Source organism: Solanum lycopersicum, chromosome 11 (assembly GCF_036512215.1).
Source record: "Solanum lycopersicum chromosome 11, SLM_r2.1".
Taxonomy (NCBI): domain Eukaryota; kingdom Viridiplantae; phylum Streptophyta; class Magnoliopsida; order Solanales; family Solanaceae; genus Solanum; species Solanum lycopersicum.
The window spans coordinates 45,959,609-46,031,697 of record NC_090810.1 but is presented as its reverse complement, the minus strand read 5'-3'; the positions used below and the strand labels follow the sequence as shown (position 1 = coordinate 46,031,697).

At 32.3% G+C, this 72,089-nt stretch overlaps 1 pseudogene; it reads left to right on the top strand.

The window, feature by feature from the left end:
* The first annotated feature begins 14,383 nt into the window (after positions 1-14,383).
* Positions 14,384-58,130, top strand: LOC109118905 (cytochrome P450 704C1-like; annotated as a pseudogene).
* Positions 58,131-72,089: the final 13,959 nt, after the last annotated feature.

Below are 72,089 nucleotides of genomic sequence, written 5' to 3'. Positions count from 1 at the left end.
ATATTGATTCTAGCGCCTTAGACCACTTGGCCATCCTTGTGTTTATTCTTCTACGCATTCACACAATAAAGAAGTTAGATACTTATATTAACACAAAGTGTTAAAGCTCTAGATAGCACGATAAATATTATAAGAAGCGAGAATTTCCTACCATCGCATAGTATCTAAGTCAAGATTGTGGCGCGATTCACACCCATAAGTTAGAAACTACGTAACGTGGTTGTGTTGAGATTTATATCCTAGGTAATTTAACCTTATGCTCTGATACAAAGTTTGTCACGACTCGGATTCTTGAATTTAAATCGCAACAGGTGTCGTTGACCTCTCAGAGGTCGCAGAAAAGCCTTATCTTGCATTCATCACATTCATATGGTTAATTTTAGCAGAAAATTAAAACTTTTAATTGTATGAATTATACAGACCTCATATAGTTATTTAATGAATTAATCATATCATATACTAAAATCAACATAAATGTAACAATCATCTATCATAAGAATCAATTCGAAACAGAATAAGAATATATCATAAATATGTTTGACAAACATGGTCTTATTACAAAAGCTTCGAAATGAAAGCACGAAAGAAACGCGAGGGGCAAAATCCACTAGCTTTGTCTAAAATTAAGGCTAGACTATAACTGAAGCATCCTTGAAATCAAGAGGACCTACCAAATGGTCTAGATAAAGGTTGATGTCCAAACCGTTACAAGAGTCGTCAATATGTCCCTTAACCTGTATCTATAAAATAGTAAATAGTAGGGGTTAGTACACCAGTTTTACTGAGTATGGGTTTATACACACATACACATAGGCTATCCATGATCAAAGAAAGCTCTTCCTAAACAACATGCTATTTCTAGAAAGCCTAGTCACTAGACTTTCCTAAATTGTTAGTTGTGAATTGTGGTATGAATATGATGTATTTTAATTCATTAAAAGCACACAACTTATTTTCTATATGATTACAAAACATTAGTATCATCAACAAAATTTTAGAACAACTCGGGCGAAGATTTGCGATTTTTTATCCTCTTAGGCCAAGAGCTCCTCTTTGTACACTTAGATTATTTTTCAGTCTTTTTATTCTTCTTGTTGTGTAGATAAATATTTCTTTTGGTCCTATGTTTTACTTACAAGTTCAATGACTCATTGTAGTCTCATACGTACAATGAATAAATGTAAGTAATTCAAGGTCTATGTAATGATTTCCCTACATTAAAGTGAGTCATTTTTTACGCTATATATTCATGACCTTTCATAAGCATTTCTCGATTGATCATGCCATTGATTTCATTACATTCATGTTTTATATATTATACATTTAATATACACGAGACTTTGGAATCGTTGAGGTAGCATTAAGACATATCAAGTGAGGGCCCAACATATGGGACCTCAAACCAAGGGCCTTCTTTAGCAAACACCGAGTCTGCTTGATTCGTTCATTCGTACTTCATATTATTTATTTCATTCATACGTAACCTGGTGTAAACACCAGCTATACCTAGGATGAATATTAAGGCTCTCATTGGGAACATGAAGTGCAATGACCAAGAATGACCTAAAGTTATTACTTGAATCTGATTTCACCTCCTTATTGTCTTGCGTAAACACCTTTGGTATCATTCATTTCTTTATCTTTCATACTTTGAGGCAGGCGTCATTCTATCTTTGGTAAATTTAACCTTAACCGATATAGATCATGTGAGCATCGTGAAATCCAGTGTCTGCCCCACAACGAAAAACTGTGGAATCATCAGCCAAATTGACAAAAACATGCTAGCGTATATAGGGAGTAGAACCCTGCCAGATCCCTATATTAGCAGTATAGGTTCAAAGACTAGGATAAACAAGGAGACATACCCGGCATGCCATACAGTCTCATATCATGAGAGTTACGTGAACCTCCCCGAAGGAAGGTGTCACCGCTCATACCTAGCCTATCGGTTATCAGTATAAAGTTTCACTACATTCAACTCATACATCATGGAAGCTGGCTTCTAGCAGGAGGGGATCATTTCTCATTAGATTATTTCTCATTTCATCATTAGTATTAAGTGTGAATTGTCCTTACACTTACATACAGAGTATGATTGAGACTTGTCTCTTGATAATCAACACTCTCTTAGGTGAGTACTTTTACTACCCTTTACTTAGGCTTGGTTTAGACTTGTATCACCACTAATTATAGACTCTACTCATGTTTTAACCATTTATATTATCATCATAGATTAACATAATTACCCACCTCATTAGTTGAATGTTCATTTCTTCTTTATCTTCTTGTGGTTACTCAAGCATTATGGAGGCTAGCTTCTAGATTGAGATTTATTTACTCTATTGATGATTGTTCATCCTTACTTTACATTGATGAAATGTGAACTTGTCTTACATATCATCCTTTGGTGTTAATGAGACTGGAACACACATTTTAACACATTCATACATGAGTATTCTTTTAACATTAGTAGCTTAGGTGAAAGTGAGACTTGTCTCAGTTCCTTTAACACCCCACTCTACTCACTTACATATTTTAGACCCCTTTAATTATGTTATAACTAAAGTTACTTACTTACTTTAGTGTTGTAGATTCATACCATCGTTTATGGACGATGAGCACATCATTCAATGAATTTCGTGAGTTCATATGTCATTCTTTTAAGGCATGTTGGTAGTTTTCCCAATGAGTGTCATGCCCTTGATGAAGGTTTCCTTGATTTAGTTTAGAAGTTCTTATATTATCATTTGATCATATAACTACAAAAGTTTGACATATGATTAGTATTGGCCTCAACCTTTCAATATTAAACTATATAACCGTTTTTGTTTGCATGTGCCAATTTTACGTATGTTCATATTGAAATTTAATATGTATGCAACATTAGCCAATATTTTTATTATTTAACATAATATTATAGTCGTTTACATGCATCACTTTTAGACATTGTATCGTTATCCATTTTATTCACATACGATTAGTATTGGCATAAAGAATTGGGCATAGATTTCATAACCATATTTGTTGGCATAAGCAAATTTTCATGTTCAACATGCTTAAGTTTTTATACATTATACATTAGCCAATCTTTTAGTTATATAACATGATATTATTGCCAAATCCCTACAACTAGTTTGACGATGTAGTGTTAGCCAATTTATTGGGATAAGATTACTATTGGCATAAGCAATTGGTTGTAGATTTCATAACTATGTTATTGGCATAAGCAATAGTTTCATTCAATCATGCTCCATTCGGGATACATTATTCATTATCCAATCTTTTAGTTATTTACAGATTACATTATAACAAATTCCCATTTAAATTTTGAACAATGTTTTTATTAGCCATTTTATTGACATAAGGCAAACATTCACTAAAATTATGATTTTACGGAGATCTCTTTAGCTAACCTTAAAGCATAACTTTAGGCAAAGAGTTGTTTTAAACATATTGTACAGCATCATATTTGCATTTGATGAATATATCATCTTTTTAACGTCATATTATCACAAGTATGCACAACAGACCGTAACATATTTATACTAACATTTTCGGACATATCTTTAAAATAGTATCATTCTTTTAATTCACATAATAACACTTAGCATCAAACGAGTCCAATTAATAGGTTCATTCAATCAATATTAAATCAAAAACAATACACATTAAAATCAGCAAGCACCACATACCAACAACATTATTTCTAACCTATTCAACATCAAAATCGTAACAAGGATACTAAGGAAAGGAGTTCGACAAGAATGACCGGAAACAACCCTAGTTTTCAAGATCATTGAATCATTTAGAAAGAAAGTCCTCTTGGACAAATAAGTCCAGGAGAGAAAATCATACCTTCTTTGTAACTTAATACAATAAGACCACCTTGAACGAAACTTTTAACCTTGAAATCACTCTAGAGGAATCGATAAATTTTCAGCCTTTTCCTTGTGTTCGTTGCTTGCTGTTTTTGCGTCGCCTTTTGTTTTAGTTTGGACATTTTTTTTAGGTTTAAGGACTGATATTGAATTATACCACTTATGTTTGATAATTTAATGTAATAAAATAATTAACCAATTACCAAAACACCCCTCCTAAGTTGACTAAAGATAGGAAAACATAACACTTAGTTAAATTTTGAAATTGGTGTGGACTATGGTTTCGGTAAGCATTTTAACTTTTTATTAATTAATTAAATACTTAATTTAATTAATTTAGGGACATAAGTTAAGTACTAATGTAAACCTAACTCATTGAAACTATAATCAACCCTTTAGGACCATCCTAAGTTAAGTACTCGGATGTTTCTTTAATTATACTAGGTTAGTGTAAGGATTTAGTTTTGATCATTTAAACCAATTCATTAAATTTATAATTTAATAAATTAGGTGACCTGAGGTAATTAATAAAGTACCCTTAAGTCTTTAGGACCATAACCAATCCTTTAAACCATCCTAGGATAGGAACTAGCCTGTCTTTTTCTTGTTTTAACCAAAATCTGGAAATTGTTTTTTGATTTCGGTTATGCCCCTTTTAATTAATTAATTAAGTTGCTAAATTAATTAATTAAGTAGCCTACAGTAATAACTAAATTACACTTAAGTCTTTAGGATCTTAACTAACTCTTTGGACTATCCTAGGTTAGGTATCATGTTTTCTATTTAACTAGTACTAGGTTAAAGTCAACCCGATTTTGATCCTATGTTGTCGGGTGCACTAATGGGTCCGATTCGGTTATTCCTGGGTTATTTAGTTGTTTAGGGCAGTAGGTTTTGTGTCTATAATTTGTAATTAGGTTAGGCCCAACATAGAGCGGTCCCTTGCGCATGTTTTCCCCCTAACTACCCAATTCGAATTCGGTTAGGGTGGTCCCCTCCTTTGGCAGCTTCTTTACATGTCTTGCACATGTGCTTTCACATGGGTTGGTTTCACTTTTCTAACTAACTATTCTATATGGTTCATTTAGAAATGTTTTCTTATTGTCTCAAGGATCCTCACTATGTCCTTGGGCACTGTTTAATCGACATGATCCTTTTAAATGGTCATATGTTATGGTACTAGGCTTGACACTTGGATGCCTAGTACGTCACGTGATTTGTCTAGACGACTTTTTAATTAGCTTAGGATCTTCATTTCAGGTACATTCAATACACAAACTCATAGATACTTGAAAATTTTGCTAATACTCTCTAAGACAATATTTTTCTGCTATGCCCATAATTTTCTAATATGCCCAATATTTCTAAATATTGGGCATTGGGATGCATGCTTACCCGTGATACACATTCTTAAGAACTTATTGGGTTTTTCATTAAACGTTTGATTTTCTGGAAAATTACACTAAAATTAGGTCTTACTTTTTCAACCCTCCTAGTATACCTAAAGGACCCTAAATTATAATCCTAGGTTCATAAAAGACGGGGTTAATTTATAAAACACCCCAACCAAGGCAGCAACATTCATCAGCTTTTGCAGGACCACCATCGATGGACCCAAGCAACAGGGCGTCGACTGAATAACAACCTGTGCTGCTATGATTCATTTGGTTCTATAGATGGAAACATGGAGGGTTGAGTTCCAAGACTATGTCCCATTATACACCCCTATAATACAGGTCGTCGATTCACCTAAGGGGCGTTGATTGCCTCCATCATTTGTGTCTGGTTTTTGGGTTTTCTTGGAAGCTTCTGCCTAGGTGTTGGCATCCTCTTCTAGGGACCCTCATAGGTCCTAGTTTTCTAGGTCTTAGGAACATATCACTTCAATTTCTATTAAAATGAACACGTGAAACTCACTAAAATACATGAAGACACACTAACACTTTCTAAGGCACACCTTCTGAACGACATGGACGTTCTGTGATGTCTTACATCAAAACTTTACACACTCCCTAGGAACATCATTAATAACCAATTTAATACAAAATTATCTCATGAAACATTTACGAAGTTCTAATTCACCTTAGTTTGTTTTAGGTGTTACATTACTCCACCTACGCATCACACTAGTTATCCTTGAGGGAAATCTTAGAAGAATGTTCTTATGTTCTTATTCTCTTATACGGTGAATTATATGAATATGTTGATTTTACATGTTAATGATACTATGTGATGTCGGTTTTCATGTATGAGGTATTGGCATATATTGCTAAACATGATGATGACTACTCTTGATGCTAGATTATGTGATGTTACGCATTGCTCATGATACTTTATTTGGTTTACTTGGTTGATTAAGTTTATGGGGCTTTATTTGGTCATTGCACTAGTAGACTTTACGTGGGTTTATGAGTAAGGGTCTTGTGTATGTGGTAATGTTATGAACTCTTATAAATGCTTTGTTATTACAACATAATGTTGGAGTTACATTGGTTATGGTTCTAATATGCTAAAATCATGTTAACTTGATAATAATTGAGGATATTGGTCTTCTGTTTTACATGGGTTTGACTTATGATTATATAATCGCTGGTCTATATGTGTTCGTGATTGTGCATAAGGCTTCTCAAAGTAATTTAGCATGGTTTTGAACAAATGTCCTCGTTAGCATGATTTCATATTTTTTATATGCATATACTCATACTTAGTACAAGTGTGTACTACTCATATTTTATGTTTACTACAAATCTGATATCCCTCCATTTAGCTTATCAAAGGCCATTTCAAGACTACTTGGATATTTCCCAAGTGTTCGGTGGGTCCTCACTTTCCGAGGACGATTTCATTATGAAGCTATTAATGTTGTTCTAGTTATAAGACTTCTAGTTTCATTCCTTTTCATCTGAAGAACTCTATTGTATAGCCTATATGAGTCACTTTATTGTAATGAGGTATGGGCTACGTCCAATGTTAAACTCGTTTTAGATGGTTTAATTTGAGGCGTATTCTAGACATTATTATGAATATATATTGATATATTATGTATGTGAAATAAAAGTAAAAGCCTATGTAGTTCTTCACATTGCGAGGAATCTATGTAAACTCCCTAAATTTATATTATGTGTAAGCGAGAGGTCTAAGTAAACCTCAACGTAGAAATAATTAAGAAGTTTTAAATTTTTCACAAATTTAACATATGAAATGTAATAACAAATATTGACATGTTAGTCTTACTCCTCTTCTAGGACGACGACACCACTTACTTCTAGGGGTACTCCCTGGATGTTACAAGTCTGGTCTACGGGTCACAGGTATGTTCTATGGGTCAAGACATATCCGATTTTCCAAGGTTGATTTTGGGAGGGTTGCACTAGTGAACTTCAGACTTACAACACGAGATATTGATCCAACTACGGTCTACGGATTGTGACCATATGTTACACCGGTAATTCTTGAAAAGTTAATAGCAGATCTATTTCAGATACGGGCTTTTACATTATCTCCTCCTCGGGAATATTAGTCGTCGGATGAAGACTAAACAACTTGAAATGGACGGGGAGGGTTGCAATCCCTACCACTAAACACTAAAAATTGAATTTCTGATTGAACTCAGTTAATTGGACAAGAAAATACACTGAAAATGCAAGTAGAACTGAAGGAATATGATACTAAGAAATAACTTAAGCATGAATAATTGACAAACTTCAGAGGAACTATTACCTCAATCTAGAGTAAATTCGGAACGAAAGAGGTGATGGTACATGGCCTTCAATGTTTCTTCTTCTTCCCAAGTAGCTCTCTCTGGAGTGACTCCTCCACAAAAACATTAGTGAAGCCACTTATTTATTCTTGAACATTCTACCTATACGATAAAGAATCTCATATGGTGAATCCTCATTAGAAAGGTTATGTTTCACAACCACCCTCTCTGATGGCACTAGGGATGCTGGATCCCTTACAAACTTCTTCAAAAGTGAGATGTAAAAAATAGAATGCACTGCTTCTAATTCTGCTGGAAATTCTAACTCAAATGCCACTTTTCCAACCCTTTTCAAGATATTTTAAGGGCCTATATATCAAGGAATGAGCTTCCCTTTATTTCCAAATCTCACCACCCCTTCATAGGTGACGTTTTTACGAAAACTGAGTCATCAACTAGGAACTCTTATTCCTTTCTCCTTACATCTCCATAAGACTTCTAACGACTCTGGACTGTATTAAGTCTATCTCTAATATGTTGTACTTTCTCCATAGCATGATTGACTTAATTTGGTTCTATGAAAGCTTCTTCTCCTACTTCAAACCAACGAACAAGAGATATACATCTTCACACATACTGTTCCTCATAATAGGACATCTAAATATTTGAATGGTATTTAGTATTGTAGTAAAATTCTAAAATAGGAAGGCAATCATCGCAACTACCCTTTAATTCGATCATACAATATCTAAACAAAGCCTCTAGGGTCTGAATGGTACACTCTGCTTGTCCATCTGTCTGCGAATACAATGTTGTGCTAAGATCAACCTGAGTACTGAGACCTTTTATGAAATGAGTTCCAGAAAATATAGGTAAATTGAGGACTTCTATCTGAGATGATAGACAAAGGAACCTCATCCAACTTCACAATCTCATTAATGTAAAGTTTGTCATAGTCCTCCGCCAAATATGTAGTCTTCACTGCCAAAAACCGAGAAGACTTAGTCATTATGTGAACTATTATACAAATGGAGTCATGATGTCTGCGAGTACGAGGTAAACCTATGATGAATTCCATGTTGATCACTTCCTACTTCAAAGTATTAATGTCAATATCTTGTTTCATACCTCCTAATTTCTGATGTTCTACCTTCACATGTTGGCAATCAGTGCACTTAGCCACAAAATCTGCTAAATCCCTCTTCATATCATTCACCAAAAGACCTCGTACAGATCATGGTACTACGTAATAGCCCTAGGATGAATAAAGTATCTAGATATACGGTCTTTTGAAAGAATATGTCGTCTCAACTCACCCACATTAGGAACACATATTCTAACCTGATAGTGAAGTATCATCTCCCCCTTGTGACAAAAACCTCCAGTCTCTTATTATGGATTGCACATTTAAGTTCAAGCAAGATTTGATCACTATGTTTCTTATCCTTAACCTCCACTACTAATGAAGATTTTGCCCCATTTTGAACTTTTCATCACTTGCTGATATGATCATAATGCGGACTCCCAAGGGAGAAAGCATGTGATATCCTTCAATATCTCCTTTCTTTATTCATCAACATGGTCTACACTACCTATAGATAATTTGTTAAGAGCATCTGCTACTACATTCGCCTTATTAGGATGGTAATGCGCACTCATATCATAGTCCCTAATGAACTCAAGTCATCTCCTCATGAAAAGATGTAACTCTTTCTGGGTGATGATATATTGAAGACTGTTATGGTCAGTGAACACGTCTATGTGAACACCATACAAGTTGTGTCTCAAGATCTTGAGTGGAAACACCACTGCTACAGGCTCAATGTAATGAGTTGAATAATTCTTCTCAAGCACCTAATGTTGTCTAGAAGCATAAGTTATATCCTTACCTCGCTACATTAACACACAACCTAGGAGAAATCTAGATACATCATAATAGATCACATTGCAATCTAAACCCTCTTGTAAGGTCAAGATAGAAGCTATAGTCATTACACAAAGCTTTTCTCATAATCATATGACAATCAAAACTTCACCATCTTCTGAGTTAACATAGTCAATGGTAAGTATATGTATGACAATTCTCCAATGAACTTTGTATACTAACCTAGTTGACCCATGAACCTTCTGATATTTGTAGAGAAGGTAGGTCGGGGCTATTGTTTCACCACTTTTATAGTTTACAAATCCAATCGGATCCTCGCACTAAATCTAATAGACCAAAAGGAAGCAACAAATTGCAACCATAACCAAAATTTGAAATGCAAAGCAAATAACTAGTGATCCTCGAAACTCTGTAGAACAACCCTAAAATAAATCGCATGTTCTTCCTCAGTTATAGAGTAAATAAGGATATTATTAATAAAGAAGATAATGAAAAAGTCAAAGTATTGCTTGAAAACTCTATTCATCAAATCCATTAAAGATTTAGGAGCATTGGTTAGTCCAAATGATATACCTACAAATTCATACCATGTTTTAAAGGCTATTTTTTTACTGTCACTATCTGTGACTCTAAGTTGATGATAATCCGATCCGACGTCTATCATTATGTAATGACTAGCACCCCGAAGTTGGTCAAACAAGTCATAAATCTTTGGGATAGGATAATTATTCTTTATTGTGACCTTTTTAAACTATGTATACTTAATGCCATCCTTAGAACCACCTTTATTCTTGATGAAAAAAATTGGTACAACCCATGCAGAAATACTAGGTTTTATGAAGACCTTATCTAGAAGTTCTTTCGACTTTTTCTTCAATTCCTTAAGCTCAACTAGAGATATTCTATAAGGAGGAATAGAAATAGGCTGGGTTCCTGGAAGGATATCAATTCCTAAATGGATTTCCTTTTTTGGAGGTACTGTGAGTAGATCTTCTAGAAACAATCTAAGAAACTCAATGGCTATTGGAACTGACTAAAGAGTTGCGGTTTCAGAGCTAGAATCTCTTACTTAGACTAGATGAAATATATAACCCTTAGAGATCATCTTTCTAGCCTTAAGATAAGTAATAAATTAACCCATAGGTGCTAAGATACTACCTTTCCATTCTAAGATTGGTTTGTTTGGAACTTAAAACAAACTATTATAGTTCTATAACAAATTGAGGCATAACAGGAATGTAACCAATTCATGCCTATAATGAATCGAATTTACCATTTTTATCATTGCAAAATCTCCTGAAGTGACTTTCTGAGAAACTGTGACAGGCAATATTTGTATAACCGTCTAGCTATAACTGGTTCTTTTACTGGAGTAGTGACCGAGAAGGGTTCTCAAAGAGTTTCAGGACTAACACTTAATTGGATTGTTGTATAAGGAATTACGAAGGAGAGAACAGCCCCTAGATCTAACAATACATAAATATCAAGGAGAAACACTCATAATGTACCAGTGATTACATAATAACAACCATCCTGATCCTAGAGAGCATGAGCATAAAACATGTTCTTTCACTGAATGTCACTTGTACCAAATAAGTCACTCTGTTAAGTCAAGTGACTTGCTAGTGCTGCTAAAGTTCTCACACCTTGAGCCTACACCATGGGCGGGACTGGCACTCGAAGACTATTGCTAGCCTCGACCGCACCATTGTCGTAGCTCACTTACTCAACGGAAGACATAAACACAAGATATATATATATATATATTTAACTCATGAGATAGATAAAAATGATAATAACATAGCAAAATAAAGACTTAATACCTAAACGTATATACCGAATTGAATAAGACAAAAGAACTTATATTATTTGTCTATGAAGCCTTTAACAAAAATATGGATTTTGGGACAGGACCCTTAATCATCCTTACAACTGAAATCTAAGCAAAAAATGATAAAATATTCCTCTAGGTTGAAAGGTGTCTCATCAACTTACTCAAAGATGGTCATTGGATCAATGTTATGCCGAATTCTAATCCTAGTTACCTGGGTTTGCATCAAAAGACGATGTAAATAAACTTGCATCAGTACATTGAATGTACGAGTATGTGAATTGGACTATTTAAACAATGCAATCTTAAAAAGAGTAAGAAGGGCACTTGCTATTACTCTGCTTAACTCATGAATAACATAACTATATAATACTGACTAATTTAAATCTGTAGCAATTTAAAAGCACGTGCAACATAAAGAAAAGTTGTTTGAAAGGATGCTATAAAATCTGAATGTGTACAAGGATACTATTAACTTTGAGATATATGTAAAAATACAAATATTTTGGTGCCTACATGGTTTCATGGAGACGTGAGTTATCTGTACTCATACTAATCCACATTCGGTGCTCAATACAACTCCCAAAATATACAGGCTCAAATGTTTCTTTGGGCTGAATATACTTCTTCAGTGATTTTAGATTAGGTCTTAAAAATATAACTCAAGGATATCTTTGAAATCTTACTTTTCCTGCTTGCTTCATTTTCTAAAGCCATTACTTTTTTTGAAGACTATTCAAAAGGCTCTTCGGAAATCTCAGTTTCTGTTTCTTTCAAATGTGAAAACTGTTTAAATCTCTTTGGGAATATGTGGACCCCATATACCATATAAGGTAAGAACATCAACTTTACCTTTTACTTAGCTTGAAACTTGAGTCTTAAAATAAAGTTAAAACGATCTTAAAGACCCGTAAGAACTCATAAGAACTTTTCTTTGACTTGATTCTTAACTTCTAGACTAACTTCAGTGACTTTGATCTTAACTTTCCTTTAATTAGACTTTGGGTTCAACTTTCATAATCTAATATTTAAGGATGATTCATGATGCTCAGATGTACCTTAAAGTGTTGGAATCAACTAAGAAAAGTAGGTACAACACTTACGAACTAGTATGAAAGAGTAGGTAGAACTGGCGTCTCAGGCGTTATGAGAGGCGCATGGAGTAGCTCTCATAGTTCGGAGAACTTTATATAGTGCTCTGGCCGGCACAACGCGCCTGAGGCCAAAGTTGAGAAGAACATTCGTGACACTCTGGCTGTTGTGGTACCCCAGCACTTGCCCAGAAAATCTCCAGAATTTTCTCCTTCATTTTTCATCTCTAACACCTTTAAACTTCAATGGTTCTTTCCCCTTACACTTGAATAATTAGTACACTCAATACCTAATAGATTCAACTCAAAAAACAACCTAGTAAAATGAATCAAATAAATATTAGGCATCCAACAACTCAACCAACAAGAATTTGATAAAGTTCTTCAAGAACTTCACAGATTAACGTGTAGACAACTCATCATTAAAAGAATTGAAATTTCTTGTATGTGTGGGTAAATTGACCCAACAGAAAACATCTCACAAAACTTCATAGGGATCATCCATGATGAATTCCCCTCGAAAAACTTGGCATTCTTGACGAATCCTTGACTTCTCTTTGTTTACCTTTTATTTTCTCTCTTCTTCATGCCCTTTGTGTGATTTTGATTTTCCAAAACTGAACTAAATCTATTTTTACCCAATAAAACCCTTAAATGAATTGGGAAATTAATTGGTGAAAATACTATTTTATCCTTCCTTAAATTTGGATTTAAACTTTCCTTACTTCAATAGCCCAACTTTCGATAAGAATATGTCCTCATACAATATCGAAAATGAGCAAACTCAGTGGCGTAGGAAAGATATTTCCAATACATACCAATCATATCATTAACTACCTCAAACTCATCCTGAGCTATAAGTTAGGAACGTTTGAAAACGACCAATATTCACTTTCTTTGTTAGTCATGTTTCAAGATATTCGCCCTTCTTTCAAGAAATGAATATTTTTCATTTCTTAGTTTATTCCTAGCTATTTCAAATTGTGATATGTTACAATATCTCACCATTGGGAACATTCATCCTCGAATGGGATTCATTTCACTAAGCTATAATAAAAAGCTCAACACTCAACAAACAAAATCAAGTAATCACGTGCTTAAACATAGTTTATAAAGAACTTAGAAGATAAATAGTACATAGATCTACATTTTTTCCAGATTTAAAGATATTGATATCTCAACTTTATATCCTTTTTTGCTTCTGAAGTAGCCACGTTCTTACTCCACACTCGAGGGGATTCATGTCATTGAAACTTAATGAGTTGAGCTAGCTGCATATCAAGTGAAGCGTGTTGCTAGGACTTTTTTTGATCAATTGAAAGAGGGTAGGAATAAAGATGCATCACTTGCGAGTTGGGATTATTTTGAGGAGACCTTCTTGGGGATTTTCTTTCCCTGAGAACTGAAAAGGATAAGGTACAAGAATTTCTCCTACTTAAGATAGATAATATAGTTGTTCATGAATATGGGTTGAAGTTTGCTTAAATATCTCGTTATGCTTCAGATATGGTTAAAGACATGAAGAGTATGATGAGTTTGTTTGTTGCTAGGTTAGGTCGTCTATCAAGCAAAGAGGGTGGTAGCAATGATTATTAAGGACGTGAACATTGCAAGGTTAATGTTTTATGTGCAACAAGTAGAGTAAGAGAAGCTTAGGGATAGAGAGGAGTTCAAGAATACGATGGCAAGGACATGGAATGAATCTGGGCAATGGAAGAGTAATGCACACCGATCATCTTTTCAACAAGATCAAAAGGTACCTGTTGTGTCATCTTCTAGTGCATTTTCACTTAGAAATAAAGATGTGTATACTAGCAAGAATTGGCAGAACTTCAGAGCTAGACCTAAAAAATATCAAGCTAGTGTGGCACAAGGATGTAGTGGGCTACTTCATATTCTTGGTGTGGTACAATCCTCCCTGAAAAGTGTCTTCAGGGACAGAAAGTTTGCTTCAAGTGTTGACAAGAGGGTCACTTCATGAAAGATTGTCCAAAGAAAATGCAAGGCAATGGTACCGGCGGAGGAATGAACCTCCTAAATTCTCTCAATGGTCGCCAAGAGCCAGAGGATTTGCCAAATGATGTCATTGGTATGATTCAAGTCTTTGACTTTACTGTTATGCCTTTCTAGATCAAGGGAGTTAGTTTATATTTTGTAACTCCATATGTTAGTGTAAATTTTGATGTTATCCATTAACAACTTAGTAAACCATTCAGTGTTTCCACACCTGTTGGTAAGTATGTTCTAGCAGAGAATGTCTATCGTGATTGTCCATGTTTTGTCAATCAAAAGATTAGCATGGATGGTTTAATTGAGTTAGACAAGGTTGAATTTGATATCATTCTTTGTATGCATTGGCTTCATGCCTTTTATGAATCAATTAATTGTAGAATCGAGTAGTCGAGTTTCAATTTCATGAGGCAATCTTAGACTGTAAAAGTCGTTCAGCAGTGCCTAAGGGTCGTTTTATTTCGTTCCTTAAGGAAAGGAAGTTAGTTTTCAAGGGGTGTGTCTGTTACTCAGTCCCATTGAATGACTTTAGTTTAGCTATACCTCCTATTAAGTTAATTTATGTTTTACTATTAAATTAAGTCTTTCCTGATAACTTAACTGGAGTCTCTTTTCAGAGAGAAATAGTCTTCGGTATAGAAATCATTCTTGATTAATTGTCCTATATTTTCTGACATACAGAATGACACCAACCGAATGGAAAGTTCATGAGAAAAACTACCCAACTTAGACTTTGTTGTTGTAATATTTGCTTCGAAATATGATGTCATTATATTTATGGTGTTCATGTGGAAGTGTTAACCAATTGAAAGAATTTTTGGCATGCAATTTGTTAGAAAGAGCTTAATCTCAGGCAAGGAAGGTTATTTATAGGTAGTAGAAACCCATTTTGAAAAATATAAGAAAGTCTTAGAAAAGGAGGAGCAAAGACTTGCACAATTAGGAGTTTTATCAATTAATTCCACATAAGGAATAGGAGTAGTGATTAATTAGTCTGAATCAACATTAGTGTCATAAGTAAAAGGCACGAAATACCAACACCATATCAAGCTTGAATAACAAGAAATTGATCATTAAAAATGATGGATTTGAACAAAGTGGAGATGGTGTATTAAGATATCAAGGTAAGTTGTGTGGTCCAATGGTAGATGATGGCATTACTTTAAAGATTCACCCATGAAGGGTTTTATGAAATTTGGTAAGAAAGGAAATCATTTTAGAGAGAAACTACTTCAGAAGCTAAAGAGGATAGAAAGAAGAGATACGTATATCTCTTTGAATCTGGAGAAGTTCCAAATTAAGTTACTAATCCTTTTATTTGAATAGATATAAATCTGGCATTTTGTGTTTATATTTTGTTGTTCGGTGTAAGAACTGAATGTAAGATGTTACACCATAAGCCTACTAAGAAATAATATTGTTCGAGGAAGAATGTTCCCAAAGAGGAGATATTGTAATATATCGAAAAGTTAGATAGATAGTAAGAAACTTAGAAGTAGAAAAAATCAGTTTTGGAAAAAAATAAAATATGGAAATTTTGTTAACTTGGGGGAAAATGTGTTTTTGTCAACTTCAGACGGCCATAACTCCTAGATCTGGAAGAGCTTGAGGTAGTTATTGATATTGTTGGAGAGATCTTTTTGTCGAGTTTACACGCTTTTTATATCTTATGATTGTTTTTTGAAGTTGGGTTGTTGGATTACAAATAGTACAATCTAGATTCGGGAATGGTAAAGTCATTTTTTTCCTTACCAAATATTTTATTTCATTTTTGGGTAAATAGTTGTGGTCTTATCTAATCTTAGTCAGTTCATCACGCTTTTAGAAAATAAGTTAGAGTTTTGAGAGAAGAGAGAAGAAGAAGAGAAAAGAAAAGAGGAAGCACGAACGTTCAAGATTATTGAAGTTCGGCTTGTGGAATTCGGCGGGGGTGATCCCTAAAAAGGTATGTGAGGTTTTTAGTGTTAGGTTAGTTAACCCACACACAAACTTGTTTAATTCAACGATGTTGAATAGATTGAATAATGAATAGTGAAGTTCTTGAAGAATTTTGTTGAATTCTTGTTGGTTTAGTTTTTACATGCCAAGAGTTGATTTGATTCGTGTTTCTTGGTAGTTTATTGAGTCTAAAATATTGGGCATTAAGGTTATTAGTGATTATAAGTGCTTGGTGAAATATACATACAATTTTAGAAGGCTTAGGAATGAAAAACAAAGAAGAAAAATCAAAACGCACGTCTGTAGGGCTCTTGGGTGCCGCGCCTCCCGTAGCCCCACAAGATTCTCTCTTTACATAGGGCCTCGGGGCAGAGCGCCTGCCAGAGCGTCCCAACATGGCCTCTGAAGTTTGGGGCCTGGCGCCCAACGCCTCTCAGAGTGTCAAGGACGCCAGTTCATCTCATTCACTCCCAATCTTTTCGTACTAGTTCCCATGTAATGTACCCACGTTTATTTGTAGATTCCAACACTTTAAGGTACATCTAAAATCATGAAATCATCCATAAATATGAGATGATGGACCTTGAATCCATAATTCAATTCAAGGAAAGTTAAAACCAAAGTCAAGGAAGTTACGAAGTAAAGTCTAAATCTAATGAGTAAGTCAAAGTAAAGTTCTTAAAGTTTGTCAAGAGTCTCTTTTAGACATTGTAACTTTGTTTGAAGATATAAGCTTAAAGAAAAGTAAATAGTAAGTAGAAGTTCTTTTCAATTTTTATAAGTCTTTGACAAATGTGTTAACTTCATTTTATGACTTATGTTTTAGCTTAATTCGGAGTAAAGTGAAATATTTTCTTGAAAGTATGGAACTAAGTATTCCCAAATGTTTAAAATGTTGTTACATTTCAAATGAGAGAAAACCGAGATCTTCAATATAGTCTTTGATCTATGTTTTGACGACTCATCTCATATCACAAATTGAATTATGGTTTTCAAACATAAAGAGCTAGTATGATATTTTTGGAGTAGTATTGAGCAATGATATGGGGGAGCATTCAGAGAACCCACAACCCTCATAAACAATGTAGTCACCACGGATAGAAAAGGGTCATACTTTTTGGATAACAGTTCTCTTAATTAACTAGTGGATCGATTAGAAAGTCCAGGTCTTATACCTTTTCCTGGGTATAGGATGTGTTTGAAGCATGAGTTAAATTGTTGTATCATCACTATAGCTCTTAAGTAATGAGTGTCGGTTAGACAAAATCCCACAACAATAGTTGCATAGTTCCTCAAGAGATTATACTTAGTATGAATGGGGATATGGGACTTCATTCATTCATTACACTTGTATACATTGAAAGGAAAAATACTATGTCTTTATTGTTATGTTTAAGAATTTACATTTAATTATTTTGTATTTTTACATACATCTCAGAGTCAACTGTAATTTTGCATACACAGAGTTGAAAACCATGTCTTAAAAAACTTTTCTTTATATTGCTCATGTCATTAAAATGTTACATAATGAAATGAATTAGTTATAATGAGTTAGTTATTCATGAGTTGAATAGAGATAAGGTAAATGTTCCTTCTTTATCCTTTTAAAGCATAAGTTGTTGTTTAGCATTCCAACTCGCATACTCATACATTCAATGTGCTGATGACAATTGGCCTACATCGTATCATGATAATGATGCAGGTAACTAGGATCCATATTCTAGTGCACCTTTGATCTAGTGAGCAGTTTAGAGTAAATTAATGAGTCTCCTCTCTTTCTGGAGGATCCATTTTGATTGCTTTCTTGTTTCGTTCATTGGGATGCTTTGGGTCTGTCCCAACATCCATCTCAGTTATTCGAGGCTTCACAAAAAGTGAATCAAAAATTATTTCTTTTGTCATAATTTTTTAATTAAATTATTTTGTAATTTTAGATTCCATTTTGGCTAAGGTAACTGTTAATTTTTTAAAACATTATGATTTTATTTCTAGCCAATTAAGTTAGTTATAATCTTAATCTTTTATTAAAACTTTCAGTCTTTCGTTGAGTTACATAAGCTAGGCCTAGGATTTTATCTAGATCAACAATTGTTATTCGGTGTCGGCCACGTCTAGGGTGTAGGCTCAAGTCCTAACAATCTTCGTATTAGAGCATAAAGTTTCAGAGTCCTTGTGAGTGAATGAAACCGTGTTTGTAGAGTCTTAGTCATCTATGTGAAGCGCACCACATCTATGATTTTGAGGTTACAACATTTAGTAATCATTCTCACTTTATGCGTTAGAGTTTATCTCAAAAGTTTCCTTCTAATTATTGCCTAATTGTTTTTGAAGAGAATCATACCTCCACAAAGAATAGTCAGAGGTCATCCAGTTTGGAGGGACGTTAGAGAGAAAGAGTTACCGAATTCACCTGAAGTACAACCCCAAAGATAAGTTACTAATGTTGATTTCATAGAGGCATTTAGGATGTTGAGTCAAGTTATGACTAACCAAGTTGGTGAAAAAATAGGAGCTCGAAAAGAAGGGGTTGACACTTCGAGGATTCGTGAGTTCTTTAAGATGAATCCCCCAAGTTTATTAGTTGGATCACTACTGAGGATCCAGAAAACACTAATAAGGAAATAAAAAAGGTATTTTAAGTGATGCATGTTGTTGACACTAAGAGAGTTGAGCTAGCTATATATGAATTCAAGGATGTCTCTAGGACTTTGTTTGATCAGTTGAAAGAGGGTAAGGATAAAGATGCATCACTTGCGAGTTGGGCGTGCTTTGAAGAGGCCTTCTTGGGGCGTGTCTTTTTATAAGAATTGAAAGAGACTATGGTACGAGAATTACTCACACTTAAGAAGGATTCTCTAAGTGTTCATGAATATTAATATGGATTGAAATTTTGCCTAAATATCCCGTCATGCTCCGGATATGGTTAAAGACATGAAGAGTAGGATGAGTTAATATGTTGCTAGGTTAGGTTGTCTATCTAGAAAGGGGAGCCAGCTAGCATTTCTTATTAGGTACATCGACATTTCAAGGTTAATGATCTATGTGCAGCAGGTAGAGGAAGAGAATCTTAGGGATATGGAGGAGTACAAGAATAAGATGGCCAAGACAAGAAATGAATCCAGGAAAAAGAAGAGTAATGTCAACTGATCATCTTTCTAAAAGAACAAAACTGACCTACTTCGTCATCTTCTTGTGCACTTGCACCTAGAAATAAAGGTGTCTATACTGGACAGAATTCGTAAAACTTCAGAGCTGGACCTAAACAATATTAAGCTAGTGTGACACAAAGAGGTAACAGGTCTCCTTCATGTTCTATGTTTGTTGAACCTACCCAGGAAAGTGTTGTCAGGGCAAGAAAGGTTCCTTTAAGTGTGTACAAGAGGGCCACTTCATGAAGAGTTTTCAAAACACATGTAGGGAAATGGTACCGGCGGATAAACAAGTCGTCTATATTCTATCAATGGTCGCGAAGAGCATGAAGATTTGCCAAATGCTGTCAAAAAAATTGAAACTTTTCTGTTATGCCTTGGAAGATCTAGAAGAGAGTTTATGTTTTGTTACTCCGTATGTTAATGTGAATTTTGAGGTTATTCCTTAACAACTTAGTGAACCATTAGGTGCATCCACACTTGTTTGTGAGTCCATTATAGCAGAGAATATCTATTGTGATTGTTCAGTTTTCATTAACCACATAAGTACCATGGCTGATTTAATTGAGTTAGACAGGATATAGTTTGATATCATTCTTGGTATGGATTGGCTTTTTGACTTTTATTCCTGAGTTTATTCTAGAACTCGAGTAGTCAAGTTTCAGTTTCCAAAAGAGCCAATCTTAGTGTGGAAAAGCAGTTCAACGGTACCTAAGGGTCATTTCATTTCGTACCTTAAGGAAAGGAAGGTAGTTTCTAAGAGGTGTGTCTATCACTTAGTCCGAGTTAAAGAATCTAGTATTGAGATACGTCCTATTCAGTCAATTTAAGTATCACTAGTAAAAGATTTTCCTGAAGTCTTTCCTGATGACCTACCCGGAGTATCCCTGAGAGATAAATACACTTCGGCATTGACATCATTCTAGATAATCATCCTATCTTTTTAGACATACAGAATGACACCAGCAGAGTTGAAACTTCATATGAACAATTACCCTACTCATGACTTAGACTTGGTTGCCATTTTATTTGCTCCGAAATTTGATGTCATTATCTTTATGGTATTCATTTGGAAGTGTTCACCAATCACAAGAGTTTTTTGCATGAGTTTAGTTACAAAGAACTTATTATCAAGGAAAGGGAGGTTGTTTATGGGCAGTAACACCTAGTTAGGGTTTTGAGAATTCATTAATCGGACTCCTAATCATAAACAACCTAGGGTTTTATGAAAATTGGTGAGGAGGGAAATCATTTTGCATAGAAGCTAGTTAAGAAACTAAATATGATAGGAAGAAGAGATACCCACATCTCTTCGAATCTGGAAAAGTTAAGATACTAATCCTTTTCTTTACATTGATATTAAGTTGGGATGTGACGAATGTTCCCAAGGGGGAGATATAGTAACATCTCACAAATTGAGATAGCTAGGAAGAAGCTTAGAAGTTGAAAAATCCACTTTCGGAAAAAAATTAAAATCTTAAATTTTCTTAAGTTAGGAAAAGTGCATTTTTGGTCAACTTCAAACGACAATAACTCATAGATTGGGATGAGTTAGAGGTAGTACTTGATATGGTTGGATATCCCCTGGCGAAATCTTCCCAACGCCGCCAAGTTTGCATGATTTTGATATTGTATGAGTGAGTTATATCTTTCAAAAGTCGGGTTGTTAGATTAAGGGTAGTCCCATCCAGATTTGGAAAGAGAAAAGTTATCTTCACCTTAGACAAATATTCTATTTCGTTTTGGGTAATTAACTGTGGTGTAAAGTGATCTTATTTTGTTCACGCTTTCAGAAAACAAGTTAGAGTTTTGAGAGAAAAGAAAAGAAAAGGAGAAAGGAGAAGAGGAAGCAAGAACATTTAATATCGTTGAAGTTCGGCTTGTGGAATTCGTTGGGGGTGATAAATTAAAAAGTACGTGAGATCGTTTCGTGTTGGGTTATTTAACATACCAACTAGTTTAATTAAGCAATATTGAGTAGATTGAATGATGAAAATTGAAGTTCTTGAAGAATTTTGTGGTATTCTTGTTGGTTGAATTTTTTCACGCCTAGAGTTGATTTGATTCATGTTTCTGGGTTGTTTATTGAGTCTAAACTATTGTTCATTGAGGGTATTAGTGATTCTAAGTGTTTTGTGAAATGAAATGGAAGTTTAGAAGGTTTACAGATGAAAAATGGAGCAGAAAAGTTGAAATGCACGTCCGTAGAGCTGTGAGGCACCACGCCTCCCATAGACCCAAAGGACAGTCTTTCTCTGAAAGTCCTTGGGACCGTGCACCAGCCAGATTACACCAACTTGGCCTCTGAAGTTTGGGGAGCGCCAAGGACGCTTGTTCACCCTATTCATTCCCAATCTTCTCTTACTTTTTCCCAAGTAATGTACCCATATTTCTTAGTAGATTCCAAAATTCTAAGGCATATCTAATTATTACGAAATCATCCATAAACATGAGATCATGAACCTTAAATCCATAATTCAATTCAAGAAAAGTTAAGATAAAAGTCAAGGAAGTTAAGAAGTCAACTTTAAAGCTAAGAAGTAAGTCAACATAGAGTTCTTAAAGGTTTTCAAGAGTCTTATATAACATTTCAACTTTTTTTAAGACACAAGTTTCAAGCGAAGTAAATAGTAAGTAGAAGTTCATCTCATGTTTTATAAGTCATTTACAAACGTGTTAACTTTGTTTTATTACTTAAGTTTTTTGTTTATTTCACAGTGAAGTAAAGTATTTCCTTCAAAGAAATATATGTGAACTAAGTATTCCCAAATGTTTAAAATGTTATTAGATTTAGGATGAGAGAAAACTGAGATTTCAAAGATAGCGTTTTAGTTAATCATAGACCAGTAATCTCAAATAACAAAAAGAAGTATGGTCTTGAAACATAAAGAGGTAGTATCATATTTTTGGAGTAGTATTGAGCACCGATATGGGAGAGCGTTTAAAAAAACCAACACCCCCATAAGCTACGTAGCCACCATGGGTAGAAAAGGGTCATATATTTTGGATGAACCTTTTTCACAATTTACTAGGATCCATTAGGAAGTTTAGGTCTTATACCTTTACCTGTGAATAGGTTTTGTTTGCAATGTGAGGTAAATTGTTGTATCATCACTATAGCTCTTAAATGATGGTTGTCGGTTAGAGAAACTCCTAGAGCAATAGTTGCATGGTTCCTCTAGACGTTCTACTTAGTGTTAATGGGGGTATTGGACATCATTCATGCATTCCACGAGTATACTTTCAGAGGAAGCATGATATGTTTTTTTTTGTTAAGATTATGAGTTTACATTAGATTATTTTTATTTTTACATACGTCTCAGAGTAAATTGTATTTTTACATACACAGTGTTTGAAAACCATATTTTAAACAGTTTTTCTTTATATTGCTCATGTCTCAAAACGAAAATGGCATAGGTACATTGAACGTACGAGCATGCGAATTCGAATAATTAAATAACTTGTGCTTAAAAATAGTAAGGACACATACCTTGGCTCTACTAAACTCATGAATAACATACCTCAATAATGCTGACTCATATCAATATAAAGTAATTTAAAATCAAGAGCAATATAAAGAAAACATGTTTAAAAACATGATATAAAATTTGAATGTGTACAATGATACTATTAACTCTAAGATGTATGTAAAAATATAAATAGACTACTGTACATATATAAATACATTAAACTTCTGTGGAACTTTCTCTAATGGACAACCATTACTTATGAGTTATAGAGATGATAGCGATCTAGCTCACGCTGCGAGCGCATCATATACCCGACCATAGGAATAAGACCTTAACTATCTAGTGGATCAACTAGTCCTTTACTGAAAGGGTTCAACTAAGAGTTATAACCCTTTTCTACTCATGGTGGCTAAATGGTTTCATGGAGATGTGAGTTATTTGAACTCATGCTCGTCCCCATTTCGGTGCTAAATATTACTCCCAAAATATACTATTTCATATGGTTTTTTTAAAGTATACTAATTATGTAATTTGAGATTAATGCCCAAAAATATAGCTCAAAGACTTTATTTAAAATTTTACTTTCCCTACTAGCTTCATTTAATAAAGCTATTACTCTTTTATGAAAACTACCCTGAAGGCTCTTTGGAAATCTAAGTTTCTGTTGTTATTTAAATGTGAAAACCTTTTAAATCTCTTAGGGAATACTAGTCCTCATATACCTTTGGAGTAATGAACTTTAACTTTACTCTTTACTCTTTTCTCTTTACTCTTTACTCTTTACATAGCTTAAAAAATGAATCTTAAAACAATGTTAAATTTATATTAAAGACCCTTGATAATTGTTAAGAACTTTGTTTTGACATGCTTCTTAATTTCTTGACATTACTCTTAACTTCTTTGAATTTTATCTTAACTTCCCTTGAATTTTAATATGTATTCAAGGTTCATGATCTCGTGTTTATAGATGATTTCATGATGTTTAGATGTACCTTAGAGTGTTGGAATCGTGTAAGAAATGTGGGTACATCACTTAGGAGCTAGTACACAATAGTGGGGAAAGAAAAGGTAGAAATGGCATCCCTGGCGCTCTGACAGTCGCGGGGCACTAGCCCTCAAAGTTTAGAAAACTTTCTGTGGTGCTTTGGTTGGCGCTAAGAGCCTGAGAAAAAATTTAGAAGAACTTTTGTAACGCAAAGGAAGGCGCAACACCACAGCCCTTGCCTAAAAAATCTATGACTTATCTCCTTCGTATTTCATCTCTAAATTGTCTAAACTTCAATGATTCTTTCTCCAAATACATAGTATCATTATTACACTAAAAATCCAACATATTCAACTCGAAAAATATTCCCGAAACACGAATCAAATCTACACTAGGCAATGTGGGGTGGAAGAGGAATTAAAAGAATTCACAGTGAGAGAGAGATGTATTTGAAAGGGTGATGCCTTTATTATGAGGGAAAGCCCTCTATTTATACACAAAAACTTTACACCTTTGGCCAAAATGGCCGACACTTACTTTACACTTGGCCTTTTTACATTTGGCCGACACAAAAAACCAAAAACATTACTGTTACTAATGGCCTATTTTTTATTATAGGCCGACATACTTTTACAATACTTTTTTACATATGGCTGATATTCAGCCGACACAAAACGATAAACACTAAAAAAACAAAATACTTTACTTTATACACAGATATCTATCTCTCTTTTCTCTTTTTATTTTTTTATTTGAAAGGGGGATGCATTTATCAGAGGGAAAGCCCTCTATTTATACACAAAAAGTTTACACCTTTGGCCAAAATGGCCAACACTTACTTTACACTTGGCCTTTTTATATTTGGCCGACACAAAAAACCAAAAACATTACTGTTACTAATGGCCTATTTTTTATTATTGGACGACATACTTTTATAATACTTTTTTACATATGGCTGATATTCAGCCGACACAAAACGATAAACACTAAAAAACAAAATACTTTACTTTATACACAGATATCTATCTCTCTTTTCTCTTTTTTTTTATCTTGTATGAATTTTCTTTGATATAGCTTGATTTATTTATTTTGTTATTATCCCAAATCAACTGTTGGTATTACGTTATCTTTTCTGTTACACTTGGAGTATCTATGATCTGGGTATTTGTTGCTGATAAGTTTACAATATCTTACTAATAACTCCTCTGAAATGAATTCTTTCTTCAAGGCTCTTGTAGTTGGTTGCTCCTCTGGCTTTAGTAATGACAAAATACATCGCTGGACTTCATCCATATCTGATTTCCTTAGCTCTTTGGATTTCGAATAAATCATTACTTGATCTCGTGCATAATAACTCCAAATATAATTGCCATTTAAATAATTATTGGCTAACTCTTGTATAATTGTTGCTATTCCAATTATTCTTTTATTCGCATAAAAGTTTGGTATTTCTATCTTTGGTATCTCCATTTGTTTCTCTATCTCTTCCGGTATAATCATATCTCTAGTAAGGCCTATCTTTACAACTTGTATTGGCGACTTTATCTCCTCGTATAATATCTCAGCTGGTGTTGTATAGAATTTTATGTAAAATAGGTTTTCTTTAGTAATTCTCTTATATGTCACAAATCTCTATGTAATTCCGGTATTCCAATTATTTCTTCTCCGGTACATGTATATACTGTATTTAGTAGTCCGTAGCTATAACATGTTTTAACTAAATTTGGACTGGTTTTAGGTTGTGCTATAAGTTTGTTATATCTCTGTAACTTCTGGTTTATATAGTCTTCTTCGGGGGTTTTTGTTTGCGTAGATCTTGGGTTCAAGTTTAAATATGTCTGGATTTTGTATATGTTTTTGATGTAGGACTGCGTAATGTAGTTGTATCTCTTTTTGTCATTCTGTAGACTAACTGCATATGTGGATGTTTGTGGTTCCACGGGTATAGGTACTTGTGGATTTTGGATAAATGGTTTTATGAATAGTTGGTTTAAGTTTGTATTTTTTGGTTTCTCACTATATTTTTTGCTCGTACCTGCAGCTGTATTTAAACAAATTTTGTTATGGATTTTTTGGAGTTTCCCAACGTCTCCTTCTAGTTCTGGCTGTTTAGCGTCCGCCGAACGACGTAGCTCCGCATGTTTATAGTCATGGCTCTGACTGTTAGCTTTTCCTTTCAGATCTTGTACATCTGCTTCTATCTTTTCTATTTTTTGGCATAGATTTGTCATCATAGCAAATAGGTCTTTCATTGTATCTTTCTTTTGAGAGGTAGTCTGCAACAACGTTTTTATTAGTTTTGATTACCTCAATTGTAAATGTAAAATTTAATATATTTAATACTAATCTCCTTATTTCTTTTGTTGTAACTGAATCTTCTAACTTTTTTGATATCCACCATTTTACCTGTGTATTATCTGTTCTTATAATAAATTTATTATAAACAATATATGGTTCGAATGCTAATAAACTCTTATATAATGCAAATAACTCTTTTCTATTTATTTTCCATTTTATTTGTGCTTCTGTATAGAATCATGAATAATATCTACAATGATGTTCTATTTTTTCGTTGTCATATTTGTATTTTAAAACTCCTCCATAACTATGATCACTTGAATCTGTTTCAACAATATAAGTAAATGTTTTATTTTCATCAGGAAAATATAGTTTTGGTAATTTCTTACATAAATTCTTAATATTTCTTATATGTTCTTTATCTTTATTGTCGAAATAGTATTCAACATCTTTTTTATGTTTTTTATGTAGTGGTTTTAAATGTTCTGCTAATTTTGGTATATATTCTGTTACTTGATTTACTAATCCTAGAAAGGATTGTAATTTCTTTTTTGTATCTATATTTTCATCAATAGTAATTATTTTTTGTACTATATGAGTTTGTATTTTTATTCCATTTCTATCTATTTGTATTCCTAGAAATTCTATCTGTGATTTCATAATTTCTGCATTCTATTTACTTAAGCTTATACCTGAGTGTTTAATTATGTGTATAAATTTTTCTAATAATCTTATATGTTCATCTTGTGTCTTAGAATATAGTAATATATCATCTATATATACAATACAATTTTCTAACTGGTTAAAAGAGTTATCCATAAAATGTTGGTATCTACCTGGTGCATTTTTATATCAAAATAGTAAAACATTCCATTCATAGAAACCTTGCGGTACTGTGAATGCTGTTAGTTTTTTAGATTCTTCTTCTAATTTTATGTGGTAAAATCCTGATTTACAGTCAAATTTACTAAAATAATTATATACTTGTATTTGCCTTATTTTTAGTATTTTGTTTGGTATTCGATAATTGTATGTTTTAGTTTTAGCATTTAGATTACGATAATCTATGACCATTCTACTTTTACCTCTTCTTTGTTCACTATGTTTTATAACTATAAATGCTGGACTTGTATGTTTGCTATTGCTTTCTTGTACATAATTATTTTTTAATAGTTCATCTATATGAATTTTGAATTCCTTTAAATCATCAAAGTTATATTTTAGTGGTTTCTGTGTTATTATACTATTTTCATCTATTAGTTCAATTTTTACTTTTGTCTTATGTTTTTCCCATCCTTGTAATGGATCTTCGTTATATAGTTGTTCTAGTTGTTTATTTATTATTTTAACTTTGTCTATTGTAAATATAATGATTTCTAATTGTGATATTTGTTTCTTACTTATATTTTCCATTTATTGGTTTATTTTTTCACTTCCTTTTATCCATTCTATAGGTTTTCGTTTTTTATTATTTACTCTTTTTGCTCTTATTTTGTTTCCGCATGGTGTAGTAAACCACCAATGTGTTTTTGTTATTATATGTGGATAAAATTTATCTAAAAATGGCATTCCTAATAACATATCTTTTGTAGTAAATTCAAAATTATACATTTCTTCTATTCCTAATCATACTTCCTTCATTATTAAATCATGTTACTACCATAGGTGTTTTTAATTTTTCCCATTTATCTTCTGGTAAGCAATTATATTTACATATATTCGCTTTTGCTTCTGTATCTATCATAGGGGTATAATATTTGTTGTAATATCCTTCTACAATAATTTTTGCAAGTATAAATATTTTCATTAATCATTTTGTTCTTTTTATAATTATTTTCTTATTTTGACAGGTTATTGTTAATTGTTCATTTTCTATGTTGTACGATTTAACTTTTTCTAACCATTTTATTCCTAATGTAATATTATGGTTTCCTTGGTATATTTTAAATGGTATTACTAAGGGTATTCCTCCTATAATTATTTCTTTTTCCGTTGTTTCTTCATTTGTGTTTACTATCTCACTAGGTAATTCAGGGCATATGCGTCCTGTTTTTATAATTTCTTCTTCTAGTACTAACTCTCTTGTTATGTAATTTTCTTCTTATCTTGTATTTAGTAAAATTTTATATTTTCTTTGGTCTATTATTGCTGTTATGAAATAATGATATGCTGTTATTTCTTCCTTATCTAATAAGTTTTGTGGGATTTCATAGTTTCTTTTAGATGTACTCATTCTTGATGAGGTAGCTCTTGTTAACATATTTGGTACACTTGAAGTGCTTAATCTTTCTTTTACAATTTCTAAATCTTCTTCTGTATCAATTTCTTTATAACTATAGTCATTATTGTCTATTAAGTAATTATTTTTTCGAAAGGATTTTCTATTTTTATTTTATCGATTTTATTTCTTGCTGTTATTTTATGTTTTGCTGTTAATATATACAAGTTTTTGCATCTTGCTGTAAATATTTTACTGCCTAGTGCTAACTCTATTCCAGACATTTTCCAATATAATACTAATGATTTATCTATATTCCTATCTGTTAATGCTACTGTATAATTGGCACTTATTATAAATTTAAATTTTTGGTATATTAGGTTTCCTTTTACTGCACTAATTACGCTTTTTTCTATAGGGTGTACAATTCTATCATCTGCTAAGTATATTTCAATAGGTGTATCTATTCCTTCTCTAAAACAAGCTTTTATTAATATTTCTGTTCCTCCTAAATGTACATATTTTATAGGTGTTTTAGCTTTTATATCTTGTATTTCTTTATTTATTATTCGTTTACTTAGTATAGGTATATATGCTTTTCCTCTTGCATATTTACAATCTATAATATTTTCTTTCTGACTAACTACATAATATTCTTCCTTTTGTCTTTTAAACCAATTTCTCAAAGTAGGTATTTCAAGTACTTTTTCAACACTTAAGTCTAACTCTTTTCCTTTTTTTTGTTCAAAAATTGTATTATCAAATATAATTTTCTGGTCTGATAACTTTTCATTTTGATAATCTTCTTTGGATATTATTTTTATATCGTCTTCAGACATTATATTTCTTCGTCTATTATATCATTATTTAGATTAATATATTCTTCTTCATTTTCTATTTCTATGTCTTATACTTCGTATATACTATCATTTTCACTTAGTTCATAGTCTATATATTCTATTTGCATATATTTGTCACTATCTATAATTATTTCTGTAATTTGCTTCTTTTTTGGGTCTTTTGGTAACTTACAATCTCTAGCTATGTGTCCTATCATTCCGCAATTATAACATGTACATTGGGATATTTTCCTTTTTGGTCTATATGGTCTTTTCATTTTATAATTTTTTACATAATATCTTTGTCTTGGTTTTTTGTATTTATACATAGTTTTAGTTTTTCTATAATTTTTATATTGCCTCGGTTTTTTCTTTTTATAATTTTTTGTTATACATCTGAACTGTGGTGCTTTTTTATTTTTACAACAGGTTAAATTTTTGTTAAGTACTTTTTCCTTTTTCAATTCTTCTTTTTGGTTTTCACATAGTTGTATGAACCATTGAAGTAAGAATTTTATTCTTGCTCCTAAAGTATTTACTAATCCTTCATCATTCCATTCTTTTATTACTTTTGTACTAAATGGTTCTGGTAATTTCGTAAAATATTATTTTCTTATTTCTTTTGCTTCATCAAAATTGTATTTTACTTTGTAATAATATTCTTTAAATGCACAAGCGTATTCTTCTACATAACACAATTTACATATAGCTAATTTTGTCATAAGTTGTCTATTTATTATTTTTTCTCTATTTTGTTCTCTTATATCTGTGGTCATACCTCCAAATTCACTTCTTATCGCTGATTCATATTTATCTAGTATATCAATATTTGTTGATGGTGGAGATCCACCCATTTTCTTATCACTTATAAGTACTTCTAAACTTTCTAAGGGTAGATTTTCTATCCATAATCTTGTTATTCCTACAAATGTTCTTTCTATATACCTTGGTGTTTCTGTTGTTTTTATTTTATTATCTATTAGTTGCTTAGATATATTTTCTATCCATAGTAATATCGCTTTATTTGTATCTGTAACACAGTCTAGATCTAAGAAATTATATTGTTCGTTTATTGGTTTTTGTATCCAATTTTTATTTAATCTACTATTCCATATTGCGTTAGTTCTATCTGATTGCTGATAACTTTCTGTATAATAAGTTGGTGATGTCCATCTGGGACTAATTCTAGGACAATTTTTGGGACTATTGTCTAGAGTTTTAACTCTTGACGTACTAGGTCTATTCATATCTCCTGTGTTTATTTCTAATTTTTTTGGTTTATTTACCTGTTCTAGAGTTTCTGTATATGTCTCACTTATATCACTTATTTCTGCTTGTTGATCATTTATTGTATCTGATTCATTTTCGTTTATTTCATTTACTTCAAGATCTTCATTTAGTTTTTGTTCCATCTCTTTTATTTCATTAGTTAATTCAAGCTCTTTATCTTTTTCCTTTTGTTTTTGTTTAGTTTTATATAATAATTTTAACCTAGCTAATTCTTTTTCTAATTCACTTATTCTTGTATTTTTTATTTCTTCTAGATGTTGTACTTCTTGTTTTGCTTGTATTTTTATTTTTTCAATTTCTTTTGATTTGTCTATTTCTTCATTTTCTTTTGATATTCTTATCATAGCTGTTAAACTATCTTCTAATTTTGCTGTTTCTTTTTCTAACATTAAATATAGGTTATTTCCTATTTTCTTATATCTTCTTCCTAAATTTGAAAATATTATTTTTATTATCATTCCGTCTTGATTTTCATATGTCTTTTCGTCTACTGCAAATTCTTCTTTGTTCATTATAATTTATGTATTATATTATGTTGTAGCCTATATTCAAGACAATCTATTTCTAGTTCTAACATAAATATAACTTTTCTTTGTGCTAATATTGATTTATTACATACTCCTGCTAAAATATTTTCTTCTAGTCTTCTTTTTCTATGTTGTAATTCTTGTTCTTTTTCAGCTATTTTTTTTATCAATTGTTTTTTATATTTTTCTTTGTTCATACTGTTTTTTCAAATAACAAACATATTTGTATTCTGTTTTTGAAATTATATTTATTAAATGATCTTTTTTGTTATTACTTGTTTTGATAAGTTGTGATAGTTCATATTCTATATATAAAGGTTTTAATTTTTTCCATATCTTTCGTTCTTTTTTTATCTATTTTGGTTCTTTTTATACTGATTTCTTTACTTGTTGTATTTTTCATTTATATTTTTTTTATACAAAATTTTAAAAAGTTTACTTAATTTATTTGGGTTTTTAATAATTTTTATTTTATAAAAATTACTATTTCGTTTTTGCCAAATTTCAGACATTTTTGATTTAATTATTGATCTCTGAATACATCTAAATCGTCATATAAATCATACATGTCATAATATAATTCATCTTTTATACTTTGTATACTTAGTTCAGCCCAACCTTGGGTTGTTATTTCTATTACTTCATATGTTACTAATATGTCATAAATTTCTCTTTTTATATCTGTATTAAGATCTTTTAAGATATAAAGTATTAATATCTTATAGTTAACATCATCGTCTAGTAGGTAAGTATTCATTTTTATTACTTTCCACTTTTGCTAAAATTTTATTCCTTCCAACCTCTTAATGGATTATACTTACTTATTATGTAATAATAATGATTTAATAATCATCTCGTCTAGTCACTACTACAGTTTTCTTCATTGATCAGTTACCCTAACAGCGCCTCAACTTTGTTTACTCCCCTAACGGCCTTCTTTGCCTATCGGTTTCAACCTTAGGATGGAATAGTCTGGGCATGCTTATTCGTAGAATATTTCTATAGCAAACTTTCTAAAGATGGTTATTATAATATTATTAAGATATGATACACAATTATAATCAACAAGAGATTATCAGGAATAAAGTAATTTAGCTACTCATGAAGATAAAAATGTATACCTGCTTCTGTAGATTTTTATCTCTGATGTGTTTTCCATATCTTCTCTTTTGATTATCTAGCTTTGATACCAATGTGGGGTGGAAGCGGAATTAAAAGAATACAGAGTGAGAGAGAGATGTATTTGAAAGGGGGATGCCTTTATTATGAGGGAAAGCCCTCTATTTACATACAAAAACTTTACACCTTTGGCCAAAATGGCCGACACTTACTTTACACTTGGCCTTTTTACATTTGGCCGACACAAAAAACCCAAAACATTACTGTTACTAATGGCCTATTTTTTATTATTGGCCGACATACTTTTACAATACCTTTTTATATATGGCTGATATTCAGCCGACACAAAATGATAAACACTAAAAAACAAAATACTTTACTTTATACATAGATATCTATATCTTTTTTTTTCTTTCTTTTTTTTCTACATGTAACTCATCCTGAGCTAATTGTTATGGAGATTTGAAAGACCAATTATCACTTTCTTAACATACTTTTCCAGATTTTTCCCTTTCTTTTCTAAAATGAATATTTTTATTTTCGTAGTTTATTTTTAGCTATTTAATATTATTAGATGTTACAAAAGTTGTAGACTGAGATCGATTATCATTGCCTCCTTGACCCCGATTAGAAAGACAATCCCTCTACCTATGACCAGACTGAGAACACCCAAAATACCATTCCATTAATGCAAGGAACTCGCTTGGATGGTTCTTTCCACACATAGGGCAACTGGGGTAAGTCTTGGTCTCTAGAACACTTCCCTGATATATAAAGCTTGGTTCCCTAACCTTCGGATCACACCTGCTCTTAGAGGATAGAATAGTTAACGAAGGACTTGGGGCTAAAAACTTCATTTGACTCAGTGAGCGATATCCACCACCTGATTTCTGCTGAGAATATTCATAGTTCCCAGTCTTAGTCTTCTTATTCTATTTGGCATGTTTCCTAAGATTATTACCCTCATTCATCTAAGCTTAAGTCATAAGCCTAGCGATGTTCATCTAAGCTCTAGAATCAACAACCATATGAGGAGAATACCTTAAGAGTTGGGTAAACTCAGCCCACACTTTGGGACTGTCATGTTACCCTTCCTTAAGTTTATGTATTCCTAGGCCCTTGATTTTCTCATTTCTATCGGGAAAGACCAGTCCAAAAAGGTTCCACTAAATGATTACCAAGTAATAGGGGTTAAAATTATACCTGTATTTTCCTTCCACTTAGTGTACCAAATATGATTTACATCTTTCAGTTGGTTTGATCCCAACTCAACTCGATCATTCCAAGTGACCTGCATCAGCTCAAACTTCTTCTTGATCACATCCAAGAAATTTTGGGATCCTCACAAGTTTGTTATCCTAAAAACTCAGGTTGATTAATCCTAACAAAGTCATAGACCGTAACTTCTGTTAATCCACCATTTGCATTCAAAGGAGCTTGAACGCGTTGATTATTCTAGTTGGAGACACCTTGAGTCAACATCTAAGTGGCATTCCAAAATTAAGCATTGGATACTTCTTGACCAGGGACCGGAGAAGCTTTGTCTGAATTCCTAGCATTTGCTTTCGTGACATTAGCTTTATGAGGAGGCATGATCACTGAAATGTATAATGTCGAATTAGAATGGAATTAGAATTTACGCATGATAAGAGTAACAAGAAAATGAAGATTTTTCCTAAAAGAATTTGTAGCCTCCATCTCATTAGACGTGGTGCACACTACAAACCCATAAAAAGGAATCTACCTACTGCATCTTTTCAGACAACCTAGGACACTTAAACCTAGTGCTCTACCTTCGAGACACGAACACGGGACCTAGGGCCACAAGTGATCCAAAGCTAACCCTACTAGTATGATTATGATCACACAAAAGATAGTAAACTGATGCGGAAGTTGAATCACAAATAAAATGAAAGGATGAAGAATATACATATACTGTAATTAAGATAAAAACAAAACATTGATGAGTTTAATAAAAAAAGGTATTAACTCAATATTAAATTGAATCTAACTATATCCGAAAATAGCTTCTTACTAATTAGAAATATAATGACAGGCCCATCAATGTCTAGCAAAATTTCAACTAAAGGACTAAAAATACTAAAAATAAAATTATGATTATTGTCCTCAAAGAATGATAATTCACAAGTTATTCTATTGAACTAAAGATCGGGAATCGATCTAAGTGTGATTAGTATGCTGAGAATCTGAACCTACATCACGAGAAGATCAGACATATGCATCAATAGTTGAAAGGTATTGAGCATGAAGGATAGAATAAAGACGAAATAATAAATAATTGAACAAGAACAAAGCAGGTATAATATTATGAACATTATATATTAAATGTTGAGTTAACTGGATGTGATGACCAAATTTATAACATGTTGAGACTTAATATTGACTGAATTGTAAATATGGTCAATGAAATAGATCCATACTAAACTGTGGGAGCTACAAATAACTGACAATCAAAATACATGAACTAAATGTTGTGTCCAATGTATACGCGCCATCCAGAGAACCCAATATACCCAGCAAAAGGTATAGAGGCATGTTGGTATGATCATTAAATTGATGCTCAAAGAGGAGACTTACAAACTACGTGGCTAGTAGTTTCGTGATTATTCGAGTATGCAGAACCCTATTCCAACTCGATATTATACTGCTCCAGATGAATTAAGTGGTTAACATGTTATGACTCTATTTCTGTAATACTCAATAGCTCAAAGCGTAACATGCAAACTGAGAATTCAACAATTAATCATTTAATAATGATAGAGGCATCTATAACTAAATAATGGTTTGTCTGACCTAGCATGTACAATTCAAGAACTAAATAAATACAAAGTTAGGGTTATAAATTCATGTCATAAACTGAGTAATAATATTATAATCTGATTTGAAAATAAACATAAGTAATTCATGATGATTTGTTGTAATTCTAGAAACCATATGTCTATTCATAATAAGGGAAAACTAGCTGAATTCTAGGGACCTAATGGGAGACTAGAACACACTAGTGATATCCCACATACCTAGTGAAGAATTCTACGGAGAAGTCTTTTAATTTCAGGGCTTGAACTGATGGAATTTTGCTTCATAGTTGAACAAGATTATTGACTTATTTATCCTCTCTTGTTTCTAATTTTCTATGTTTTGATTAATGAGTTGACTTAGGCAGGTTATATTTTATTTCTAAGCTTAAACTGACTAAAACATCATTATTTAGGGTCTAGACGACGTATCTTAGGAGTCCAACAAAATTGAAAAAGACCAAAAGACCCTTGTATTAATTGTTGTAGGAGTGACCGTGGGATTGGATTATTGGCTGTAGTTAAACCTATTGTCCAAAGGTTGGGTCAACAAGTCAAGTCTGCTTGACAGGCCTTCACTAAAACGAGCATAACTTTTTACTCGGAGGTTGAATTTTAACAAACTTGGTGGCACTAGAAAGAGGATTCAATTATTTATGATATCACATGTTATGTAACTCCTAATTCCTTTTATGCTAAAATGTATTCCTATTCTATGTTGACCCATCAGCAACTTCTTCTAACTAACTGTTGACCCCCAATTTTGGTCAGACAGACAGACCGTTGATCGAATGACGATTCATGTTGTTCAACTGTAGTTCTTGTAAAATTTGGGTAAAGGGGTCTTGACCACGGACACAGACCACGTATTGTGGTCTTGTCTAACAGTTGTAGGTCTGTTCCATGGGTCGAGACTTAGCGGATTTGCAAAGCTGGATCATGGGAGGCGTTGCACTGGTGAACTACATATCTAGAACATGGGTCATATATCAGACTACGATCCATGGATGGTAACTGTAGGTTACACATGCAATTTCTGAAAAGCTGATATATGGTCTATTATTATACATGTTGTTACATATATACCATCACATTACTAACTATTTGATTAAGCACATTCTTATGTTGATAAAATAGGCAGGCTAAGCATCTTCTTTGGAAGGAGTTCATTTATAGACAAACGAAGATATTCTCTGTTGTGTTTTTACGTTACATTGTTTTCAAGTTGAGTGATGACAAGAAGACTAAAAAGTACAGGAAAATGATTAATCTACACATTGATTGGGGATTGCATGTTCGTGTCTTTCGTAGATAGGAAAACTATAATGAGTTCAAATTAATACATATAATGTGTATTAGTATCAGTCGAATTCTACCGACTGTTGTTTATGACATCAATATAAAAAATATTCCTCTCAAATAACATTAACCTGGAATGGAAATAAGGTTTTCTATAAATTGGATGTATCCTTATTACCCCTTGCTCGACCACACCTTAGGAGAAAATGGTAGTAAAATTTCATTCGGAGAGAAGATGTTAAATCTTCTATTGGTTTTCCGAGTCATTGCTTTAGTTGACTTATAGTTAAGTCACCCCTATATTTATGCAACTTTTTTTTATCAAAGCCACATTATTTACTGTTAATTGGCATGAAACAGTTTAAATTTTATCTTTTCCCCACAATAATCACGTAGACTCTTGTATCAAAACTAAAAAACGTATGCATTAGAAGTGTTTGTCCCTCCAGCTTTCATTTTCTTTTCGAGTTTAATTCTCTTTTCGTTTCTATCAAATAACCTATGCAATACACATAAAAACATGTAATGTTATTTTGGCTTATGAACAATATAATTTGTGGAAAGGATTTGTAAATGGATGATACCATATAAAGCACTTCAAATTTATGTTGTCTCGACGGATAATTAGATAAACCAATGTTTTTTTCGTATATAGAGAATACATTTAACTGACATATTAACTAATCTATTATGCTACATTAGAACAGATTTTGCTGATAAATTAAATCGTAAAACATGTGTAAAAGATTATAAACTACAATCATATTTTCTATTTCTATGATAGATTCAAAGTTAATAATCTTAGTCTTTGATTTTTATGAGATAGCCCCTAATGAAGCCATAAATTATCGAAGAATTAGATGGACAACCATCTACTTCCATAACACATTAGAATAATACATATAAGCTAAATATGCACAAGGATACGTTTGTGGTTTTCATGGATCTTATGAGCTCCATCTCCATAATAATCATAAATCTCTCATTTGTATTTTTTGTGTTCATACATCATCTTCTTACAAAAAAAGAACATGGAAAATAGAGATACTATCCAGTTGGCAGCACCATTTTAAATCATGAACTTCCACCTATTGCACCATTACATGGCTGATCTTGCTGGCTAGTACAAGACTTAAAGATTCATCAGCCCTTTCAGGAATGATTTTTTACTTCTGACCCTACTAATTGAAAATTATTGCAAGGTGAACCATTTTCTTGTTATCATAGATAATCTTTTTCTAATGTTGGAATTTGATTTGATTCTGTAAAGATGTAAACAAGAGAAACTTCTCAAAAATTGTTTAAAATAATCGTGTCTAATGAATAATAACAAAATCCACACCTATATAAGGAAACCTATCACAAATAACACGCCAAATTGTTAGTTAAAAACTTACAAGATAACAAAAATACAAGATTACAATTGAAATATAAAATGAAAAAATAAATTTCTTCAAGATGAGGCGTGGATATCTTGCTCTCTTTAAGGAAAATAAAAGCCAACAACAACAAATATTTTTCACCGGTCCAGCAGTAGTCCTCTTGGCTTGTCCCCTACGCAAAAGAACAACCTTCACAAAGTATAACTCAAAAACACTGGACAAGTAGAGTTGAGTCAAAAGTTTCACAAAAAAGAGTATCTCCATTCAAATAACAAGAACTCTCTTTTATTACTATCTTTTTCCTCTCTATATTTTTCTTATGTGTTGTGTGTTTCAAACCAAATGAAGATCACCACTATTTATACTAGAAGAAATCTTCCTAGCTATGAATACGAACATAATAGTATAATAAATAGTGAAGATAATAGTATTAGGAGTTACATATGTTATAAAGTATAATGGAGGAAACAAGAACGAAAATAAAGAGAGTGTAACAAATGCCTCCAACAGCAAATGAACATGCTTCCCAATTCCATCATTCACTGGAACGTTTCTGCCAGAATTGTATGACCACTAAGTCAATGGACAATTCATGAGTGATTAGGCAAATATTAAGATACAAAAATAATGAGCAAAATTGATATTGAATTGTTCAATCACTAACAATGCTTTTATAAATTTAATAAATAGTAAAATCAAACTAAAAAAATTCAAATCAGGAAAATTTGTAAAAATAATTCTCCGTTATAAGTTGCAACCGGCTATATGGATCAACCAATAGATATGACAAAATGGTATAATGATTTTCATATTTTCAATCTTGAGTTTTTTGAATAATTTGAAGGGAGACATAGTTACAACATCATAAAGGATCTGTTCGGGGATGGGATTTTCACATTAATGGTGATTAGTGACAGGAGGAGATGTTGTTTTTGAGCAAAAAATTCCCCAAAAGGTAGTGAGGGATTTTATTAGTGTGGTATTCAGATAAAATTCAATAAAACTTGTTGGGTTTTAAAAGGTATGAACGGAAAATGAAGAGTTGTGACTTTTATGAAAAGTTGTGACTTTTATGAAAAGTTGTGACTTTTATGAACAGTGACGACCTTTCTGAAAGATTGTGACTTTTTCAAAGGTTTGTCACAACAAAAATCTTTTCAAACTACTCTTTTTTCTATCAATTGAGGAATTTTCTATCATTTTAAATATATAGAAAATAGATTTTATGGATTTTTCTTTTACTACTAAATCTAGTAGTTTAAGTGTACTTTACTGTGGTTGAGTGGATCAATGACACCAGTGTTTGAGTATCAATGCACTGGTGATTGAGATCATTCTACCCTTGCATCACATATTCCAAATCAAACCTCAGATACTAGAGTAGAGTAATTTCCTTAAGGAGACACTGTGCATTCAATGGGCTTGATCTTCTTTCTAGTTTTTCCGAATTCAGGTATGTGTTACAAATTTTAGATTTGTGAATTAATTTCAGTTTTTCTATTCTTTTGTTCTTCATTGGTTCATTAACTTTGGTAACTTTGTGTTTCTATGAAGTTTGTTGGAATCACTAAGATTCTTTAGGCATATATCAACAACAATTCTTCATTAAGAAAAAATTTCGTATATTTTTTCCAATTTTTTTCTGATTCTAGTTTGGCTACTATTTTTAATTTTCTAGTTGTGAAAATGTTCTTCAACTTTGTCTTAGAAAGTTCTTCAAAGTTTTGTTTTAAGTATGTTAGGAATACAAAATGAACAATAATCTTAAGAAAATTATTGCATTGTTAGTATTTCTTTTATTCTACTGATTGAGAGAATCTAATCATGGAAATAGAAGATAAATTTGTTACATCTCCATAATTTGTTGCTTTGTTTAGCAAGGTCAAAAGGAAAATGTACCAGCAAAAATTGATGGTATTCCGATTAAAGATTACACCCATTAACCTTCCTATTATTTATATAAAGAGGCAAATAGTTTCTAAAGGTTAACAATTTTGATATTTATCATGTGTGTATTCAGAAAAAGTTCTGCAAATTATATATTTTTAAATGAATTTTTTTTGGCAAATAGTGTTGCTTTTAAAACTTACTAGTTTGCAGAATGAGATATGCACATTTTTATTTGATAAATAGTCTGTTAAAATGTCATAGTTAGAATACTATTTGAATGGAAAAACATTTCTATAAGATGGTCTAATAACATGTTTTATTCGGTTTGGAGAAAGAAAAAGAAAATACTTTTGTGGTTTTATACTCCATGTGAAATGTCAGTACGTCTCATTTTTGTAGACTAAAAACTTTTGTGGTTTTCTACTCCGGAAAAGTTGGACTATGCAATTGGTTTGAAGAATATGAAAACTTCACATAATAAGTTAGTGTTGTACTTTTAATATCTATAAACTTCAATGTTATATAGAAATAAATTGTACAATTTTTTTGTCTTTATTATTAATATTAGAATACTAAGTGGCATGTCTATGTGTGATAGAGGAAAAATACCAATGACTTAGAGTTTGTGATTTTATGCCTCAATGGAATGAACTTTTCAATTGGGTAAACATTGTCAAAGAGAATTGAAGGAGTATAATTCTTTTGTAGAATAATATTTTCAAAAGAGGTTTCATATTGTCAATGACATTTTGGAAGTCTAAGAAAGTATGTGAAAAAACTATTTTCATATACTTGAAAAATATTTTTGAGATCACATTTAAAATATGGGGGTTATTTTCTTATGATTAGCCTCGGTGTCTAATTTAACTTTGGAGAAAAATAATGAAATTCAATGATACTTTTGTATTATGTTAGATCCACAAAATTCTTGGAGTATATTTGGTATTGTAGTTGTTGAGTTTCTCTATAACTAGTATATAGTATGACTAGTATGGAACTACCAAATTGTATATATACTTTTTCAAATTAATTGTGTTATTTTATGAAAAATTGTCACTTAAAATGTTGTGATTTTTCATGAAAAGATATGTTTATTATAATAAAAGTATTTGCATAGACATGAATATTGGTGAATAATCATTTGTTATGTTTTTTGTAAAAGAAACATTTAGACTATATTGCCTTTATTGGAACCGATGAAACTTGGTTCATGGATAGTACTATAACAATAAAATGGAATGTTATGGAAATGTCCTTCTGAAAAGGATATTTGACACTCTATACAATGTTTGTATCACAAAAAATTGTAAGAATTAGGAACAAAATATTAGTGATGAAAAAGCCAGCCCGCGAAGATCTTTTCAAACTCAATATTTTTATTTTTTCTTACTTGCTTGAGTCAATGTTTGTTACATGAACACTTGGCGCATATCAATTACAAAACCTTTTAAGAAAAACTAATCAACTTAAATGTTTTGTCTAACTTTGAGTCCAATATATAAAAATGTCAAGTTTATGTTGAATCTAAGTATGTGGAGCATTCATATAAATCTGTTGAAAGGAATTCTAATCTCTTAGAATTGATTACAGTAACATTTGTGATATTAAGTCAACACCATCTCATGGTGGGAAAAAGTATCTCGTTACTTTTATTGACAATTGCATTAGAAATGACTATATCTATTTGCTAAATTGTAAGAATGAAGCAATAGAAATGTCTAGACAACGTAATATCGAAGTTGAAAATCAGTTTGGAAAAAGATAAGAAGCGATAGAATGGAAAGTATGAATCTCCTTGTGCAGAAATATGTCTGGAGAGTGAATTTAAACATCAAACTACTGCCCTATTAACCTCAATCTTAAAAAATATCGAAAATTTGAAGAAATGATGGATGAATTATTTATAAGTTCAGATTTACGAAAAAACTTGTGTGGAGGAACTATCCTTACTGCAAAAGGTAATAAAAAAAATTGTCTATTCAGAAAGAAAACAACTTTTGTTCTGGACACAATCTATTCCACATGAGAAATGGAAAGCAAAAAGATCCAACTTGAAATATTTCGAAGTATGGGGATATCTAGCAAAAGTCCAAGTTCCTATTACTAAAAGGATTGAAATACGACTTAAGACTGTGGATGTAAAATTAGACTTGAGTAGTCTAGTGAAAGGTGTAACCAACCTTGGAAAGAAAAAAAGGAGAATCTACTCAATAAAGAGATTCAGAGGCGTAGTAAATATGAAGGGACATATACTTCCTTCGAATAAGATTTTGTAACATTTCTTAATTCTTATGTAGACTCATCATTTTGGAAAAATTGTGTAAATAGTGAGATTGGTTCAATATGGAGCAATTCTATTTAAAGTTGGTTGATCTTCCTTTAGGAAATAAACTTTTGGGTTCAAAGTGAATCCTCAAAAGGAAAAGGAAAGTCGATAGAACTGTTGACAAATAAAGAGCAAAACTTTGTGTCAAAGGTTTTAGACAAAAATAAAGTTTTGATCTTGTTGATATATATATATCGTCAGTAACTAGAATTACATCCATTAGGATGCTAATATGATCAGTTGTTATATATGACCTCCAAATTCATCAAATGAATGTGATTTAAAAATTCTTAAACAAAGAATTGGAGGAAGAAATTTACATGGAACAGCCCGAGGGTTATATGGTTCCTAGTAAACAAAAGAAAGTGTGTGAACTTGTTAAGTAACCGTATGAACTAAAACAAGCACCCAACCAATGACATAAAAAATTTTACCAAACCATGTTGGCAAATGGTTTAGGAATGACAGAAGTGATAAATGTTGTTCACATTAAAATCATAAGGTCACTGTTTGTGTTAATATTGGTTATATGTTGGTCATCAGTAGAGACATATGACATAAATGCTACTAAACATATGTTATAAAGCAAGTTTGGAATGAAATATCTTGGAGTTGCTGATGCGATGTTAGGTATAAGAATCCTTAGAACTCCATAATGTTTAGCATTTTCACGGTCTCATTGCATTGAATATGTACTTGACTAGTTCAAATATTTGAATTTCAATATTATCAAGTCTCCAATAAATATGAGCATGCATTTCAAAAAATTAAAGTGAAAGTGACTCACAAATGGATCGTGCTAGAGTATTGGAAAGTATGATGTATATCATGAAGTGTGCCCGATCAGATATAACATTTTCTATTGTAAACTGAGTCGGTTCACAAGTTATCCCAAATAAACTCATTTGATAGAAATAAATAGATTTTTGGAGTATTTAAAATAATACTTAAAACTTTCTCTTGCATCATAACAATAACCTGTAGTATTGAAAGGATATAATGATGCAAATTGATCATCGGACAAATGAAGTAAAGTCCACTAGTGGATATGTATTTAATCTTGCTAGAGAAGCATTCTCTTGGAAATATTTCAAAAGAGACATGTATCACTAGCTCTACAATGATCTCTAAGCTAGGTGTTCTAGATAAGGTCGGTGAATAAGTTGAAAGACTCCAAAATTTCTTGATAGATATTTATTTGGCCCAAACCATTGACATCAGTATGCATACACTTTGATAGTCAAGATGCAATAGGTAGGGAATGAAGCATGACGTATAACAGAAAGTCTCGTCATATATTACATAAATTGATACCGTTAGAAAATTACTCTCCAGTGGAATTATAAGAATTGACTAAGTAAAGTTAAAGGATAATGTGTTGGATCCACTTACAAAAAGGTCTAACTAGAAAGAAAGTTGAAAGATCATCTGAGGGAATGGATTTATGACTTATGACAAGTCATCATGGTGGTAACTCTATCTAGCAGACTAGAGATCCCAGTAGCTAGATTCAAGAAGAAAAACAAAGTTGAGTATGTTTGTTCGGCATTGTCAACAAACTTTATCCATTCTCATGATGAAGACAATGCTCAGGGACAATGATACAACATTAAGTCTTGTTAATGAGTTAATAAAGCCTAATGGTTTTAATGATTTGCTAAGTTTGACAGAGTTAACCAAATGGTGTATCTACGTAATAACACGGTTATAAATCACCTATGTGAGTGTGAAGTGTAAACAGCTTCAAAAAAAATGATTGTAAAAAGCCTATCTCTATAAATTCATGAAATCAGGAGGTGTTCATTGATAAAAATGAACACAACCGTGAGAACCATACATGGTAAAGGTTCAATTGTATGACATATGGTTGACTAGATATACACCAAAGCTCGACGGTTGAAACATACTGCATATACTGATTTACAGAGTACACACGACATATGTTCACTATGGTAAGTCTAAGGGAAACCTAGTTATCCAGATGCAATTAATTCTTGCTTGTAAAGTACAAATACTTGTCCGTTTCTTTGTCTTGGAGTCATTACCCATTCATATGGGGGATTGCTGGGTTTTAAAAGGTGTGAATGGATAATGAAAAGGTATGATTTTATGAAGAGTTGTGACTTTTAAGAAAGGTTGCGACTTTTATGAAAAGTTGCGGCTTTTATGAAATGTTATGATTTTTATGAAAGGTTGTGACTTTTATAAATGGTGATGACCTATCTGAAAGATTTTGACTTTTCCAAAGGTTTACTTTTCTAGTGAGTCACAATAAGAACCTTTTCACACTACCCTTTGTTCTATAAATTGAGGGATTTTCCCTCATTTTAAATATATAGAAAATAGAATTATGGATTTTTTCTTCTACTACTAAATCTAGTATTCTAAGTGTATTTTACTATCGTTGAGGGACTCACTGACACTAGCCCTTTGGGTATCAATACACTGGTGATTGAGATCATTCTACCCTTGGAGGACGTATTCCAAATCAAACCTGGTATACTAGAGGGGAATAATTTCCTTAATGGGACATTGTGCATTCAGTGGGCTTGATCTTCTTTCTGTTTTTTTCTAGATTCTGGTATGTGTCACAAATTTTAGATTTGTGGATTAATTTCAGTTCTTCTAATTTTTTGTTCTTCACTGGTTCATTAAACTTTTGTAACTTTGTCTTTCTGCAAAGTTCGTTGAAATCAATAAGATTCTTTAGACACATATTAACAACAATTCTTCTTTAAGAAAAATAATTCATATAGTTTTCTAATCTAACTAGTTTCTCTATAAGTTTTAATTTTCTAGTTTTGAAAATACTGTTAAACTTTGTTGTTTCACAAAGTTCTTCAATGTTTTGTTCTATGTATGTTAGGAATACCAGATGAACAACAAAACTATCCCATATATTTTCTGAAACGGTCAAATCCTACAAGATAATAGAAATTAAGTAAGTCCACAAGTTGATTTCACAGAAGGGTTCCTTATTTATTCCTACCAGACGAATAATCCTAGTTCTATCGATGTAGAATCTATTCATGAAAGAAATTCTAGATTCTATATTCACAGTTTCCTTTGAAGTTGAGCAAGACAACATGTTTAGTTCAAATGATGAAGGCAAAAGTATTATCAATGCATTTGACGACGCAAGTGCATTGACACTTTGCAGATTTGTATATATATTATGGAAGATTAAATGATTTCTCAATATTGGATCCGAATCAAAGTTAAGACACAATATAAGAACTATTGATGAGTTTGTTTATAAGCTGATCCACATAAAAACTGAAAAGATGAGTAAACCAAAAGCTAATCTATCTGTAGGTCAATCATCCTATATCTACTACTTTTAATATTTTTCTAGTAGCAATGGAAGAAAGAAGACATTATGTCAAAGTTTCTAGAAAAAAGCTGGAAAAGTTTTGCATGGTATTATATTAAACTTCATAATAGCAGGAAAAGTTACCACAACAACCACCCTTTCTTGTTCCATATATGTGCTACGCAAATATCCTCCGGAGAAAGAAGTACAGGAGATTAAAAAAGAAATATATGATAAACAAGATGCACCAGACATAATGGATTGTGGTGTCAATGTGAGTGAACATGCCCTAGAAAAGATGCATTATCTTCATGCAACACTGATTGAGACTCTTAGACTCTATCCCACAATTCCTATGATAAAAAGAACTTCTTTTATTGTATACATTCGCGGTCACCTTACTAGATGGATTCAATTTAACATAGGGGACATAAACGCTTGGCAATCATATTTAATGGGAAGAATGAAATTTATATGGGGAGATGATGTAGAAGAATATAAATCAGAGAGATGGATCGATGGGGATGGTTTCTTCAAGCCTAAGAACCACTTCAAATTTACAGCTTCCCAGGTTGCTCAAACCACGTTATTAGCGTTAATTATCATTTCTTAGAGCCTTGAATGCGACACTATACTTATTTTTTTTTTGCATGTATAGTGTCTTATTATAACTAGATAAGTCTATTATTTTATTGATAAAATAGGTGGGGCCAAGGATCGGCTTGGGAAGGAGTTTGCCAATAGGAAAATGAAAATATTATCGGCTTTTTTTGTCACATTACTTCGTTTTCAGGTAGAGTGATGACAAGAAGACCTTCAACTAAAGAACAATGATTAATCTTCATATTGATGGGGGATTGCCTATTCTTGTCTTTCATAGATTATGAAATTAAAAGGACATTATAGTAATATGTATATTAGTATTACTTCAATTCTTCCTGAATGTTGTTTATGACATCAATATACTAATAAAATCCATCACATATCATGGAAATAATGTTTTCTGTCTATGGGTTGTAGCACTGTTGCACATTCACATTCACGTTGTTCTTCCTTCCTCCCAAAATGTATTCATGTCATTTCTGTGTGAGATGTTCAGTGGAATAACAATTGTTCCTAGACTTTAGGAGATATTGGTAATATAATTTCAATCATGTTTTTTAGCTTCATAGAAAACCACAGATAAGAGTTGCTCACTTGCATGAATATTAAATTACCCCATTGTTGTTTCCTATTTACAAGTAATCAACTGGCATCTGAAAAGCTTCATTTTAGAAGTAAAATTAACAGAAATTCTACACTACTTCAAAGGATGGGATAACATTGAAGGCATGCATATGATTAACTGAGTGACTAAGATTCTAAATTTGTATCGTTAGTTCGTTTCCTTCAATAAAGACTCCGTGCTATGAAACATTAGGTCCCATAAAGTTAGCAACTTCAATAAGAGAGGCAATCATAGGTCAAAGATATAATCAAATTGTGGATGTCAATAAACACACATTTGACATGAAAAAACTGCACATGTTGGCTCAATTTGTTAATATATAAAATAGTTATTACATATACAAGTTATTCCGTACTATACAACTCATTCTTTTGGAATGAAGATTGTATGAATTTTGTTTCACGAAAATATAAATATTTAACAACTTTTTTCTATTGATATAAAACTTTAATTGAGGGAGTTAGAGGAAGCACCTTAAAGATCAATTAGCGAGGTTTTGAAATTGTGTACTTATTTCATTATGTTAGATCAAAATTACGAATTAAGTTAAAGTAGTAGAGTCGATCCACTTAAGTCTTGAGCAGCAGTGTAGTATCAGATCCCAAAGGTAGTAAGTATATTTTTTCTAATGGAAGAAAGTCATTTTTCAAGATTCTATTACTGTAAAGAATCATTCTTCGTGTAAAGTTAAAACAAGAACAAGCTCCTTGGGTGCGTTCTTACCGCAGCCATATTTCCTCCAATATACTGTTGGTTTTTTTAAAAGACGGTGCAAACAAAGAAGGATCTCACTAATTTTACTAAGCATAAAAGGGCTTAAAACAGACAACTTAATAATGTGCATAACAAAAATTCAAGAAGTCTAAATAATATCATAAACAAAACAACCTAATAAAAGTTTAAAAATTCAAACATGGCCATATTGTAGATGACACTTGTTACTCTACACGACCTAGATCGTTTTACGTTTATTAGACATTACTTAAGTGAACCAAATTGCCTAACGTGTTTCAAGAAGATGTAAAGATTGTAAAGTAAGAAAATGATTTCTATGTGGAAACACCCAACTGAACAGAATTTACGCCAACTTCTCTAAATAACTACGAGCCTCATCCAACATATGATATTATAAAATTTTATATTAACCGAATGATTAACTACTTAATCTCAATACTACCACACACCTCCAATGTATGTATTCCCAATGTCTTCGAGTTGCCCTCAACATGAAGGCTATGATTCTAAACTTTGTTTATAGACTAGAGGTCAAGAAAATATAAAAGTAACAAATACTAAGAAAACTTCCTAGATCTATTTTTATGTATGCTTTGATCAGAAGCACATCAGAAATCAATCTCTCAATTTTTTTGCTAGGTAAGTGTCTAAGTATAATGGACACCTCTTCTCTTTTTGACGTTTTTGCATTGTGAAGTCTTCTACTCCTTCACTAACACTTCTTTTGTTCCATAAGTTTATTTTATTTAAAAATCTTCTTGCAAAGAAACTCCTTTATTAAATAGAAGTCTTTCTTGAAAATCTTTCTCCTAAAATGACTTTGCCAACGCGTTCCATGCATTTCGTCATTTATCATAACAATGCTTATCCCAACATAATAAATAAAAGATTTTGCATAAATATTGCTAGAATCACTGAATATCGAATTTTGAGGGATTATAGCAGCAGCTACCTAACATCAGAAAATTGCAAGGCCTCTTAAATTGAATTGGCTTTTGTTGCTGTATTTTCCTGCCAAACACGCTATACTGCAGATAATACCTATAAACAACAAATATGACTTCAGATCATTGAATAGTTGACACTGAAAAACCTCATAAAATACATTGCAGAAGATCCCCAATAAGTGCATGTTCTATTTCTCAAAAGTCACATGCATAACAATAACAATATCTAACAAGATCTTGAACAGTAACTAAGTCAAAAGTAAACTTTAATATAATTGTCATTTCTATGATAGTTCCATGATTATCTAACTTAGTATTTAGTTTTCATGACATGGAACCTAATTGATTAATTATCTAAGTATTAGATGGACCATTTGCAATATTCTAAGAAAATTTTCCTCTGTATATCAAAAGGAAAGTTGGTCCCTTCTTTTTTCATCATTTTCACACTCTCGAAAAAATGAGTTCCTTCACTTTCCCTTCAAGAAATATTTGGTTATCTCAGAATTATGGATTAGAAATTTTCAATGAAACAAGCAAACAATACAAAGAGGTGATATCAACACTTTGCAAACGAGAGTCTAATTAACCTAATTTTGATATCTCACAATATGAAGCCTTTTGGAACAATTTATCTCTCTTTGAATCAGCTCTATGTATGGAACAAAATTTCTAATCCCAACCCTCTGTTATTTTTCTTTGCACTGTTCCAAAAACAAGCGCCACTTGGCTTAAAGACTTAACCTTTTCCATTATGATTAATCCTTAAGATTATACAAAGAGCTATATACTCAATAAGTTACCCCATGCATGCATACCTTTCTTGGAATTTATTTTTCTCTCCAATCCTAAATTTGTAAACAAGGAGTTGCCATTGTTATCCACTCATCTACCTTACACACTATTACCAAAATCTAAATTAGGATAAGATAATTTCATGATCATTTACATATGTAGAGAACCAAAAAGTACATTTGTTTCTTAGTGGAATTTCACACAAAAGATCAAAGCTAAATAAGTACTAAAGTATCGCTACTATCACTTGATCAAGCATTTAAGGGGTTTGTAAGTAGGAAAATCTGCATATGGACCTTATTGGGATCACATATTGGCATACTGGAAAGCAAGCGTTGAGAGATCCGAGAGAGTCTTCTTCTTTATTTGCGATGATTTGAAGGAGGACACGTTGGATTATGTGAAGAAGTTGGTTGCTTTCATGAACAAACCCTTCCCTAAAGAGTAACAAGAGCGAGGCTTGCCCCAAGAAATTGTGCTACTCAATGATTTCGAAATTTTGAGTAATTTTGAGTCTATTAAGAGTAAGAAATTACGAGAAACCTTGTCAGGAATAAGCAACGGTTTATTTTTTGAAACTAAGAAATTGGCGATTAGAAGAATTATTTGACAAGGATATGACAAAATTCATTGATGACATAACACTGGGATAAATCTCCGGGGTTCACATTCGCTTCTTTAGTAAAGTACTTAACAAATTAATGTACGCCAAACAATAAGGAATAAATATAATGTACGCCAAAAAATAATTTCAAACAACACCATTCCCCTGTAAAGAGACCATTTTTATTAGACATTTCAAACATATCTCATCAAATTCTAGGTGTAAATAATCGTTAATTAGTATAAAATCCAACAAAGAGTTTAGGTCGAACCCACATGGAGTGGTACATGTCTAACATTCAATTTGAAAGTACAAATGTTATTTAATTGGATAGAGGAATTATTTAATCAAAAAGATAAAAATAAATCTAAATGTTTGAAAAGAATGTCAGATGTATGGATTAATTTTGCAATAATTAGCTGAAACAAAAAATAAAACAAGGGGAAAATAACAATATGGAGAGGAGTTGTGTCACAACCCGGAGCACCCCTTAGAAGTAACATGACATATTTGACCTCTTAGAGGTCTTATACAAGCCCATAGTTATCATTCATCGCATTGTCATAGGTAAATTAGTAAAAAAATTAAGACTTTCATAGCACATCATATGCTAGAACATCACCTCCATTATATATATAAAATATCATATTTACATAGTTAGACTCCATGTCTCTTTGCCATCTTAGACCAAACATCCTTAGAGTATATTAGGGACACGACCCTTATAATGTAAAAGATTAACTAAATTATTGCATGACTTTACTTAAACATAATGTGGGGAATCCTTTGAAATATAAGGATCCCTTTCTTTGAGCTTGGAAAACACATATCAAGCCCTTCACCTTAGGGACATCCTTTAAGTATCTAACCTACACTTTGTGTAAAAAAGGTGAGAAAGAATGGAGTTAGTACAAAAATGCATTAAGTATGGCAAACATGCAAAAACATGCATTTCAAAGGGACATTTTACTTGAAACCATGCATTAAGCCTTTTTGTGAAAAAATTATAAAACTTTGATACAATAAGAATTATACAATTCACGTACTTCATATAGGCATATTCAAAGGTCAAACATCATATAAAACCACACATTTCATTTAAATCATGTTAGTCACAACTTTACAGTAACTACTATATCTTTACAGTGAGATTTCTTAATTAACTCCCTGACTTCCCAAGTAATCCTCTAGTGATACATGGTGCAATGCATAGAAAATGTCCAATTACACAATCCACCCTCAAGTATCACCTTAAGACCACAATGTAATCATACATGCACCCTCATTACTTACAAAACATATACATATACATAGCGGTATAATATATCATGATAGCACAACTTTACATAAAACTCAACATAATACATACCCCTCATATAAGACTTAACCCAAGACATCATGAGAGTCAGACGACCAATAACATCATTCCAAAAAATAGTAAACAACGCATACTTGGACTTCACTTCATTAAGCATCACAGAACACTACTTATAACCTCAATTTAAGTCTACTAGTGCAATGTACATGTGAAGTCCCATAACCTCACACATAATAAGTAAAACTACAGAGATACTACAAGCATACCATTCACTCCATACATGAACAAGACAAGTATAGAAATCTTGATACATTCCAAGAACTTCAACATATAGTCAATATGAATAACATTATGCATATAAGAAGAGACCACCTAACATGGACCCATTAGGACTCATACCATGCATATCATCACAACAAGTAGATAACACTACAATGTCATGCATAAGAAACATAAACATAGTCATATACATTAGATCACGTTCCTAGAACTCCCTTCAAGAGTTAATTGTGCAATTCATAGGTGAAGTCTCATACACCCACCTACACTAAGCAACTTCCCTTAGGTTATCCGAGTTAGGGTCCTTACTTTACTTCCGTTGTCCATTTTACTTTAGGGAAACATTAGCCTTAACCGACTTTAATAACATGGGTGCTAAACATGAGATTTGGTGTTTTAGAGCCTTTCACCAAGGGAAGGTGCTCTAATTAGCCAAAGTAGAACACTATCACATGCTAGCATATTAGGTGAAATAACTTGCTAGATCCTATGGGGAAAGCATACTTTATGGAACTAAAGATATGAATTGGACCCTCTCCATGCCCATAGGCATTGGAGTCCTCATCCAATTAGAATCCATGAGTTAATCTTCCTCAAAGGGAAGTCAACACCCCATGGGGAACCATAGGTGAATTTTCCACCGAGGGAAGTCAACACCTTATGAGAACCCAATTGTGAATCTTCCTCCAAGGGAATCCAACACCTCTCATTGTCATGTTCACTCTTTGCTAACATGACTTCCCTTTATTGAAAAGTCATTATTATCATTACTTTATAAAATGTGGGCTCATGAGATTTAACCCCGCATATGCTTAGCTCATATGTTATAGATGAGAGTTCATCAACCTAAGTCATGTGAGAAACCCTTTTACATGGACATAGCATATTCAAGCACCATCTAGTTGTAGAATACTCTTGGCAACACCTATCAAGCACTCCTGTATTGACTAGATCAACATACGTTTGTGTGTGTGCATACATATATGTGAGCAAACATTTTCACATAAATACCCTTAGGCCACACATGTTCATACATTAACATAATCCTGCATTCATATTCATGTAAAAAGAAAACCAAACCTCGGAACTATCCTATCCAGGAACATATGTGAAATGCATAGACAAGGTCTCATACCCTTGTCGATACTAGTAATCCTATAAAGTCATCCTAGTTAAGGGAATACATAACAGGCTTCATTGACATATACCTTGCATGCATAGTAGTAGACATTAATGAATATGAGATCAACCTTTCATTAGACACAATGAACCTATACTACCTTGTAACATGCATGAAAGTGTGGGTGTATGTACATTGGTCAACGTGATCACCTAATGTCTATCAATCAACATATTGAGGCATACACCCTCTTGGGACCACAATGCACAACCAAGCATACACCATACAACACAATTTAGCATAGGAGACAAGCTAACTTCATATTACACTTAAGACTCCAAACCTTAGTTATTGACACATTCACATTGGGTTACATAGGTAAGGGGACATAAACCATCACAAGTAATCAATGTAAGCACCTAACCTATCCCTAACATAGTAATACACATGCTTATACAATAGCCATACAACCTAGATCACAACTAGAATAGAAGACAAGGCATACACTTCACATAGTGTGATCATCATAACCACACATTCGTATATAATAAATCAAGGACATAATCCACACATAAACAGATCCACATGAAGTAAACACCGCCACCATAAGTGCATCATACCACAAAATGTCATACAAGGCCAAGTAAATGAGTATAGCAACCTTACCAAATATCCTTTTCTTTGATCATCCATGATCAATACTCATAATTAATCAATAATAAAATATAGGTCAGAATCTAAAGACAACATAAAATAAAGGAAATCATACTTAAATTGCCATTGAATCGAGATCATATCAGGTGATCCACATTAACAATTAATAGAAGATGGAAAAACATAGGTCAATGCTTACCAATCCTCTAACATTTATCCACGTGGATATATTTAACATAATTCACTATCAATATACATAATTGGCAGTAGATATAGGCAATTCAACATGCTAGGATCATAATTCAATCAACATAAAGTCAAGATCACAATGCCCATAATATAGGCTAATTTAAGAATTGGAGGGAACATGGGTTCATCGTGATATTTGAATGAAATTCACTTTAAATTAAGTACATAAAAATAAATTTATCATAAGCATGGTTTGGAAATCAACTTGAGAAAGAACTCATGGCTAGATTGAAAGATACAGAGTATGATCATGAATGCTGTTTGAAAACCTTTGAAGGAACTTTCTAGATGAATGGATATATAAAGATGAAGGATTAACATACCTTCTAAATGAATCAAATACAACGAAATTTCAGGACAAAAACCTTCTTCTCCAACTTCCATGGCTGCCTTCTTCTTCGTTGGGTTAGAGAGAAAAACTTGGGGTTTTTATTTGGGGTTTTGAAAATAATGGGTTTATGACTTATTAAAAGACCTTAAACTATTTATATTTAATTCAAAAACCATTTAAAATCAACCCCAATTAATAAATCATCGAATGGAATTTATTTGGAAAATAAATCTTGACCAGCTCGCCTTGGGACCATGGCCACCTTCACGGTCCGTGAAGGTGGTTCACGACCCTTATCACGGTCTGTGGTCCTTGGAGAAGTGGATAACTAGACTTTACAAGCCCACAACTGTCTAGGAAGTTCCACGACCAAATTCGCGGAACGTGGTCCACTTCACTGGCCGTGAAGTCGTCCATGAACACTAAGGCAGTAAGCTGCCAACTTGGGACAGCTTTTGTCCACAAGTTGGGTCCTTCTCAAAGACCCATTGGTTGGTCCTTAGGGAGTTTTTCCCAGACATTTCAAATGTAAACACACTCATATAAATGCCAAGGACCTTAATATCAGTTTGATCATCAAACAAAAAACTCAACACCTCGAAACATGTTAGGCACACTCAAATAGGTCCAAGGGTTAACTTTCAAACGTCTTGGATGTTTATGGACGTTTGACTTCCAAATGACTTCAAATAAATCACGAATACTTTAAAACACTTAATTAGTATATTAACAATCTTCTTGGCACATGTGAGTCTCTAGACACCTTAACTCATTATGGGGGGTCTTACAAGTTGTTGGGATGTGATCGATTGTAGGCTAATTATGCTATACGAGTAATTTAAATCTAAAGATGATTTTCTGAAACATTGTGGGTAGGATGGACTTAAAGTGCAATAGATTTAACTGGAAAAATGATAACAGTTCAGGAAATTCATTCGAACAACAACAATATTAATAAGATAACTAGCCCGAAATCTTAAAAGATTCATTCTCTCGAGGTAGATGGATTTGATTGGATTTAATATCCACTCTCTCGAGCTAAACCCATGTAAACTCAATACCCACAAATCATTAACCAAATGCTTTGGGCCTTAAATATATTTCTCCAACAACATAAGAACTCAATATTAGAATTGCATTTGCATTTGCATTTAAAATTCATAAATTACAACTCCGCTAATGATTAAACAAAGATTTAAACAACAATTTCATCATCAAATAAAAATACCCATACAATAATTCGACAAATAAATATCACACCCCCAGAATTGAAGTTTTACCTATACGTCATAAAATTAGAGAAATGGATACCGAATTCATTATCCATGATGTGGGTAAGAGTCTCCAAGCCTTTACAATGATTTCCAATAATGAAATTTCAAGTCTCACTTTTCAAATCCTCAAAAATTAAACAACATGATATAAAAAATCAAGAGAAAACTTTATGTCTATAATGGGAACGGTAATATCTGCGAGAAAACTCCTCAAAACTACATTTCAAATCCAAATTATAATTTCCCAAAATTAAGCCTCAAAGTCCACTGAATAGACTAAGTAGAGCCACGCCAAACCAATCGGTGATCCATCGAGCTTCCTCTTTCATCTCCACTTTGCATTGGCCTTCAGTGTCTTAAGTCTTGTAACTTTGGGTGATACGATTTGTTATCATTGAATTGATTGGTGATGTGCTGGCTGACAGTTTCTTCCACCAACTTGGTTCTTCTCTCTATATGGAATACTGGAACTTTAGGCGACATGATAAGCCACTCAATGGTGAGCCAAGTCATCTTTGCAATCTCCAGGATTGCGTTCTCATAACTTTTTTGACTCTTTAGTTCCTTTTTGTCCGGTTATGTCCTTACCTTGCTTTTGATCCTTCATATCTTTAAATGAACATTTAACATCAGTTTTTAGCACAAAATACGCATTTGAAGACATTAATACTAATAATACAAAGTCCTAAAGTATTCCAAATATCGTACTCATCATACTACAACAGAAAAATCATAGTAATTACCCATGGTTTTTTATAAATACTAAGTCTAAAGAAGATATGGAAAATCAAGAAACTGGCTGAATTCTAGGGATCTAATGGATGAAAAGAATCCACTAATGAAATCCCACATAACCAATGATGAAATTTAAGGAGAAATCCTTTAAGTTTCTGTGTTGAAATTTAAAAACATTGTTTCTTGTTTGTGGGAGGTTTGGTGGACTTTTCTTCTTCTTTTTGCTCCATGTTTTTATGATTTTTCACAAATCAAGCTAAGTTATTATGCTTATATTCTGTAGAACAACGTAGTTCAAGCATTAGACAACGTTGTTTAAGGGCCCCAACGGCTACGAAAAATACATGCATGACCCTAACTTAAAAAGTTGTACATGCCATCCATGGAGGGGCATACGGAGCATTGTTTGGACCACAAACCAGAGTGCGCAGTAGCGGTTGGTGCTACGCCTGACAGGGCTTCACTAAAACGAGCATAACTTTTTTACTTTGGAGCATGGATTTCAGCAAACTTGGGGGAGTTAGAAAGAGGATTTAATTATGTTTAATTTGATAGGTGATGCGCCACCTATGTCATTTTGTGCAAAAAGAATGATCATTTAATGATAAACCAATAACCAAATTCTTCAAATTGGTTTATGATCCTCACCTACAGTTATATCTGTTGTCCGTAGTTCCATCAAAGGAATATCTTGGTCGATCGTGGGAGTGATCAGAAACCATCAATATTTTGTCCGTAACAACGAAACGCCACCTAGGGTCCGTGATTATACCTACGCTCTGTGGGTGGTTCCGCCGGTAAAGGCACCTCTTCTTCTGAAAACTAGAAGTTCTTCATTTTGAGTTCTCATGCGTTACAATTTGACTCTTCACATCCTTTGAGAAGGCATATAGTTGGATATATAGTCACGATATCATCTTATACCCCTGACGAGATATAGGTTGGGCTCTTGGAACTTGTGGAGGGACATTGTATCATTGTAAGGCTCATAAATTGTTGTCAGTTAGAGAAACTCCCTACAAGTAAAGTATATTATGAATTGAAGTGTATTTTTATATATCACTTATTACGTTGATTTTGGAGATGAGAAAGTATTTTATAAAGCTTTAAATGATTTAAATCATTTATTTCTTTACATTCAGGTTGAGTACATTATTATCTATTGTAGTCCTTTCCTTCATTTATTTGTTATTCAACAATACTACATACTCGTACACTGAGATCATTATTATTTATTGCAGATATTGGTTGTTAGGATTCTCAAAAATAGTCCATTGAGATCACTTTTTATGATTGCCAGGTTTTGATTAAAACTATGTTGCTTTTGGAGGACTCCAATTTTAATATGCTTTTACTAGTAGTTCTCTTGAGGAGTCGCGCGTCCTATCCCATCACTCATCCTTGTATAGATTAGTAGTTTTGTAGTAAATAGTTTTGTAGAGTTTTTTTTATTAAATATATTTTATTTAAAACATATGTTTCATACTAAGTATATTTTACTATGTTTTGAGATTCAGTAAACCATTTTTAGATGTTCCTTTCAATTTGATGCTTATGGTTGCTTAAGTTAGCTTTCTACTTGTAGTAATCAAGGATGAGGGTTCGGTATAGGCATAGGAATTGTTCTCGAGTGTCGACACGTCAAGGGTGTAGGTTCGGGTATTGAAAAACTTTGTATCAAAGCATAGAGTTCAAGTGTCCTAGGGTGCCTATGGAACCGCTTCAATAGGATATTGTTTATTGTTTTGAGGGACCACTTTTATAAATAAAGAACTATAGACATTTAAGAAATGTTTTCTGTTTTTGATACTCTAAATCGTGCAATACAACTATGTCACAAGGAATTGATGAATCCAAAAAAAAAGATTAAAGAAGCAATAAATGAGAAATAAGATGCAAAAGATATAATCAATTTTGCTGCTAATGTGAGTGAATATTCCTTTGAAAACATGCAATATCTTCATGAAACACTAATTGAGACTCTTAGTCTCCATACCTTATTTCCTATGGTTTCCTTAATTGTATACATCAACGGGCAAGTAGATTCTTACTTTAAAGTTGTTATTTTTGTTTTTCTTCTTACAGCAAATGGAAAACCATGTATTTCGAATGACACCTTACCAGATGGACTCAATGTGAACAAAGGGGACATACTGGCTTACCATTCATATGCAATGGGAAGAATGAAATTTATATGGGGCGATTAAGCATAACGATATAATCTCGATAGATGGATTTATGGAGATGGTTTCTTCAAGCTTGAGAACCCATTCAAATTTACAGCTTTCCAGGTTTGTAAAAGAACTTTATTAGCTTTAATTATCATTTCTTAGAGCCTTGAACGTGATACCATATGTAATTTTTCTAGTGCTTGTATAGTGTCTTATTATGACTAGGTAAGCCTATTCTGTTGTTGATAAAACAGGAAGGCCAAGGATCTTCTTGGGGAAGGAGTTTGCCTATAGACAAATGTAAATATTATTTGCATTGTTGTTACGTTACTCCGTTTTAAGGTTGAGTGATGACAAGAAGACTTTCCACTATAGAACAATGATTAATCTTCATATTGATGGGGCATTGCCTATTCGTGTCTTTCACAGATTATGAAATTGATAGGACATTACAATAATATATATTGGTATTAATTCAACTTTGCCTGAATGTTGTTTATGACATCAATAGACTAAATAAGTCTATCAAATAACATGGAAATAATGTTTGTTGTCTATGTGATGTAGCATTTTTGCACATTAACATTTACATTATTCTACCTTCCTCCCAAAATGTATTCATGCCATCGCAGTTTGAGATGTTCAGTGGAATAACAACTATCGACTTCAGGAGAAACTGGTAATAGAATTAGGATCCTATTTTCCAGCTTCATAGACAACCATAGATAGGGGTTGCTCAATTGCAAGAGCATTAACTTGACCCATTGTTGTTTACTATTTACGAGTAATCAACAAGCATATGAAAAGCTTTATTTAGAAGTAAAACTAACAAAAACTTTATATGACTTGAAAGGATGGGATAAATATGAAGACATGCTTATGATAAACTGTAAGTGACTTAGATTGTAAATCTATATCATTACGTTTCCATTAATAAATACCCCCTTCTCCGAAACATTAGGTCCCATAAAGTTAGCAGATTCAATAAAAGAGGCAATCATATCTCAAGGAAATAGTCACATTGTGGAGGTGAATAAACTCACATTTTACATTAAAAAAGTGCACATGATGGATCAACTTGTTGATTTATAAAATAATTATTACATATACAAGTATTCTTTATTATACAACTTATTCTTATGGAATGCAGATTGTATGAATTTTGTTTCACGGAAATAAATATGCCTAACAACTTTTTTCGGTGGATATAATGCTTTCATTGGTATGGATAGAGGAAGCACCGTAAAGATTACTTAACGAGGTTTTGGGCCGGGCCGATACAATAAAAATTGTTTACTTATGTAATTATGTGATATCAAAATTAGGAATTAATTTATGTAATATAGTTGATCCACTGAAGTCTTGAGCAGCGGAGTAGGATATGATCCCAAACATAGTAAGTATATTTTTTCATATGAAAAAAAGTTTTTTAAAAACATTATATAAATGTAAAGAAACATTCTTCATGTTAACTTAAAACAATAACAAGCTACTTGGCCGCGTGCTCGGCGCAGACATATTTCCTCTGATATACTCTTTGTTTTTTCAAAAATATGGTGCAACAAAAGAAGGCTCTCATTGATTTTGTGAAGCATAAAAGGTCTTTAAAGACACAACTTGATAATCTACATATCATAAATTTAAAATGGCTAAATAATCTCATCAACAAAACAACCTAATAAAAAGTTAAAAATACAAACATTCCTATGAAGTAGATGATACTTTGTTAGTCTACACGACATAGATTAATTTATACTTATCATACTCCACTTATGTGAACCAAATTGTCTAACATGTTTCTTGAAGATGTAAGGACTGTAAAGTAAGAAAATGATTTTTACGTTAAAAATCCGGCTTAACAGAATTTACCCAAACTTTACCAAATACGTATGAGCATCATCCAACAAACGATATTACCAGAGTTTATCTTAACCTAATGAATACTTAATCTCAACTCTACCGCACACCTTCAAGGTATGTGTTCCCAGTGTCTTCGAGTTACCCTCAACATGAAGACTAAGATCCTAAACTTAGTTTACAAATCACTGATTAGTAAAATATAAAAATAATAAATAGTAAGAAAACTTCCTAGATCGGTTCTTCTATATGTTTTGATCTGCAGCACTTCACAAATCAATGTCTCAATATTTTTGCAATGTAAGTGCGTAAGTATAAAGGACACATCTTCTCCTTTATATGGTTTAGTTTTCTAAGTATTCTACTACTTCACTGACTCTTGTTTTGTTCCATAAGTTTATTTTATTTACAGTTCTCTTTGCAATGAAACTCTTTTATAAAATAGAAGTCCTTCTTGAAAAATCTCTTGAGATGACTTTGCCTACGTGTTCCATGCATTTCGCCATTTATCAAAACACTGCTTATCCCAACAATACTATATAAAAAAAATTCGTAGAAACATGAATAGAATCATTGAATACTTGAATTTTGAGGGCTTATAGCAGCACTACCTAACATCAGAAAATTGCAAAGCCTCTTAAATTGAATTGGCTTTTGTTGTTATAGTTTTCCTGCCAAACAGGCTACAAACCTGATGAATCCAATAAAGAACAAATGTGACTTTAAAACATTAACTACTTGACATTAAAACAACCTTATAAAATGTATTGCAGCCTATCCCCTATAATTGCATGTTCTATTTCTCATAAATCAAATGCATAACAGTAACAATATCGAACCACATCTTGAACAGTAACTATGTCAAAAGAAAACTTTAATATGATTGTCATTTCCATTGTAGTTGCATAATTATCTAACATAGTCTTTATTTGTTATGACAATGTCCCTAATTAATTAATTGTACAAGTATTAGATGGACTTGGTTTTTAGCTAAATGTGAATGGGAAAACAGAAGAGAAATGCAAAAGTTGAGGAACCAATTTTGGAGGAAAAATTAAAAGTCATTTACAAGTGCAAATGAAAAGTCATTTCACTCATATTTGTAGAAGAAAGGAAATTGTTGTCCTTAAATTAGGAAACACATACTTTACTTCTTAAAGGGTAAAGAAGTACATGTCCATTAGCGCCGTCAACTTCGCTTGGCTTTGGCTTCGGATTCAGATTTGGATTTGGCAAATGTTTATTGATAATATTTTTCATCAAAATTTATTTCATCAATCTCATTAATTAGATTCTAATTTACTTTATCTTATAAATTAATTTAGGATGTTAGTCAATTAACAGAATTAATTTAATGTAAAAAAATTTATTTAAATTCACGTGTAACAGAAACATTTTTCCTAAAGGGACATATTCCTTTTAGAAAACTATTATTTTTGCAAAAGAAAAAACTTGTTGAAAAACGGTGTTGAAAAGATTCGTTTCAACAAACAAATTTCTTGCTGAAAATGGCAACAAAAAGGAGGTCCTTTTCATTTTTTCAGACACTAAAATTCTCTCTGCATACATTTTTCTCATAAAAAAAATTGTGATCGACTGAGTCTGTGTGTGGTCTTGTTAGCGCTCTTACGTTCACTGAAGTTATTGATGTTGGAGGTACCGCTACTACTTTAAAACGTTAATCCATTTCATCCTGGGAGAAATAAATCTGCAACGTTGGGTATAGTAAGGGGATTAAATTTCTCAAGAAAACACAATGGTTTCTATGAATTCGTATTTAATGTTTTTATGTCTATTTCATCCTATTTTTGTTTCTGTATTTTTTTTAGTAACCTTAATACACGTGATAAAGATCTTAAGAAATTTATTACTTTATGTATTTGAGGTTTCTAGATATTAAAACTTTTATGATTTTCTACTCTGTTTGAATTTTCAAAATTCATTCCATTAACAATTAAATGAACATAAATACTTTATCATTAAATCAGAAACAGGTGTAAGGAATTATTCTTTATTGTTGGTATTTCCCATACTAAAATCGTCTACTATTTGTTATAGAAAAATGACTAATTCAAGTCAAGTAAATGCTGGAACGGTGAGTGATTCAATAGTAAGTGTTGCAATAATATCGGTTGCACACAATCGTTGAACTATTTTCGTAGAATCGGCTGACAAACCTGCAAATTTTTTTGGAGTTGATTTCAAGAGATGGCAGCATAAAATGATCTTCTATCTCACTATGTTGAGTCTACAAGAGGTTAATTAATGAGAATGTTGTTGTTATGTCAGAGGAAACTCCACCTGAAGAATGACTCTTGATAACAAAAGCATGGACATACACAATTTTTTTGTGTAAAAGTTATTTTTTGAGTAGCGTGCAAAATGATCAGTACAATTTATAAAGTAATGTCAAAACCTCAAAAGAACTCTGGGATTACAAAACACAGGATGCCGGAATGAAAAAGTTCATTGTGGCTAAATTTCTAGACTATAAGATGATAGACAGTAAGACGGTCGTCTGTCAAGTTCAAGAACTGCGGTTCATAATCCGTGATTTCCTTAATGAAAATATAAATTTATTTAATCCATATGTTTAAAATATTATGTTTATTCTTAATACTCACATAGTCTTTAAATTAGGATTAGTTGTGAATGATTTTTTCAAGTGGCTTTCATAATTGAGAAGTTACCTCCATTGTGGAATGATCTCAATACTTGAAACATAAACAAAAGGAGATGAATTTTTACGATCTCATAGTAAGGTTGAGAATCAAATAGGATAACAAGGCTGAAGAAAAGAGGTCACGTGGTAATTAGCAATATCTAGAATAAATATATGTTGAAGAAGATCCCACAAAATTAAAGAAAAGAAAGAAAGCATCTCGTCCAAAATGGAATTCTCCTAAAAAAATTCAATAGAACTCGCTGAAATTCTAACAGATGTATTCATATGGCAACTGAATATCGGTCCCAAGAAAGACAAGAAGAAGAAGGATCAACCAAACTATGTTGTATCCAAAGAAGAAATGAATGATCTATGTGCAATGCTTTCAGAATGTAGCTTGGTTGGAAATCCAAGAAAATGGTGGATAGATTATGGGGCCACATGTCATGTTTGTGCCAACAAATAATAATTTCATCTTGTACTTCAGCACTTACAGACAAGAAGTTATTTATGGAAAACTCCGTTGATGCAAAGGTGGAAAGACTGACAAGGTCCTATTAAAGATGAGATTAGGTAGGGTGGTAACTTTGAACAGGGTCTCGTATGTTCTGGAAATTTGAAAAAAATTAGTTTCTATGCCAGATCTGACTAAAAATGAATTAAAATGTGTATTTGATTCTGATAAAGTAGTAGTGCGTAAGAATGAAATGTATGTAGGAAAAGGTTACCTTAGTGATGACCTTTTCAAACTCTATGTAATTCTAGTTGATATGAATAAAGATTCTGCTTCTTCTTGCTTTTTTGAGTCTAAATATTTATGACATGAATGTTTGGAACACATTAATAACAAAACCTTGTGAAAACTCGTTAACTTAAATATTTGCCTAATTTCAACTACTAAAATCAAAATGTCAAATTTGCGTTGAATTTAAGTATGTGAAGCATCCTCATAAATCTGTGGAAAGGAATTCAAATCCGTTAAAATTGATTCACATTGATATTTGTGACATGTAATCAACGCCATCATGTGGTGGGAAAAAGTATTTCACAACTTCTATTGACGATTGCACTAGATATTGTTATGTCTATTTGTTAAATGGTGAGGATGAAGCAATAAATACATTTAAGCAATGTATAACTGAAGTTGAAAATCAGTGTGATAGAAAGAACAAAATGATCAGAAGTGACAGAGGCAGATAATCTGAATCTCCAATTACATAAATATGTTTGAAAAATGAAATAATCCATCAAATTACTGCTCCTTACAATCCTTAATCTAATGGTATTGCAGAACAGGAAAATCGAACTTTAACGGAAATGATGAATGTCTTACTTGTAAGTTCAGGTTTACCACAAAACTTTTGTGGAGAAGCTATTGTTACAGCAAATCGAATGCTCAATAGAGTACCTCAAAAAAGATACATGTTATTCCATATGAGAAATCGAAAAGTAAAAAACCCAACTTGAAATAATTCGAAGTGTGGGGGTGTCTAGCCAAACTCCAGGTTCATATGCCTAAGAGGGTGAAAATAGGGCCTAATACTGTAGATTGTGTATTCATTGGATATGCCACAAACAGTAAGGCATGTCGATTTTTGGTTCATATGTCTGAACATCCGGATATTCATAAAAATATGGTAATGATTCAGATAATGCTGAATTTTTAGAACATATCTAGCAGTATAAGATTAGACTTGAATCATATAAAGGGGGGAGTCTAAACAACCCTGAAAAGAACCAATAGATAATGTAATCAATGAAGATATTCCAAGGCATAATAAACATCATAGGAATACTACTTCATTTGGATTTGATTTTGTAAGATTCCTTCTTGAAAGTGAGCCTAAAACATTCAATGAAACAATTTTGTCTAGCGACTCAACCTCTTGAAAGGAGGTTGTCAATAGTGAGATTGAATCAATCGTAAACAATCATACGTGGGAGTTCGATGATCTTCCTCCAGGGAACAAACCTTTGGGTTCAAATAGATCTTTAAAAGGAAGATGAAAGAGGATGGAACTATTGACAAATATAAAGCAAGACTTATTGTTGAAGTCTTTATAACAAAAAGGTCTTAATTTTTTTGACACATACTTGCAAATGACTAGGATGACATCAATTTGGATCTTAATTTCCCTAGATGCAGTATACAGCCTTGAATCCATCAAATGGATGTGACAAATATCTTCTTAAATGGAGAGCTGGAGGAAGAAATTTACATGGAACAGCTTGAGGGCTTTGTAGTTTGTGGTAAAGAAAATAAAGTATGCAAAGTTATTAAGTCACTTTATGGACTAAAACAAGCACTGAAACAATGCCTTGCAAATTTTTATCAAACCATGTTGTCAGATGGATTTACGATCAATGAGTATGATAAATGTGTTTACATTGAAGAATCTCCAAATCAGAAGATAGTACGTTTTGGCCAAACCAATAATCCCTATATGCATACACTGTGATAGATAAGTTGCAATAGATGCATTATGTATAACGGGAAGTCTCGTCACATAAGATGAAGGCAGAACTCTGTTAGACAACTATTCTTTATTGGAATTATCACAATTGACTATATAAATTCAAAGGATAATTTGTTAGATCCACTTACAAAAGGTCTATCTAAGAGGGAATTGAGAGATCATCGACGGAAATTGGACTATGTCCAAGAACAAGTCATCATAGTGGTAACTCTACGTAGCAGACTAGAGATAACAAGATCTATCTTGGTTAAAGGAGACATTACAAAGTCATTGATAATGGTTCAACATAATCTAAAATTATTTTATGGTCCATTCTCATGATGAGACAATGTTTAGTAACTAGGATAAAGGCATAAGGACATTTTAATGGTTTGTAAGTTTGATACAAAGTATGTCAAATACTGTGTCTACGAGATAACACATTTAGAAACCACCTATGTGAGTGTAAAGTGTAAGTCGCTCCAAGGAGAATTCGGTAAGGGCAGTTCTCTAAGAACTTACTAACCAAGATGTGTTCATGGCTGCAACTAACAAAACAATTACAACTAAGAATAGTTCAAGGTATGATTGTGTGACTTGTGTTGTCAAGGTATACCCCAAAACTTGACGTTTCAAAGATATCAAATCTACCTATTGACCGAGTATATCTTATATATGTTTACTACCGAAAGTTTAAAGGAATATATAATTATACAGATACGATTAACCATACTTATAAGACACGAAAGTTTTCCATTCATATGTTTTAATAATAGTCATTCCCCATTCACGAGGGGAATTGTTGGGTTTTAGAAAATTGTGCATGGGAAAAGAGAAGAGAAAATGGAAAAGTGGTTGAACAAATTTTGGAGGGCAAATGAAAAGTCATTTGCAAAGTGCAAATAAAATGTCATTTCTTTCATATTTGTAAAAGAAAGGAAATTGTTCTCCTTATATTTAGAGAAAATTCATTTACTTCTTAAAGGGTTAAGAAGAAGGTGTCCCATCGCATAGTCTTTGTCGATCGCTGGGCCTCGGCCTCGGCTTCGGATATGGATTTGGCTAATGATGTGATTGCTTGATAATATTTTTGGACAAAATTTACTTCATCAATCTCATTTATTAAATTCAAGTTCCTTCCTCTTATAAATTAATTCAGGATGTTATCTAATTAATCAATTAATCAGAATTAATTTGATGTAATTGGATTTATTTAAATTCACGTGTAACGGTAATGTTTTTCTTGAAAGGACATGTTCCTTCAAGAAAACTGTTATTTTTCTCAAAAGGCAAAACTTTCTAGAAAAGACGGGTCTAAAGAGACATGTTTCTTGCTTAAAATTGTTATACAAAGGAGGTCTATTTCGTTTTTTCAGACAATGATAATTTTTTATCTCTACATACATTTTCTCTCTTAAACAAAATTGTTGATTTACTGAGTCTATGTGTGTTCTTGCTACTTCTCTTACGTTAACTGAAGTTATTGAAGTTTAAGGTATTGTTACTTCTAAAACAGGTTAATCCGTTTTATCTTGGGAGAAATAATTCTGCAACCTCGGGTATAGTGAGGGGATCAAATTTCTTAAGGAAACACAATGATTTTTGTGGACTCGAATTCAAAAAAAATATGTCTATTACATCTTATATCTGTTTCTGTATTTCTTGACTAACTGTAATACAGGTAATAACACGACCATTAGCAATATGCTAACAAAATTCTCCTCTACATATAAATAGGCAAGTTGGTTCCTATTTTTTTTCATCATTTTAACACTCGGAAAAATGTGTTCCTTTACTTTCTTTTCAAAAACTAGTCACTTATCTGAGAATAATTGATTAGAAATTTTCAATGAAACACGTAAACAATACAAAGAAATGATATCAACACTTTGCAAATGAGAGTCTGATTAACCTAATTTTGAAAGTTGTCAATATGAAGGATTTTGGTACAATTCATATTTCTTAGAATAAGCTCTATGTATGGAACAAAACTTCAAAGCTCAACCCTCTGATATTTTCCTCTACAATGCTCCAAAAACAGGCACCACATGGCTTAAAGACTTAACCTTTTCCACTATGACTAGACAAAAAGATATTACAAATAGCCCTTTACTCATATTTCCATTGTCTCTTAGTGGCCCACTTGGCTAGAATTACTCCCGTTTACCCTAATCTCTTCTTTTGCTCAAACATACAACTAAAACACAAACAGAATTTACTCAATTCAACTATTATCCAAAGGAATCACAATTCAACTTCAACAAAACAATTTCATACAACGCCATTCCTCAGCAACAACATCATTTTGATTAGACACTTCAAACACATATCAACAAATTCTAGGTGTAAACAATTTTTAATTAGTATAAAACCCAACAAAGAGTTTAGGTCGAACTCACAGGGAAGGGTGCGTGTCTGTTATTCAATTACGACGTACAACTGTCATTTAAATGGTTATAGGAAAACTTTAAAAAAAAACATACAAATAAATTTTAATGTGTGACAACAAATGTCAGATGTGGGGTTTGATTTTGCAATAATTAGCTGAAACAAAAAATAAAACAATGGGAAAATAACAATGTAGAGAGGAGATGTTGGGATGTAATCAATTATAGTCTAATTATGCTATTATGGTTCATTTAAATCTAACGATGATTTTCTGAAACATTATGGATAGGTTGGACTTTACATGCAATAGTTATCACTTGAACAACTATTACAGTTAAGGTAATTTTTTAAAACAAACAATATTAACAAGATAATTTTCTGCAATCTTAATATATCCACTCTCTCGAGCTAGATGGGTAGGATTTTTAAGATTCATTGTATCGAGATGAACCCATATTAATCCAATACCCACAAATCATTAATCAAAAGGTTTGGTCCCAAAACAAACATTCTCAAAAAAGCTAAGAACTCAAAATTAGAATTGGATTGAACCTAAAATTCATAAACTAAAACTCGGCTGATGAGTAAAAAAAGATCAAAACAACAATTTCATACTCAAACGAGAATACCCATACGATAATTCTACATATAAACATCACACACCACGAATTGAAGTTTAAGCTACACATCATAAAATAAGTGAAACGGTTAGCAAATGCATTGGCAATGATGTGGGTAATAGTCTCCAAGCCTTTACAATGATTTCAAAGAATGAAAATACAAGACCCACTTTTCAAATCCAAAATTAAACAATTTGAACTCAAAAAAAAAGAGAAATCTCTACTTCTAGAATGGGAACGGTAATATCTGGGAGAGAACTCCTAAAAATGCATTTAAAATCAAATTTACCGTTTCCCAAAATTATGCATGAAAGTCCACTCAGTAAATAAAGTCGCACCACGCCAAACCGATCAGTTATCCGTTGAGTGTCCTCTTCCATTTTCATTGGCCTTCAGCATGTCAGGTCCGGTAAGTTAGGGCGATTAAATTTGTTATCACGAAACTGATCGGCAATCTGCCGACTGACCATTTCTGCTACCAATTTTGTTATTCCCTTGAGCTGGCATGCTGGAACTTTGGGCAGCATAATAAGCCACTCGGCGGTGAAACAAGTGGTCTTTGCAATCTTAAGGGTTGTGTTTTCTTCATTTCCTTAGCTCTTCAGTTCCTTTTTTCCTGGTTATGTCCTTGCCTTGCTTTTTAGCCTTCATAGCTGTAAATCAACAAATTAAAATCAATTTGGACCCCAAAATAGGCATTTGAAGATATTAATACTAATAAACAAAATCCTACATGATTCTAAATCTCGTACTCATCATACTACAACAGATAAATCACAGTACATATCCATCGTTTTAGAAATACTAAGTCTAAACAAGATATGGAAAATCAAGAAAGTGGGTGAATTTTAGGGACATAATGGATGAAAGGAAACAACAAATGAAATCCCACAGAACCAGTGATGAAATTTACGAAGAAATCCTTTGGATTTTTGGGCTGAAATTTAAAGAACATTTTTTCTTGTTCTTGGGAGATTTGTTCGACTTTTCCTTTTATTTTTGCTCCATGTTTTTATAATTTTTTTTCAAGTCTGACAAAGTTATTATGCTTAGATTGAGTAAGACGATGTATTTTAGGCATTAAACAACGTAGTTTAATGGGTCGAACGCCTACAAAAAAAACCTACATGACCCTATCTTAAAAGTCGGTATACGCCATCCATGGTGGGACAACGGAGCATCGTTTCAACCACAAACCGTTGTGTGTAGTCGCGGTTTGTGGTATGCCTGACAGGGCTTCACTAAAGTGAGCATAAATTTTGTACTCGTAGCTAAGATTTTAGCAAACTTGAGGGAGTTGGCAAGACGATTTCTTTGTCTTTAATTTGATAGGTGACGGGCCACCTAAGTTATTTTGTGCTAAAATAATGACCATTGAATGTTGATTCAATATCCAATTCCCTCCAATTTGTTGATGACCTCACGTAGGTTCATGCATATGGTATGTACGTCCATCCAAGGACTATTGTGGTCAACCGTGGGTGTGATCAGACAATATCAATATTTTTTCCTTAACGACAGAAGCCCACCTACGGTACGTGGTTCTACCCACGGTCCATGGGTGGTTTCGCCTGTATTGGGACCTCTCTTTCTGAATACTAGGAATTTCTTCAATATGAGTCCTGAGGTGTTACAATGAGAATCTTCATCTCCTTTGAGAATACATATAATTTGATACATAGTTACAATATCATCTTATACCACCGAAAAGGTATAGGTTTGGACCTTGCAACGTGCGGGAGACGTTGTATCATTGTTAGTCTCATAAATAGTTCTCAGTTAGAGTAACTCCCTACAAGTAAAGTATATTATGAGTTAAAGTATTTTTTATATATTACGTATTATGTTGATTTTATAGCTAAGAAAGTATATTGTAAATCTTTAAATGATTTAAATCATTTATTTCTTTACATTCATGTTGAGTACATTATTATCTATTGCAGTCATTTATTATTCAACTATATTACCTACTCATACATTCAATGTAATGATATCTTACGACCGACATCTTTTAATGATGCAGATATTTGTTCTTAAAATTTTCAACAAGAGTTCGTTGAGATCACTTCTTCTGCTCGACAGCTTTTGAGTAAGACCGTCTTGATTTCAGAGGACTCCAATTTTAATGAGTTGTTACTAGTAGTTCTCTTGAAGAGTTACGGGTCTTATCCCAACACTCATCCTTGTAAAGATTTGAGGCTTTATAGTTAGACAATTTTGTAGTATTTTTCGATTAGATATATTTTATTTAAAACTTATGTTTCACACTCACTATATTCAACGAAGTTTTGAGATTCAAAATATTGTTTTAAGCATTTCTTTCAATTTGGTGCTTATGTATGCTTGACTTAGTTATTTACTTGTAGTTAGCAAGGATGAGGATTCGATTTGGGCGTAGGAATTGTTCTCGAGTGCCGGCCACGTCAAGGATGTAGGCTCGATTCGTGACAAACTTAGTATCAAAGCATAAAGTTCTAGTGTCCTAGGTTATCTATGGAGCCGTTTCATTAGGATCTTCTTTATTGTTGTGAGGAGCCAACTTTTATAAATAAAGAACTATAGACATTTAATAAATGTTTTCCTTTTTGATACTCTAAATCGTGCATTACAACTATGTCGCAAGGAATTAATGAATGCAAAAACAAAAGATGATAGTAATCCATTTGATAGTAGGTCGCATACCATACTAAACTTTTGTTTTGAAACAGGGTTGTTCCAATGCTAGTCATTGTTTTTGAGCTTACATAGATAACAGTGACAGTAGAAGGACATAGGTAGTATATTAAACAATCAGAAGCAAATAACTACAAGAGTCAATGATTTATGGTTTTTTATTGTCCTAAACATTTATATGTTTAAATGCTTCATTTATATGTTTTTGGAATTTGTATTTATATAGATAATAAAAATTACCTCTTCCCATTCATCTTACTTGCTTTTTTTCCTCTACATGTCCTTCAAAAACATTAACAGAAAGATATTTTGAATAGTTAATCCTTTTTTATTAGTTTTTCTCAATTGAATGCTTTTTTGCGTTTTAACTTTTTTGTCTAGTTTTGACTTGACGTTGCGTTGAAACAAATTAATAATATATTTGATTCTTGTAATCGTATATAAACGATGTACAAAATTTACCAAGATATTATTTGATGTTGTGGCATTAAACATGTCACATTGAAATCAAAACTATATCGTTTTCATAAAAGGATAAAAGCACAGCCCCTCTGTCCAACAACAATTGTCTATTATTGATTTTGCGCACTTATTAAAAAACTACAAATAGAAGGATAATTTACTATATTACCCTTCAAACATAATTAATACAATGTCTTAAAAAATATAATAGAGAAATTACTATAACTAATAATAAGAATAAACTAAGAACTACGTTAAAATAATCCATTATTTTCATAAAGTGATCAGGTATTGTCGGATATCCCAAAATGTTATAGTTGACAACTATAGTTGGAAGAAGGGGATAGTTTTAAAATTAACTAAAAAGAAATGTAAGAACAATAAAGTGAAAAGAATAGAGTAATCACTACAACATTTGAGGCTTAAAGCCACATAAAATTAAGAAAAACACTTGTAACGTGTAACCTAAACAGTTTAAGGCTACATTTTTAGTTTTTAGCTTTTTAACACGATAATATTTGCAACACTTAAAAAAATGTGATCTTTAGTAATATAAGATACACTTTATAAGCGTTGTCACATCATGATATAATTGGAAACACCTATTTATATAGATGACTACACTTTCAAAGTGAGCTATTTTTATAATTAAAAAAAATAACACTTACCAAGTGTGACCTTATAGTTTTACAAAAATATTTTATTACCTCCAACAAATTTAAATTTCCCTCAAATTTATATTTGGCCCAAAAGAAATTTCATAAACACAAAAAAAAAAAACTCTCCAAGTCTATAAAAGAGATTCTAGTTACCCTATATCTAATTTTTTTTAATACTTTGAAAGAATGGATTTTCGCCAAAATTAACACGCATAGTAATTATTATCCACTAAACAATTGAAGAATAATTTTAAAATACTTCTCTCACTTTTCACTGTCTTTTAAGATATGAAAATTTCAAATCGAAGTTCTTTTACCTCAATTTTCATGATTTTCTCTTTGTTTCTCGACCATATTGAAAATTCCATTCCAATTTTGTCATTTTTCACAAAGCAATGAAGCTTATGTCCTAGAGCTTCATCAAACCTAAAGGGTTTTGTTGAAATAGAGTTTATTAGGTAGAAATTTGTACGTTTAAAAGTATGATTTTTTTGCATCTTGGTTTATTTTGTGGGGGTAGATTTTGTTTGCTTTTGTTGTTAATTTTTCGGATTTTAGCTTGTAGTAGTATTACACCCATCGAGTGATTCTTTGTCACGGGCATTAGCCATTAAA